Source organism: Pleurodeles waltl, chromosome 2_2, assembly GCF_031143425.1.
Source record: "Pleurodeles waltl isolate 20211129_DDA chromosome 2_2, aPleWal1.hap1.20221129, whole genome shotgun sequence".
Classification (NCBI taxonomy): domain Eukaryota; kingdom Metazoa; phylum Chordata; class Amphibia; order Caudata; family Salamandridae; genus Pleurodeles; species Pleurodeles waltl.
In genome coordinates this window covers 635,251,185-635,323,273 of record NC_090439.1, presented here as the reverse complement: position 1 = coordinate 635,323,273, position 72,089 = coordinate 635,251,185, and positions in this window count along the sequence as shown.

Sequence of the window (72,089 nt, the reverse complement as noted above, 5' to 3'; positions counted from 1 at the left end):
TGTGAACAGTGCTTTGAAACAAAAGGACACAAAGTGATGTCTACACACAAAAAGAAATTGTCTTTCAGATGTGAATATATGTTTCCACACGAAGGTGAGTGTTCTGCCATTGGTCAGTGTGAGAAAACAGGGCTGATTGCAGAGGCCATCTAACTTGTTTCCCCCGTTTGTCTGGTGTTTTCCTGACTCTGATGGTGCCCTGGATACTTCTAACCAGTCCCAGGGCCTGTGCTCTGAATGAAATAAATATGCAAATTAGGCTAATTATAATTGGCTGTGTCAACCTACCTATATGTCCCTAGTGTATGGTAGGGCATGTAGATTTAGGGACCCCAGCATAGGTAGTGCACCCATAGATGAACAGCTGAGGTACCCAGTGTCATTTTAAAGGCAGGCCTGACTTGCTTGCTGCTTTTAGATTAAAGTGATATGCAAATTCATCTTTGGAATTAAAAGTACTTCCAAAGTCTTAAACTACCTTATTTTTACATGTAAGTCACCCCTAAGGTGTACCCTACGTGCCCCTAGGGCTGGGTGCCATGTAACTATAAGCAGGGACCTTATAAAAATAGTTTTATAAGCGCTGGTGAGGTAAAACAGCCAAATAAAGATTTCCCTCCATAAGCTCCATAAAGAGACTAACTAACCGCAGCAACTCTAGCCGTCTTGCATCAACCGCAACCGGGCCTGACTTGCAGGTCCATCCCAGTGAGGAAAATCTCAAAAAAAGTGACTTAGGGCCAGATGTAGGTAGGAAAAAATTAGCGAGTCGGAAATTGCGAGTCGTTGCGACTCGCAATTTCCGACTCGCAAAATGGTATCCAAGAAGAAAAAGCGACTTCAATTTGCGACTCGCAAATGAAGTCGCACCGCAGATTGCGAATCTGCTGTTTGCGAGGCCGCTTTTTGCGACCGCGCTAAAAACGAACACGCAAATTGCGAGTGGGTGTCGCAAATCGCGACTGTGCTGCAAATTTAATGCAGGTGCAGCAGAACACTCTGGAAAACACTTCCTGGCCCCTGATGATGATGACATCACAGCCAGGAAGTTTACTAATACACCTGGGAGGAGGGAGGACCACACCCATTTTAAACTGCTGAACTGCAACAGGAGGAACAGCAGCTACCATGGCAGACACTCCTAGGAAGCGCAAATTGAAATTTGCAGAAAAAGAACTGGAGGTGCTGACTGAGGAATGCTGTCAGCACCATGAGCAACTTTTTGGGAGGGCAGCCCTCAGTGTGCGAGAGGTGGAAAAGAAAAGGATTTGGGCTCTACTACATGGAGCAGACAGGTTTGACTTAAGAAAATATGTAAAGCATTTACATGTACCAAAAACAGGTAAAAAGTTGAAAACACAACACAATAAAAATCCAACTGCAATTTATAAAACTAGAGATTATTTTAATGAACAAAAGAGACCAATAACAACAAAACTCCAACAAGGGGCACCAGAGATAAGATTTTTTAAAGTTTTATGTAAGAATAGCACCAGAAAGTGCAAAGCGCCAACAGTAACAACCAGTTGTGTTAGACCATGTCAAAAAATTAAGTCCGACTACGATGTTTCACTGGGTAGCTACAGGACCAGGGTTCGAGAATGGCTGGTTGCTCAAGAGCAGTTCCCGGTGCAGTAATTGACAAAGGTGGGAAAGCACTGAGCAGGCACGTTCAGCATCTGTGCCAAGGAAAGTCTCAACATCAATCAGCTTTTGCTTGGAATCGCTCTTGGCGAAGCCCTCTACGTTCGGACTTAGAAACTTTTCTGGAAGTCAGATCTCCTTTAGAGAGGCAAAAAAACAAGTGATATCCAACCGGCTTTTGACGTCAACAGTTTTGGCCGAAAAGTGTTCAGATCTCCTGCTGGTTCCTTAGGAGAAATGTTTCCAAAAGGTTTCAGCCTATCCTATATAGACGGAAGGAATGCACTTCAACACCAGCCAAAGGTTCCAAGACCTCAAGAACAGTACTTCGGGGTCAGCAGTCACTTCAGCAGAAACCATGCGCAGAGTCTAGGGCATGGTGAATTGAAACTGGGTAGCTGGACTTTTCAGGAACGTAGGCTTCTTGCAGCTTTTGTTTCCCTGTAGCTTAACAGGCGCCAAATGGCCCTCGGAGTCCACATCTTTGCCCTGCGTACAAGTGAGAGTGGATCCAGTCTTCAGGATTCTCCTCACAGGTTACAACATCAGGTGCAGTCTTTCTTTTAACTTCTACAGGTCTAACAATGTTCTTAAGAGGATAAGAGGATATTGGGATGACACTTTATACTCAGTGCCAGCCCGTGGTTGGCAGAGACTCCTGACCACTCCACAACCAATAAAGCAGAAGGTCCCAGGGGTGACCCTACACACTTTAGTATTTCCTGTGTGTGTTTACTGTAAACTATCCGACAATATGCCTTAAAAACATGTATTCCTAAAACAAACATGGCAAAACCTTCCTTCTCCTGTGCAGAGCTACTTCCTCCCACTCAGAAGTGTGGCTATGATAATGACAAGCCCTTTGTTGTAGTCACTCCAAACAAGTTCTGGCATGGCTTCCCCTCCCTATGGGTTTGGAGATAGGCTTGCTATGAAGACAAAAGGGAAGCAGGCCTAGGTGTGGGCTGCACAGTCAGTGACAGGGTAGGCATCCTTTGATACTCAGAAAGGGTCTGGGAGGAAAACTACTCCCCATGTCTAAGCTCTTTTGACCACTGTCTGACAGCAATCCACATACCACCACAGGGGAGCCTTTAACAGTCAGGCGACAATGAACACTGACAAAAAGGGACATTTTGGCTTAGGCAGGAAAATGACATTGTTATAAAAGTGTCATTTTCAAAATAGTAACATAAAATCTGCCTTAACCTTTAAGTTGGATTTCAAGTTACTATCAAAACTTGACTTGGAATCTTTTTTCTAGCTACACCCCAAACAGAAGGTAGACATTATAAGGTATTATAATGTAAGCCAGTGCTTTACTATGGGAAGGCCAGGCTTGGATGAATGAAAAAAACTAATTGGGAAGTTTTTTAGTTCGAGGGTTTGTAAAACATAAAATATACATGTGGTACCTTTTAAATACCAAGTACCCTGCCCAACGGGCATTTAAGGTATACTTTAGGGGTGAGTTATAAGTATTAAATAGGAAGCTTTAGGCCTGGAAAGAGGTTTATTTTGCCAGATAAAATCAGCAGTTTTACAACCATGCACCCAGGCCACAGGGGCAGGCCTGGAGACAAGCTTTCATAGTGGCACAATATGGGTTGTAGTGCACTAGCGACATTATACTTGCAGGCCATGGGTACACAGTCGTACCATATACTAAAAACATATAGGTAAGTTAAATATCACAGTTAGAAGTGTAGCCTATGTCGACATGCTTTAGGGGTCAGAGCAAATGAACTGGGCCCTGGTCAGAAGTGTCCCAGTGTGTAGAGTCAAAACACCAGCAGCATCAGTCCAGAAAAATGGGGATGAGCTTACAAAAAGATGCATTTTCTTACACCAAAGTATTAAACTCATACATTACAATGATTCTATTCTGGACTATTTTTGAGACGAAAGACCCAAGGTTTGATGATCACCTGCGAGCAGATTGATCTGCCCATTTGCAAATAGTCTTCATCTTTAATTTACACAAAAATGAACTACTGGCCAGCCGGTGCAAGCATAGCAAGGAAATTTGTTTTTGTGACTGAAGGAATACCTTTGAGCCAAACAATTCCTCTATGTGTCCTCTCGGTGTGCTCCAAAATGCATCACATACAAAAAGAGGAAATATTGAGGAGAAAAAAAGATGTTTCTCCTCGTGAGGCAGTCCTCTGGCAGGTGTAGTGATTTCACACAATGCAAGGAAACACCCATGCTCCACCCATAATACACCTCCCAGAACGAAATGTAATGCAACGAAGCACAAACAGCTGCATTCTGTTACATTTCTTTACAAAGCTACACAAGGCTTTGTAAATATCTACTAACATTTTGTGTCATGGTAATGCCACAAAAGTGGCACAACCACAATGCAAAATGTTAGTAAATCTGGACCTTCATGTCTCAAGCTTACTGACTGAGGCCCTGATCCTGACAGGAGGGTGGTGGAGAACCACAGAGCTATGTCTGCATGGCAAGGGTTTTGAGCAGCATATATTGCCCAACTGTTCTAGCCACTGCAGAACAGCGCAGACTGTCATCCCCATGGAGACTTTTTATGTCAACTATTTGGTCCTAGCCCTCACTACTCTTCCCCACATTTCTGTCAGGATGGGAGAGGTTGTGGCATGAACAGCTTCAGTGCAGTTTAAATTCACATTGAAATACATATGTTTTCAATTAGGCACATGGGTAGCTTTGCCCATACTGAAAAGAAAGAATTTTAAAAGCACAGAGCAGTGTCTTAAAGTAGCCCCAGGGCATTAGGACCTCACACTTCTCTATCAGTCTAGTGCCATATTTCTTATCACAGTTTGGCATTAAATTATGTGAAGACACTAATTAAGGGCCAGATGTAGCAAGAAAACATTTTGCGAGTTGCAAATTGCGAGTACTAGCGACTCGCAATTTGCAACTCACAAAATGTAATGCAGAAAGATGTCTCAGACACCTTCTGCGACTCGCTATGGGGTTGCAAAGACCCACCTCATGAATATTAATGAGGTGGGTCGCAGTTTGCGACCCCATAGCGAGTCTAGGCACTCACAGGGATGGTGGCCTGCTGGAGACAGCAGACCACCATGTCCGTGACTGCTTTTTGAATAAAGCATTTTTTTTTTTTCTCTTTGCAGCCCATTTTCCTTAATGGAAAACGAGCTGCAAAAAGAAAAATACCTAAACCATTTGGTTTCGGTTTTTTCAGAGTAGGCAGTGGTCCATAGGACCACTGCCTGCTCTGAAAAAATAGTTTTATTGTCATTCACAAAGGGGAAGGGTTCCCATGGGGACCCCTTCCCTTTTGCGAATGAGTTACCATCCACTTCAAGTGGATGGTAACTGCGAGTTGGTTTGCGACAGCATTCTAGGTCCCAAAGCAACTCTGCATGGCGATGCGGTTGCAAATCGGAAGGGAACACCCCTTCCTATTTGCGAGTCGCAGCCTCAAATTGCGAGTCGGTACCGAATCGCAATTTGCGGTTGTGCATCGCGTTTGGCCTTTTGCGCCTCACAAACTGCGTTTTTCGCAGTTTGCGATGCGCAAAAGGCTTGCTACATCTGGCCCTTAGTGCTGAACTGGAAAGGGCTGTCAGCAATCATGGTTGTCAAAACACAGGCTGAGTAGCACAGTAAGTGGAAATATATCATTAGTTGGCCAGTCATTGTGTTTGTGTCTTTAATCAAACACTGGGAAATACTGTGCTGCTTTTCGCACAACACTCAAAATAAAGCCCTTTATGTGTTTTATGGTGTACAAAAATAGTATTGAGGTGTTAAATACACCCATGTGAAGAGGGTGCTGTTTTCCACACAAGGCCCGGCACCCAAGATGGTTGCATTCTGGATTATCGAGGAGAGAAAATCGAATTACCAGAATATCACAGCCAAACTATTAAGGATCAAAATATCGAGGAGGTAAGTGCATATAGGTAAGTGTAAGTTTACTATTGCTGAGGCCACATCTATGTACCTTGGAGTTACATATATATATATATATATATATATATATATATATATATATATATATATATATATATATATGTATGTGACAGGCCATCAAGGACACCTCCGACAGAGTTGCCTTCAAAACCCCCCTCAACCTCTACCACCATCTGCTGAGAGCAACAAAGAAGACAGCCCTAGTTGCATGCATCCAAACCAGCATCAACAACAGCAAGATGGTTTTCAACATCATTAAGAAGTTCTCCATTCTGGCCACCGGCAGAAACTACATTTCACGCTCACAAGAGCTGTGCGACAACATCGCCACCTTCTTCCATGACAAGATCACAACCATTTACAGAAACGTCAAACCCCAACCATCACCCATGGACTTCCTTAACAGACTCACCCCCACTGCAACCAACATGAACCACAGACCCACACCAGGAACCACCTCTCCACCCAGGACACCATCTCCAACAATAAGTTCATCCACTCTGGAGCTCCCACAGAACCATGCCCACACCACATATTCATTTTTGGTGACCAAAGGATCCGACAGGAGCTCACTACCCTGCTCAACACCTCAATCAATACCGTAACATTTCTTGACACCCCGAAACACACCGAAGTCAGACCACATCCCAAACAACCCTCTTCCACACCCATTGAACTCAAAAACTATCAGCCAATCTCTTTGCTCCGATTCCCAGCTAAGGTACTGGAGAAAGTCATCAACAGGCAACTCACAACACACCTTTAGGAGAATCAGCAACTCAACACATCTGAAACTAGCTTCTGCAGTAACACAGCACGAGACTGTCCTGATCACAGCTAGTGATGGCATCTGAACCCCCCTCGACTGAGGATAAGCAGCAGATCTAATCCTCTTCAACCTCTTGGTAGCCTTCAATACCATATCACACCACACCACATATTGAACAAAAAACTCCATCACATTGGCACGCAAGGGGATGTACTCAAATGGATCACCTCCTTCGTCCATGAAAGAAATAAGAAGGTCTGCCTACCACTCCTCACCTCCACAGATGCAACACAGAGTTTCTCGATTGGATGAGGAACAACTGCCTGAAGCTGAACATGGACAAGACGAAAGTACTGATCATCGGCAAGAACAACTCATGAAGCAATGCCTGGTGGTTCTTGTAGTATTCTTGCATGATTTCGAATGGAACCTTTCTAACTCCCCGAGGACTCTATATCAGTGTGAAGTAATCACAAGAATCGAATGCAATGAAAGCTTTGTTAAGAATGTTGGAGTTCACTGGTACATGCAGAGGAATAAAGACGTGTGATTTACAGCTCAGTGTGTGGCCCAGTCATTCAATGGGTATCATGCTGGGAAAGGTGCTACAACTGGTGATGAGATAGGGGATAGGTAACCCAAAGAACAAATGGCTCTCCTAGGGAGTTTTTCTTGGTCCAAGTAAACTGCTCATGCAACCCACATGTGCCTTTGTCAAAGTGCACAGTTGACAATATGTGAATGTGGAGACAAAGCACAATTCTAGTTGGTGTGAAGTGCGTAAATGGAAAGTAAGCTTCACAGAAAAGTCGACGCATCATGGTTCAAGGAGTCTCTACCAAGGTACAGTGCTGCCACATAAAATAAAGTTATATAATATACGTAGTGTTAACGATGAAAGAAGATTCAATCAGATTAACAATGTGCAGTTAAAGACAATTATCATTTATCAAAGAACACTGTGACAGAAGCGCTGCAAGGCTGAGGTAAACCAGATGTTAGAAATACAAACTGAAATATGAAAAGAATGAAATAGATGACTTACCCAGTCCACTGATGAGAGTCATCATGCCATAGCAGTCACCAAAGTGGCTCAAGGAGAGGTTCTACGGGTTGTGCTCCCGGACCATTCCAAAACCTGAAGCAGCACAGCATTAAAGCTGCCGGGTGATGGCTCAGAACAATTTCACAAGTCTCCATGAGTGATGGGGCTCCAATGGAGACCAAGAAGAAAGTCAAAGCTCCAAAGATGGTCCTAGATGACCCAGAGGCTGAAACATTGTCAGCCTCAGTGATGATGCAGATTCCCAGGGAAGGTTGACAGCATTTGATAGAGCTCCACTCTTGAAGTCAACCACTTTCATGAACAGCCACCTTCCTGAAAACACCACAACCATTCAACAGTGCCAAAAAGCAAAATATTGGCGCTAGATGGACTGCCTGGATAGAGACATTGGAAGATTTCATTGATGCACCTGAAGAGACTGATAAAAGGAAGATGATCAAATATCTCAAAAATCTTTCTGGTGATGGTGTGAAGGAAGTCATAATGAAAATGCCTGTCAGATTAAGAATGCGTTGAATCTTACATTCAATCCAGTACCAAATGCTGACTATGAACAATAGGTTTTCAGTCAAGAACATCAAAGAATTGATGTAATAATTGATGAATTCATAGAAAGACTCAACACACTCATCAAACACTGTAAGTTTAATGAATCTATCTGCTCCCAATCCGAGCCAAAGGTACAGGAGAAATTCATCAACAGGCAACTCTTGATACACCTTGAGGAGAACCAGGTACTCAACACCTCCCAAACCAGCTTGCACACTAATCACAGCACTGAGACTGCCCTGATCACAACCACTGATGACATACGAACCCTCCTCAACTGAGGAGAAGCAGCAGCTCTATTCTTGCTCAACCACTCAGCGGCCTTAGTGAGTTTCGTAAGTTCAATTAATCTAATGATGAAGAAGACATGAGGCTTAGAGTTATTGATGGATGGTTGTCCGATTCATTCAGATGACGAATGCTGAGAGAAACTCTCAGTCTGGAGTGAGTGTTGGTGGCTACCAGAGCTGAGGAACAGGCTGAAACAGAATCTGCCGACATGGAGGCTGGAGGTGCCCAGAGCGAGTCACTCATGAGTGTGAACAGTGCTTTGAAACAAAAGGACACAAAGTGATGTCTACACACAAAAAGAAATTGTCTTTCAGATGTGAATATATGTTTCCACACGAAGGTGAGTGTTCTGCCATTGGTCAGTGTGAGAAAACAGGGCTGATTGCAGAGGCCATCTAACTTGTTTCCCCCGTTTGTCTGGTGTTTTCCTGACTCTGATGGTGCCCTGGATACTTCTAACCAGTCCCAGGGCCTGTGCTCTGAATGAAATAAATATGCAAATTAGGCTAATTATAATTGGCTGTGTCAACCTACCTATATGTCCCTAGTGTATGGTAGGGCATGTAGATTTAGGGACCCCAGCATAGGTAGTGCACCCATAGATGAACAGCTGAGGTACCCAGTGTCATTTTAAAGGCAGGCCTGACTTGCTTGCTGCTTTTAGATTAAAGTGATATGCAAATTCATCTTTGGAATTAAAAGTACTTCCAAAGTCTTAAACTACCTTATTTTTACATGTAAGTCACCCCTAAGGTGTACCCTACGTGCCCCTAGGGCTGGGTGCCATGTAACTATAAGCAGGGACCTTATAAAAATAGTTTTATAAGCCCTGGTGAGGTAAAACAGCCAAATAAAGATTTCCCTCCATAAGCTCCATAAAGAGACTAACTAACCGCAGCAACTCTAGCCGTCTTGCATCAACCGCAACCGGGCCTGACTTGCAGGTCCATCCCAGTGAGGAAAATCTCAAAAAAAGTGACTTAGGGCCAGATGTAGGTAGGAAAAAATTAGCGAGTCGGAAATTGCGAGTCGTTGCGACTCGCAATTTCCGACTCGCAAAATGGTATCCAAGAAGAAAAAGCGACTTCAATTTGCGACTCGCAAATGAAGTCGCACCGCAGATTGCGAGTCTGCTGTTTGCGAGGCCGCTTTTTGCGACCGCGCTAAAAACGAACACGCAAATTGCGAGTGGGTGTCGCAAATCGCGACTGTGCTGCAAATTTAATGCAGGTGCAGCAGAACACTCTGGAAAACACTTCCTGGCCCCTGATGATGACATCACAGCCAGGAAGTTTACTAATACACCTGGGAGGAGGGAGGACCACACCCATTTTAAACTGCTGAACTGCAACAGGAGGAACAGCAGCTACCATGGCAGACACTCCTAGGAAGCGCAAATTGAAATTTGCAGAAAAAGAACTGGAGGTGCTGACTGAGGAATGCTGTCAGCACCATGAGCAACTTTTTGGGAGGGCAGCCCTCAGTGTGCGAGAGGTGGAAAAGAAAAGGATTTGGGCTCTACTACATGGAGCAGACAGGTTTGACTTAAGAAAATATGTAAAGCATTTACATGTACCAAAAACAGGTAAAAAGTTGAAAACACAACACAATAAAAATCCAACTGCAATTTATAAAACTAGAGATTATTTTAATGAACAAAAGAGACCAATAACAACAAAACTCCAACAAGGGGCACCAGAGATAAGATTTTTTAAAGTTTTATGTAAGAATAGCACCAGAAAGTGCAAAGCGCCAACAGTAACAACCAGTTGTGTTAGACCATGTCAAAAAATTAAGTCCGACTACGATGTTTCACTGGGTAGCTACAGGACCAGGGTTCGAGAATGGCTGGTTGCTCAAGAGCAGTTCCCGGTGCAGTAATTGACAAAGGTGGGAAAGCACTGAGCAGGCACGTCCAGCATCTGTGCCAAGGAAAGTCTCAACATCAATCAGCTTTTGCTTGGAATCGCTCTTGGCGAAGCCCTCTACGTTCGGACTTAGAAACTTTTCTGGAAGTCAGATCTCCTTTAGAGAGGCAAAAAAACAAGTGATATCCAACCGGCTTTTGACGTCAACAGTTTTGGCCGAAAAGTGTTCAGATCTCCTGCTGGTTCCTTAGGAGAAATGTTTCCAAAAAGTTTCAGCCTATCCTATATAGACGGAAGGAATGCACTCCAACACCAGCCAAAGGTTCCAAGACCTCAAGAACAGTACTTCGGGGTCAGCAGTCACTTCAGCAGAAACCATGCGCAGAGTCTAGGGCATGGTGAATTGAAACTGGGTAGCTGGACTTTTCAGGAACGTAGGCTTCTTGCAGCTTTTGTTTCCCTGTAGCTTAACAGGCGCCAAATGGCCCTCGGAGTCCACATCTTTGCCCTGCGTACAAGTGAGAGTGGATCCAGTCTTCAGGATTCTCCTCACAGGTTACAACATCAGGTGCAGTCTTTCTTTTAACTTCTACAGGTCTAACAATGTTCTTATGAGGATAAGAGGATATTGGGATGACACTTTATACTCAGTGCCAGCCCGTGGTTGGCAGAGACTCCTGACCACTCCACAACCAATAAAGCAGAAGGTCCCAGGGGTGACCCTACACACTTTAGTATTTCCTGTGTGTGTTTACTGTAAACTATCCGACAATATGCCTTAAAAACATGTATTCCTAAAACAAACATGGCAAAACCTTCCTTCTCCTGTGCAGAGCTACTTCCTCCCACTCAGAAGTGTGGCTATGATAATGACAAGCCCTTTGTTGTAGTCACTCCAAACAAGTTCTGGCATGGCTTCCCCTCCCTATGGGTTTGGAGATAGGCTTGCTATGAAGACAAAAGGGAAGCAGGCCTAGGTGTGGGCTGCACAGTCAGTGACAGGGTAGGCATCCTTTGATACTCAGAAAGGGTCTGGGAGGAAAACTACTCCCCATGTCTAAGCTCTTTTGACCACTGTCTGACAGCAATCCACATACCACCACAGGGGAGCCTTTAACAGTCAGGCGACAATGAACACTGACAAAAAGGGACATTTTGGCTTAGGCAGGAAAATGACATTGTTATAAAAGTGTCATTTTCAAAATAGTAACATAAAATCTGCCTTAACCTTTAAGTTGGATTTCAAGTTACTATCAAAACTTGACTTTGAATCTTTTTTCTAGCTACACCCCAAACAGAAGGTAGACATTATAAGGTATTATAATGTAAGCCAGTGCTTTACTATGGGAAGGCCAGGCTTGGATGAATGAAAAAAACTAATTGGGAAGTTTTTTAGTTCGAGGGTTTGTAAAACATAAAATATACATGTGGTACCTTTTAAATACCAAGTACCCTGCCCAACGGGCATTTAAGGTATACTTTAGGGGTGAGTTATAAGTATTAAATAGGAAGCTTTAGGCCTGGAAAGAGGTTTATTTTGCCAGATAAAATCAGCAGTTTTACAACCATGCACACAGGCCACAGGGGCAGGCCTGGAGACAAGCTTTCATAGTGGCACAATATGGGTTGTAGTGCACTAGCGACATTATACTTGCAGGCCATGGGTACACAGTTGTACCATATACTAAAAACATATAGGTAAGTTAAATATCACAGTTAGAAGTGTAGCCTATGTCGACATGCTTTAGGGGTCAGAGCAAATGAACTGGGCCCTGGTCAGAAGTGTCCCAGTGTGTAGAGTCAAAACACCAGCAGCATCAGTCCAGAAAAATGGGGATGAGCTTACAAAAAGATGCATTTTCTTACACCAGAGTATTAAACTCATACATTACAATGATTCTATTCTGGACTATTTTTGAGACGAAAGACCCAAGGTTTGATGATCACCTGCGAGTAGATTGATCTGCCCATTTGCAAATAGTCTTCATCTTTAATTTACACAAAAATGAACTACTGGCCAGCCGGTGCAAGCATAGCAAGGAAATTCGTTTTTGTGACTGAAGGAATACCTTTGAGCCAAACAATTCCTCTATGTGTCCTCTCGGTGTGCTCCAAAATGCATCACATACAAAAAGAGGAAATATTGAGGAGAAAAAAAGATGTTTCTCCTCGTGAGGCAGTCCTCTGGCAGGTGTAGTGATTTCACACAATGCAAGGAAACACCCATGCTCCACCCATAATACACCTCCCAGAACGAAATGTAATGCAACGAAGCACAAACAGCTGCATTCTGTTACATTTCTTTACAAAGCTACACAAGGCTTTGTAAATATCTACTAACATTTTGTGTCATGGTAATGCCACAAAAGTGGCACAACCACAATGCAAAATGTTAGTAAATCTGGACCTTCATGTCTCAAGCTTACTGACTGAGGCCCTGATCCTGACAGGAGGGTGGTGGAGAACCACAGAGCTACGTCTGCATGGCAAGGGTTTTGAGCAGCATATATTGCCCAACTGTTCTAGCCACTGCAGAACAGCGCAGACTGTCATCCCCATGGAGACTTTTTATGTCAACTATTTGGTCCTAGCCCTCACTACTCTTCCCCACATTTCTGTCAGTATGAGAGAGGTTGTGGCATGAACAGCTTCAGTGCAGTTTCAATTCACATTGAAATACATATGTTTTCAATTAGGCACATGGGTAGCTTTGCCCATACTGAAAAGAAAGAATTTTAAATGCACAGAGCAGTGTGTTAAAGTAGCCCCAGGGCATTAGGACCTCACACTTCTCTATCAGTCTAGTGCCATATTTCTTATCACAGTTTGGCATTAAATTATGTGAAGACACTAATTAAGGGCCAGATGTAGCAAGAAAACATTTTGCGAGTTGCAAATTGCGAGTACTAGCGACTCGCAATTTGCAACTCAGAAAATGTAATGCAGAAAGATGTCTCAGACACCTTCTGCGACTCGCTATGGGGTCGCAAAGACCCACCTCATGAATATTAATGAGGTGGGTCGCAGTTTGCGACCCCATAGCGAGTCTAGGCACTCACAGGGATGGTGGCCTGCTGGAGACAGCAGACCACCATGTCCGTGACTGCTTTTTGAATAAAGCATTTTTTTTTTTTCTCTTTGCAGCCCATTTTCCTTAAAGGAAAACGAGCTGCAAAAAGAAAAATACCGAAACCATTTGGTTTCGGTTTTTTCAGAGTAGGCAGTGGTCCATAGGACCACTGCCTGCTCTGAAAAAATAGTTTTATTGTCATTCACAAAGGGGAAGGGTTCCCATGGGGTCCCCTTCCCTTTTGCGAATGAGTTACCATCCACTTCAAGTGGATGGTAACTGCGAGTTGGTTTGCGACAGCATTCGAGGTCCCAAAGCAACTCTGCATGGCGATGCGGTTGCAAATCGGAAGGGAACACCCCTTCCTATTTGCGAGTCGCAGCCTCAAATTGCGAGTCGGTACCGAATCGCAATTTGCGGTTGTGCATCGCGTTTGGCCTTTTGCGCCTCACAAACTGCGTTTTTCGCAGTTTGCGAGGCGCAAAAGGCTTGCTACATCTGGCCCTTAGTGCTGAACTGGAAAGGGCTGTCATCAATCATGGTTGTCAAAACACAGGCTGAGTAGCACAGTAAGTGGAAATATATCATTAGTTGGCCAGTCATTGTGTTTGTGTCTTTAATCAAACACTGGGAAATACTGTGCTGCTTTTCGCACAACACTCAAAATAAAGCCCTTTATGTGTTTTATGGTGTACAAAAATAGTATTGAGGTGTTAAATACACCCATGTGAAGAGGGTGCTGTTTTCCACACAAGGCCCGGCACCCAAGATGGTTGCATTCTGGATTATCGAGGAGAGAAAATCGAATTACCAGAATATCACAGCCAAACTATTAAGGATCAAAATATCGAGGAGGTAAGTGCATATAGGTAAGTGTAAGTTTACTATTGCTGAGGCCACATCTATGTACCTTGGAGTTACATATATATATATATATATATATATATATATATATATATATATGTATGTGACAGGCCATCAAGGACACCTCCGACAGAGTTGCCTTCAAAACCCCCCTCAACCTCTACCACCATCTGCTGAGAGCAACAAAGAAGACAGCCCTAGTTGCATGCATCCAAACCAGCATCAACAACAGCAAGATGGTTTTCAACATCATTAAGAAGTTCTCCATTCTGGCCACCGGCAGAAACTACATTTCACCCTCACAAGAGCTGTGCGACAACATCGCCACCTTCTTCCATGACAAGATCACAACCATTTACAGAAACGTCAAACCCCAACCATCACCCATGGACTTCCTTAACAGACTCACCCCCACTGCAACCAACATGAACCACAGACCCACACCAGGAACCACCTCTCCACCCAGGACACCATCTCCAACAATAAGTTCATCCACTCTGGAGCTCCCACAGAACCATGCCCACACCACATATTCATTTTTGGTGACCAAAGGATCCGACAGGAGCTCACTACCCTGCTCAACACCTCAATCAATACCGTAACATTTCCTGACACCCCGAAACACACCGAAGTCAGACCACATCCCAAACAACCCTCTTCCACACCCATTGAACTCAAAAACTATCAGCCAATCTCTTTGCTCCGATTCCCAGCTAAGGTACTGGAGAAAGTCATCAACAGGCAACTCACAACACACCTTTAGGAGAATCAGCAACTCAACACATCTGAAACTAGCTTCTGCAGTAACACAGCACGAGACTGTCCTGATCACAGCTAGTGATGGCATCTGAACCCCCCTCGACTGAGGATAAGCAGCAGATCTAATCCTCTTCAACCTCTTGGTAGCCTTCAATACCATATCACACCACACCACATATTGAACAAAAAACTCCATCACATTGGCACGCAAGGGGATGTACTCAAATGGATCACCTCCTTCGTCAATGAAAGAAATAAGAAGGTTTGCCTACCACTCCTCACCTCCACAGATGCAACACAGAGTTTCTCGATTGGATGAGGAACAACTGCCTGAAGCTGAACATGGACAAGACGAAAGTACTGATCATCGGCAAGAACAACTCATGAAGCAATGCCTGGTGGTTCTTGTAGTATTCTTGCATGATTTCGAATGGAACCTTTCTAACTCCCCGAGGACTCTATATCAGTGTGAAGTAATCACAAGAATCGAATGCAATGAAAGCTTTGTTAAGAATGTTGGAGTTCACTGGTACACGCAGAGGAATAAAGACGCGTGATTTACAGCTCAGTGTGTGGCCCAGTCATTCAATGGGTATCATGCTGGGAAAGGTGCTACAACTGGTGATGAGATAGGGGATAGGTAACCCAAAGAACAAATGGCTCTCCTAGGGAGTTTTTCTTGGTCCAAGTAAACTGCTCATGCAACCCACATGTGCCTTTGTCAAAGTGCACAGTTGACAATATGTGAATGTGGAGACAAAGCACAATTCTAGTTGGTGTGAAGTGCGTAAATGGAAAGTAAGCTTCACAGAAAAGTCGACGCATCATGGTTCAAGGAGTCTCTACCAAGGTACAGTGCTGCCACATAAAATAAAGTTATATAATATACGTAGTGTTAACGATGAAAGAAGATTCAATCAGATTAACAATGTGCAGTTAAAGACAATTATCATTTATCAAAGAACACTGTGACAGAAGCGCTGCAAGGCTGAGGTAAACCAGATGTTAGAAATACAAACTGAAATATGAAAAGAATGAAATAGATGACTTACCCAGTCCACTGATGAGAGTCATCATGCCATAGCAGTCACCAAAGTGGCTCAAGGAGAGGTTCTACGGGTTGTGCTCCCGGACCATTCCAAAACCTGAAGCAGCACAGCATTAAAGCTGCCGGGTGATGGCTCAGAACAATTTCACAAGTCTCCATGAGTGATGGGGCTCCAATGGAGACCAAGAAGAAAGTCAAAGCTCCAAAGATGGTCCTAGATGACCCAGAGGCTGAAACATTGTCAGCCTCAGTGATGATGCAGATTCCCAGGGAAGGTTGACAGCATTTGATAGAGCTCCACTCTTGAAGTCAACCACTTTCATGAACAGCCACCTTCCTGAAAACACCACAACCATTCAACAGTGCCAAAAAGCAAAATATTGGCGCTAGATGGACTGCCTGGATAGAGACATTGGAAGATTTCATTGATGCACCTGAAGAGACTGATAAAAGGAAGATGATCAAATATCTCAAAAATCTTTCTGGTGATGGTGTGAAGGAAGTCATAATGAAAATGCCTGTCAGATTAAGAATGCGTTGAATCTTACATTCAATCCAGTACCAAATGCTGACTATGAACAATAGGTTTTCAGTCAAGAACATCAAAGAATTGATGTAATAATTGATGAATTCATAGAAAGACTCAACACACTCATCAAACACTGTAAGTTTAATGAATCTATCTGCTCCCAATCCGAGCCAAAGGTACAGGAGAAATTCATCAACAGGCAACTCTTGATACACCTTGAGGAGAACCAGGTACTCAACACCTCCCAAACCAGCTTGCACACTAATCACAGCACTGAGACTGCCCTGATCACAACCACTGATGACATACGAACCCTCCTCAACTGAGGAGAAGCAGCAGCTCTATTCTTGCTCAACCACTCAGCGGCCTTAGTGAGTTTCGTAAGTTCAATTAATCTAATGATGAAGAAGACATGAGGCTTAGAGTTATTGATGGATGGTTGTCCGATTCATTCAGATGACGAATGCTGAGAGAAACTCTCAGTCTGGAGTGAGTGTTGGTGGCTACCAGAGCTGAGGAACAGGCTGAAACAGAATCTGCCGACATGGAGGCTGGAGGTGCCCAGAGCGAGTCACTCATGAGTGTGAACAGTGCTTTGAAACAAAAGGACACAAAGTGATGTCTACACACAAAAAGAAATTGTCTTTCAGATGTGAATATATGTTTCCACACGAAGGTGAGTGTTCTGCCATTGGTCAGTGTGAGAAAACAGGGCTGATTGCAGAGGCCATCTAACTTGTTTCCCCCGTTTGTCTGGTGTTTTCCTGACTCTGATGGTGCCCTGGATACTTCTAACCAGTCCCAGGGCCTGTGCTCTGAATGAAATAAATATGCAAATTAGGCTAATTATAATTGGCTGTGTCAACCTACCTATATGTCCCTAGTGTATGGTAGGGCATGTAGATTTAGGGACCCCAGCATAGGTAGTGCACCCATAGATGAACAGCTGAGGTACCCAGTGTCATTTTAAAGGCAGGCCTGACTTGCTTGCTGCTTTTAGATTAAAGTGATATGCAAATTCATCTTTGGAATTAAAAGTACTTCCAAAGTCTTAAACTACCTTATTTTTACATGTAAGTCACCCCTAAGGTGTACCCTACGTGCCCCTAGGGCTGGGTGCCATGTAACTATAAGCAGGGACCTTATAAAAATAGTTTTATAAGCCCTGGTGAGGTAAAACAGCCAAATAAAGATTTCCCTCCATAAGCTCCATAAAGAGACTAACTAACCGCAGCAACTCTAGCCGTCTTGCATCAACCGCAACCGGGCCTGACTTGCAGGTCCATCCCAGTGAGGAAAATCTCAAAAAAAGTGACTTAGGGCCAGATGTAGGTAGGAAAAAATTAGCGAGTCGGAAATTGCGAGTCGTTGCGACTCGCAATTTCCGACTCGCAAAATGGTATCCAAGAAGAAAAAGCGACTTCAATTTGCGACTCGCAAATGAAGTCGCACCGCAGATTGCGAGTCTGCTGTTTGCGAGGCCGCTTTTTGCGACCGCGCTAAAAACGAACACGCAAATTGCGAGTGGGTGTCGCAAATCGCGACTGTGCTGCAAATTTAATGCAGGTGCAGCAGAACACTCTGGAAAACACTTCCTGGCCCCTGATGATGACATCACAGCCAGGAAGTTTACTAATACACCTGGGAGGAGGGAGGACCACACCCATTTTAAACTGCTGAACTGCAACAGGAGGAACAGCAGCTACCATGGCAGACACTCCTAGGAAGCGCAAATTGAAATTTGCAGAAAAAGAACTGGAGGTGCTGACTGAGGAATGCTGTCAGCACCATGAGCAACTTTTTGGGAGGGCAGCCCTCAGTGTGCGAGAGGTGGAAAAGAAAAGGATTTGGGCTCTACTACATGGAGCAGACAGGTTTGACTTAAGAAAATATGTAAAGCATTTACATGTACCAAAAACAGGTAAAAAGTTGAAAACACAACACAATAAAAATCCAACTGCAATTTATAAAACTAGAGATTATTTTAATGAACAAAAGAGACCAATAACAACAAAACTCCAACAAGGGGCACCAGAGATAAGATTTTTTAAAGTTTTATGTAAGAATAGCACCAGAAAGTGCAAAGCGCCAACAGTAACAACCAGTTGTGTTAGACCATGTCAAAAAATTAAGTCCGACTACGATGTTTCACTGGGTAGCTACAGGACCAGGGTTCGAGAATGGCTGGTTGCTCAAGAGCAGTTCCCGGTGCAGTAATTGACAAAGGTGGGAAAGCACTGAGCAGGCACGTCCAGCATCTGTGCCAAGGAAAGTCTCAACATCAATCAGCTTTTGCTTGGAATCGCTCTTGGCGAAGCCCTCTACGTTCGGACTTAGAAACTTTTCTGGAAGTCAGATCTCCTTTAGAGAGGCAAAAAAACAAGTGATATCCAACCGGCTTTTGACGTCAACAGTTTTGGCCGAAAAGTGTTCAGATCTCCTGCTGGTTCCTTAGGAGAAATGTTTCCAAAAAGTTTCAGCCTATCCTATATAGACGGAAGGAATGCACTCCAACACCAGCCAAAGGTTCCAAGACCTCAAGAACAGTACTTCGGGGTCAGCAGTCACTTCAGCAGAAACCATGCGCAGAGTCTAGGGCATGGTGAATTGAAACTGGGTAGCTGGACTTTTCAGGAACGTAGGCTTCTTGCAGCTTTTGTTTCCCTGTAGCTTAACAGGCGCCAAATGGCCCTCGGAGTCCACATCTTTGCCCTGCGTACAAGTGAGAGTGGATCCAGTCTTCAGGATTCTCCTCACAGGTTACAACATCAGGTGCAGTCTTTCTTTTAACTTCTACAGGTCTAACAATGTTCTTATGAGGATAAGAGGATATTGGGATGACACTTTATACTCAGTGCCAGCCCGTGGTTGGCAGAGACTCCTGACCACTCCACAACCAATAAAGCAGAAGGTCCCAGGGGTGACCCTACACACTTTAGTATTTCCTGTGTGTGTTTACTGTAAACTATCCGACAATATGCCTTAAAAACATGTATTCCTAAAACAAACATGGCAAAACCTTCCTTCTCCTGTGCAGAGCTACTTCCTCCCACTCAGAAGTGTGGCTATGATAATGACAAGCCCTTTGTTGTAGTCACTCCAAACAAGTTCTGGCATGGCTTCCCCTCCCTATGGGTTTGGAGATAGGCTTGCTATGAAGACAAAAGGGAAGCAGGCCTAGGTGTGGGCTGCACAGTCAGTGACAGGGTAGGCATCCTTTGATACTCAGAAAGGGTCTGGGAGGAAAACTACTCCCCATGTCTAAGCTCTTTTGACCACTGTCTGACAGCAATCCACATACCACCACAGGGGAGCCTTTAACAGTCAGGCGACAATGAACACTGACAAAAAGGGACATTTTGGCTTAGGCAGGAAAATGACATTGTTATAAAAGTGTCATTTTCAAAATAGTAACATAAAATCTGCCTTAACCTTTAAGTTGGATTTCAAGTTACTATCAAAACTTGACTTGGAATCTTTTTTCTAGCTACACCCCAAACAGAAGGTAGACATTATAAGGTATTATAATGTAAGCCAGTGCTTTACTATGGGAAGGCCAGGCTTGGATGAATGAAAAAAACTAATTGGGAAGTTTTTTAGTTCGAGGGTTTGTAAAACATAAAATATACATGTGGTACCTTTTAAATACCAAGTACCCTGCCCAACGGGCATTTAAGGTATACTTTAGGGGTGAGTTATAAGTATTAAATAGGAAGCTTTAGGCCTGGAAAGAGGTTTATTTTGCCAGATAAAATCAGCAGTTTTACAACCATGCACCCAGGCCACAGGGGCAGGCCTGGAGACAAGCTTTCATAGTGGCACAATATGGGTTGTAGTGCACTAGCGACATTATACTTGCAGGCCATGGGTACACAGTTGTACCATATACTAAAAACATATAGGTAAGTTAAATATCACAGTTAGAAGTGTAGCCTATGTCGACATGCTTTAGGGGTCAGAGCAAATGAACTGGGCCCTGGTCAGAAGTGTCCCAGTGTGTAGAGTCAAAACACCAGCAGCATCAGTCCAGAAAAATGGGGATGAGCTTACAAAAAGATGCATTTTCTTACACCAGAGTATTAAACTCATACATTACAATGATTCTATTCTGGACTATTTTTGAGACGAAAGACCCAAGGTTTGATGATCACCTGCGAGTAGATTGATCTGCCCATTTGCAAATAGTCTTCATCTTTAATTTACACAAAAATGAACTACTGGCCAGCCGGTGCAAGCATAGCAAGGAAATTCGTTTTTGTGACTGAAGGAATACCTTTGAGCCAAACAATTCCTCTATGTGTCCTCTCGGTGTGCTCCAAAATGCATCACATACAAAAAGAGGAAATATTGAGGAGAAAAAAAGATGTTTCTCCTCGTGAGGCAGTCCTCTGGCAGGTGTAGTGATTTCACACAATGCAAGGAAACACCCATGCTCCACCCATAATACACCTCCCAGAACGAAATGTAATGCAACGAAGCACAAACAGCTGCATTCTGTTACATTTCTTTACAAAGCTACACAAGGCTTTGTAAATATCTACTAACATTTTGTGTCATGGTAATGCCACAAAAGTGGCACAACCACAATGCAAAATGTTAGTAAATCTGGACCTTCATGTCTCAAGCTTACTGACTGAGGCCCTGATCCTGACAGGAGGGTGGTGGAGAACCACAGAGCTACGTCTGCATGGCAAGGGTTTTGAGCAGCATATATTGCCCAACTGTTCTAGCCACTGCAGAACAGCGCAGACTGTCATCCCCATGGAGACTTTTTATGTCAACTATTTGGTCCTAGCCCTCACTACTCTTCCCCACATTTCTGTCAGTATGAGAGAGGTTGTGGCATGAACAGCTTCAGTGCAGTTTCAATTCACATTGAAATACATATGTTTTCAATTAGGCACATGGGTAGCTTTGCCCATACTGAAAAGAAAGAATTTTAAATGCACAGAGCAGTGTGTTAAAGTAGCCCCAGGGCATTAGGACCTCACACTTCTCTATCAGTCTAGTGCCATATTTCTTATCACAGTTTGGCATTAAATTATGTGAAGACACTAATTAAGGGCCAGATGTAGCAAGAAAACATTTTGCGAGTTGCAAATTGCGAGTACTAGCGACTCGCAATTTGCAACTCAGAAAATGTAATGCAGAAAGATGTCTCAGACACCTTCTGCGACTCGCTATGGGGTCGCAAAGACCCACCTCATGAATATTAATGAGGTGGGTCGCAGTTTGCGACCCCATAGCGAGTCTAGGCACTCACAGGGATGGTGGCCTGCTGGAGACAGCAGACCACCATGTCCGTGACTGCTTTTTGAATAAAGCATTTTTTTTTTTTCTCTTTGCAGCCCATTTTCCTTAAAGGAAAACGAGCTGCAAAAAGAAAAATACCGAAACCATTTGGTTTCGGTTTTTTCAGAGTAGGCAGTGGTCCATAGGACCACTGCCTGCTCTGAAAAAATAGTTTTATTGTCATTCACAAAGGGGAAGGGTTCCCATGGGGTCCCCTTCCCTTTTGCGAATGAGTTACCATCCACTTCAAGTGGATGGTAACTGCGAGTTGGTTTGCGACAGCATTCGAGGTCCCAAAGCAACTCTGCATGGCGATGCGGTTGCAAATCGGAAGGGAACACCCCTTCCTATTTGCGAGTCGCAGCCTCAAATTGCGAGTCGGTACCGAATCGCAATTTGCGGTTGTGCATCGCGTTTGGCCTTTTGCGCCTCACAAACTGCGTTTTTCGCAGTTTGCGAGGCGCAAAAGGCTTGCTACATCTGGCCCTTAGTGCTGAACTGGAAAGGGCTGTCATCAATCATGGTTGTCAAAACACAGGCTGAGTAGCACAGTAAGTGGAAATATATCATTAGTTGGCCAGTCATTGTGTTTGTGTCTTTAATCAAACACTGGGAAATACTGTGCTGCTTTTCGCACAACACTCAAAATAAAGCCCTTTATGTGTTTTATGGTGTACAAAAATAGTATTGAGGTGTTAAATACACCCATGTGAAGAGGGTGCTGTTTTCCACACAAGGCCCGGCACCCAAGATGGTTGCATTCTGGATTATCGAGGAGAGAAAATCGAATTACCAGAATATCACAGCCAAACTATTAAGGATCAAAATATCGAGGAGGTAAGTGCATATAGGTAAGTGTAAGTTTACTATTGCTGAGGCCACATCTATGTACCTTGGAGTTACATATATATATATATATATATATATATATATATATATATATATATATATATATATGTATGTGACAGGCCATCAAGGACACCTCCGACAGAGTTGCCTTCAAAACCCCCCTCAACCTCTACCACCATCTGCTGAGAGCAACAAAGAAGACAGCCCTAGTTGCATGCATCCAAACCAGCATCAACAACAGCAAGATGGTTTTCAACATCATTAAGAAGTTCTCCATTCTGGCCACCGGCAGAAACTACATTTCACCCTCACAAGAGCTGTGCGACAACATCGCCACCTTCTTCCATGACAAGATCACAACCATTTACAGAAACGTCAAACCCCAACCATCACCCATGGACTTCCTTAACAGACTCACCCCCACTGCAACCAACATGAACCACAGACCCACACCAGGAACCACCTCTCCACCCAGGACACCATCTCCAACAATAAGTTCATCCACTCTGGAGCTCCCACAGAACCATGCCCACACCACATATTCATTTTTGGTGACCAAAGGATCCGACAGGAGCTCACTACCCTGCTCAACACCTCAATCAATACCGTAACATTTCCTGACACCCCGAAACACACCGAAGTCAGACCACATCCCAAACAACCCTCTTCCACACCCATTGAACTCAAAAACTATCAGCCAATCTCTTTGCTCCGATTCCCAGCTAAGGTACTGGAGAAAGTCATCAACAGGCAACTCACAACACACCTTTAGGAGAATCAGCAACTCAACACATCTGAAACTAGCTTCTGCAGTAACACAGCACGAGACTGTCCTGATCACAGCTAGTGATGGCATCTGAACCCCCCTCGACTGAGGATAAGCAGCAGATCTAATCCTCTTCAACCTCTTGGTAGCCTTCAATACCATATCACACCACACCACATATTGAACAAAAAACTCCATCACATTGGCACGCAAGGGGATGTACTCAAATGGATCACCTCCTTCGTCAATGAAAGAAATAAGAAGGTCTGCCTACCACTCCTCACCTCCACAGATGCAACACAGAGTTTCTCGATTGGATGAGGAACAACTGCCTGAAGCTGAACATGGACAAGACGAAAGTACTGATCATCGGCAAGAACAACTCATGAAGCAATGCCTGGTGGTTCTTGTAGTATTCTTGCATGATTTCGAATGGAACCTTTCTAACTCCCCGAGGACTCTATATCAGTGTGAAGTAATCACAAGAATCGAATGCAATGAAAGCTTTGTTAAGAATGTTGGAGTTCACTGGTACACGCAGAGGAATAAAGACGCGTGATTTACAGCTCAGTGTGTGGCCCAGTCATTCAATGGGTATCATGCTGGGAAAGGTGCTACAACTGGTGATGAGATAGGGGATAGGTAACCCAAAGAACAAATGGCTCTCCTAGGGAGTTTTTCTTGGTCCAAGTAAACTGCTCATGCAACCCACATGTGCCTTTGTCAAAGTGCACAGTTGACAATATGTGAATGTGGAGACAAAGCACAATTCTAGTTGGTGTGAAGTGCGTAAATGGAAAGTAAGCTTCACAGAAAAGTCGACGCATCATGGTTCAAGGAGTCTCTACCAAGGTACAGTGCTGCCACATAAAATAAAGTTATATAATATACGTAGTGTTAACGATGAAAGAAGATTCAATCAGATTAACAATGTGCAGTTAAAGACAATTATCATTTATCAAAGAACACTGTGACAGAAGCGCTGCAAGGCTGAGGTAAACCAGATGTTAGAAATACAAACTGAAATATGAAAAGAATGAAATAGATGACTTACCCAGTCCACTGATGAGAGTCCTCATGCCATAGCAGTCACCAAAGTGGCTCAAGGAGAGGTTCTACGGGTTGTGCTCCCGGACCATTCCAAAACCTGAAGCAGCACAGCATTAAAGCTGCCGGGTGATGGCTCAGAACAATTTCACAAGTCTCCATGAGTGATGGGGCTCCAATGGAGACCAAGAAGAAAGTCAAAGCTCCAAAGATGGTCCTAGATGACCCAGAGGCTGAAACATTGTCAGCCTCAGTGATGATGCAGATTCCCAGGGAAGGTTGACAGCATTTGATTGAGCTCCACTCTTGAAGTCAACCACTTTCATGAACAGCCACCTTCCTGAAAACACCACAACCATTCAACAGTGCCAAAAAGCAAAATATTGGCGCTAGATGGACTGCCTGGATAGAGACATTGGAAGATTTCATTGATGCACCTGAAGAGACTGATAAAAGGAAGATGATCAAATATCTCAAAAATCTTTCTGGTGATGGTGTGAAGGAAGTCATAATGAAAATGCCTGTCAGATTAAGAATGCGTTGAATCTTACATTCAATCCAGTACCAAATGCTGACTATGAGCAATAGGTTTTCAGTCAAGAACATCAAAGAATTGATGTAATAATTGATGAATTCATAGAAAGACTCAACACACTCATCAAACACTGTAAGTTTAATGAATCTATCTGCTCCCAATCCGAGCCAAAGGTACAGGAGAAATTCATCAACAGGCAACTCTTGATACACCTTGAGGAGAACCAGGTACTCAACACCTCCCAAACCAGCTTGCACACTAATCACAGCACTGAGACTGCCCTGATCACAACCACTGATGACATACGAACCCTCCTCAACTGAGGAGAAGCAGCAGCTCTATTCTTGCTCAACCACTCAGCGGCCTTAGTGAGTTTGGTAAGTTCAATTAATCTAATGATGAAGAAGACATGAGGCTTAGAGTTATTGATTTATGGTTGTCCGATTCATTCAGATGACGAATGCTGAGAGAAACTCTCAGTCTGGAGTGAGTGTTGGTGGCTACCAGAGCTGAGGAACAGGCTGAAACAGAATCTGCCGACATGGAGGCTGGAGGTGCCCAGAGCGAGTCACTCATGAGTGTGAACATTGCTTTGAAACAAAAGGACACAAAGTGATGTCTACACACAAAAATAAATTGTCTTTCAGATGTGAATATATGTTTCCACACGAAGGTGAGTGTTCTGCCATTGGTCAGTGTGAGAAAACAGGGCTGATTGCAGAGGCCATCTAACTTGTTTCCCCCATTTGTCTGGTGTTTTCCTGACTCTGATGGTGCCCTGGATACTTCTAACCAGTCCCAGGGCCTGTGCTCTGAATGAAATAAATATGCAAATTAGGCTAATTATAATTGGCTGTGTCAACCTACCTATATGTCCCTAGTGTATGGTAGGGCATGTAGATTTAGGGACCCCAGCATAGGTAGTGCACCCATAGATGAACAGCTGAGGTACCCAGTGTCATTTTAAAGGCTGGCCTGACTTGCTTGCTGCTTTTAGATTAAAGTGATATGCAAATTCATCTTTGGAATTAAAAGTACTTCCAAAGTCTTAAACTACCTTATTTTTACATGTAAGTCACCCCTAAGGTGTACCCTACGTGCCCCTAGGGCTGGGTGCCATGTAACTATAAGCAGGGACCTTATAAAAATAGTTTTATAAGCCCTGGTGAGGTAAAACAGCCAAATAAAGATTTCCCTCCATAAGCTCCATAAAGAGACTAACTAACCGCAGCAACTCTAGCCGTCTTGCATCAACCGCAACCGGGCCTGACTTGCAGGTCCATCCCAGTGAGGAAAATCTCAAAAAAAGTGACTTAGGGCCAGATGTAGGTAGGAAAAAATTAGCGAGTCGGAAATTGCGAGTTGTTGCGACTCGCAATTTCCGACTCGCAAAATGGTATCCAAGAAGAAATAGCGACTTCAATTTGCGACTCGCAAATGAAGTCACACCGCAGATTGCGAGTCTGCTGTTTGCGAGGCCGCTTTTTGCGACCGCGCTAAAAACGAACACGCAAATTGCGAGTGGGTGTCGCAAATCGCGACTGTGCTGCAAATTGAATGCAGGTGCAGCAGAACACTCTGGAAAACACTTCCTGGCCCCTGATGATGACATCACAGCCAGGAAGTTTACTAATACACCTGGGAGGAGGGTGGACCACACCCATTTTAAACTGCTGAACTGCAACAGGAGGAACAGCAGCTACCATGGCAGACACTCCTAGGAAGCGCAAATTGAAATTTGCAGAAAAAGAACTGGAGGTGCTGACTGAGGAATGCTGTCAGCACCATGAACAACTTTTTGGGAGGGCAGCCCTCAGTGTGCGAGAGGTGGAAAAGAAAAGCATTTGGGCTGAAATACAGGACAAGGTAAACTCCCTGGGTGTGAGCCACAGGAGTATAGAAGAATTGAAGAAACTGTGGTATGACCTGCGCTCCCCGACCAAGGAGAGGGTGGCAGAGCGGCTCCGGGAGATGAGGGGCACTGGAGGGGGACCATCCACTATACAACCACCCACACCCCTGGAGGAAAGAGTGGAGGAGACCTTGGAGCCAGAGGCAGTGTGCGGGATGGGAGAGCTGGACACGTCAGCAACAGGACCATCAACCAGTGAGTACCATGAAACATGCAAGTACACCCATATATCCCATACCCCCACCCACCTTGTACACAGCAGCATGCACAACCAAATAGCTCCATTTAAGAGTAGCAACCACCTGCATGGTGCATTATGGGCAATGTAGTCAAGTAGGCAGTTGATAGGCAACAGTTTATTAGGAAGTAGATAACAGATGGTAGATACTGAAAGTGTGTTCCCTATGTCCCACAGGTCTCCCACACGACACCACCTCCAGCCACAGCGTCCAGGGGCCACAGGTCAGCCACCAGCCTGCACAGGACTCAGGACCAGCCACCACAGGGACCTGCACCACCCCAACACAGTCCCCTCCTGATGCACCAGTTGCCATACTGGTGAGTGAGCCAGCACCCGGTCCCAGCCACAATGCCTGTGCACTGGACACAGAGCCTCCACTGCGCAGCTCGTCCACCGGCTAGATCGCATGCCTGCCTCCATCGTCAGGCTGGCAGTGAACACCACTGGCCTGTCACGGCGCACGGTCAGGCTCCAGGTGGACATGGGCCACTTTGCCAGTGTTGTGGCACGTGGACTGGGACGTCTCAGCCACGCCGTAGATCTCATGGAGGCACGACAGGTGGCAAGGGGCGCGGCAGACACGCCGCAGGACAGCGAGGAGGGTTCCACCGTTAGCAGTGCCTCAGCCAGTGACACCAGGGTGTTGCGCAGTGGTAGCGCAAGGCAGGGCACTGCTGACACACCAGGAACCAGCCATGCTGGGCGAGGCCGGCGTAGAGTGTGAGCTACACACTGTCCTGGAGTAGAGGCACATGAGGTTAATGTGTCCTCATGCCAGGTGGACTTTTACAGCCCCTGAACTGTAGTTTATGTATATAGTTTTTTTGGTGCACCTTATTAAATTCCTTGTTTGTTCCACTTCACACCTGGACTCTTTGTGTGTGACATTAGTGAGTGTGGTGACAGTTAGCACGTACCTTCCAAAGTATTGGTTTGCAATGTGGTCCCGTCTCAGTCTGCCTTGATTTGCAATACTTCTATCCCCATGATGGCGATGTGGTAGCTCTTGCTCGTCATCCTCCGAATCTGGGTCTTCTGGGGTGAGAGGTAGCCCACGTCTGGTGGCAATGTTGTGCAGTACAGCGCATGCACCAACGATCTTGAAAGCTGTTACTGGGTTATACTGGAGGGCACCTCCACTTCTGTGGTGGCATCGGAATCTTGCCTTCAGCAGTCCAAAGGTCCTCTCTATGATATTTCGGGTCCTCCTATGGGCATTGTTGTATCGCCTCTCTGTCTCATTGCTGGGTGTTAAGTACGGGTAAGTATCCATTGTCATAGTGCATATGCACTGTCACCTGTTTGGCACAAAATGTACAATGTTAGCTGGGCATTGATGGGTTCCACATTTACCTGTGTGTATGTCTTCAAGGTGTATTCAGCTATACCTAGGAGGTATCCGTCTCGAAACTCCCCACGTTCTAGGCGTTTGTGTATCCCACTGTGCCTGAAAATGTAGGAGTCATGTGTGCTCTCTGGAAATTTTAAACTGTGTCAGTGATAACATAATGGGTGTCACATACCACCTGGATGTTCAGTGAGTGGGTACATTTACGGTTGCATAACAGATATTCCAGATTTGCAGGTGGGCATATTTGTATATGTGTCCTGTCTACACACCCTATGACATGGGGGAAGTTGGCAATCCTGTAGAATTCCAACTTGGTGCTGTTGATTTCTGCCTCATTCCTGGGTAGGTATATGTATCTGGACATGTGTGTGAGTAAGGCATCTAGGAATGCTCTGAAGAACCGTGAGAGTGCACTTTGGGATACCCCACCTGCCACAGTAATGACCCCCTGATAGCTACCCGAGGCCAAGAGGTGCAGTGAGCATAGCACTTGCACATGTGTAGGGATGGCGCAGCCGCGCACAGTCTGGCGTTGAAGCTGAGGATTGAGTAGCTCTATTAAATCTAGTATTGCTGCACTGCTAAGTCTGTATTTATCATATATCTCCTCCTCAGTTTGTTGGAAAAGTGTCTGCCTGGTTCTGTATATCTTCTCCTGTCTCTGGCTTCTCCTCCTCATCTGCTGTGCGGCGTGGGCTCTCCTCCTCCTTGCTATCACATATATCTCTGCCATTTTGAGTAACCCAGGTGCCTTCTGGGTCTCCTTTTATACTTTGGTTCTGGTTACCACCTGCTCTGAGTTAGTGGTAAATTGGAAGTGCAAAATGGGCTTTTTGCGACTAGTCGCAATTTGCGAGTGGCTATTGCATTTGGTTTGTGACTCGCAAATTGCGACTTCCTATTTGCGGGTCGCAAAATGAGGTAGCTATTTTTGCGAGTCGGTAATGGCTCGCGTCGCAATTTGCGAGTCGGAAATGGGATTTTTGCATCCCGTTTCTGATTTTGCGGGGTCGCAAATTGCGATTCGGGCCATTTGCGACTCGCAAAAGTTTGCTACATCTGGCCCCTAGTCCGAATGTAGAAAGTTGACTGAGACATCCCAGGCAGTGTATCTGAAGAGAGCTCCAAGGACATTGGATCAAGATTCAGGTTTTCCCCGCTCATAGGTTTTTCATTTCGAAAAAATAAATAAGTCCGAAGGTAAAAATCTCCACCGAGGGCTCCTGCGACGCATATCTGAGGAAGAGTTCTAGGAGGTCGGATTGGACTGGTGACTTCGTCCCACTGAAGAAAAACTTCAAGAAAACTACTAAGTCAGAAGGTAAACTTTTCACCAAGGGCTCCTGCCGGCTGTAGCCGAGCGAGTCTCCATTTGACTTTGCCCCAGTCGAGGTGCGACCAGATTGGCACTCTTCGTTTCTAAGCATTAAAAAGCATTCATTCTTTAAAAATTCATATCTCTGGTTCCCTTTATCCTATTTTATTTGTTTTGGTGTTATTTTAAAGCTAAAAATATTTCCTATTGTTATAAATTGCATCTGGATTTTTAAACTGTTTCCTGTGTTTTATTTAATTACTGTTTTATGATATTTGAATGCTTTACACTTTGGCCCTCATCCTGACCGCCGCCTGCCAAAGTCCCGCCGTCAGGTTACCGTTCCGCGGTCGAAAGACCGCGGCGGTAATTCTGACATTCCCGCTGGGCTGGCGGGCGGCCGCCTTCAGGCCGCCCGCCGGCCCAGCGGGAAAGAGGCTTCCACGATGAAGCCGGCTCGGAATCGAGCCGGCGGAGTGGAAGCTGTGCGACGGGTGCAGTTGCACCCGTCGCGTATTTCACTGTCTGCGCAGCAGACAGTGAAATACATTTAGGGGCCCTCTTACGGGGGCCCCTGCAGTGCCCATGCCAGTGGCATGGGCACTGCAGGGGCCCCCAGGGGCCCCGCGACCCCCCCTACCGCCATCCGGTTCCCGGCGGGCGGACCGCCGGGAACTGGATGGCGGTAGGGGGGGTCGGAATCCCCTCGGCGGCGCAGCAAGCTGCGCCGCCTTGGAGGATTCCAAGGGGCAGCGGAAAACCGGCGGGAGACCGCCGGTTTCCCTGCACTGACCGCGGCCAAAGCGCCGCGGTCAGAATGCCCTGCGGGGCACCGCCGGTCTGTCGGCGGTGCTCCCGCCGACCCTGGCCCCGGCGGTCTAAGACCGCCGGGGTTAGAATCACCCCCTTTGTCTCCTAAGTTAAGCCTTTTCACTTGTTGCCAAGCTACCAAGGGTTGAGCTGGGTTTAATTTATTGAGACCTAAGTGGAGGTTAGTGACCTATTGCTAATTGTAGGTACTTATGTGCCCTTACCAATAACCCATTTTCTAACAGTGAGATATGAAATGGTTGTGTTAAAGAGAATCATTTTGTGATGATGTGCAGAGTGAAGGAGAAAGTGTGTCACAGTGTGAAGACAAAATGGCCACCAGAACGCACAAGAAGCAATCTTCAATGCGTGCCCACAAGGCCAAGTAACATCATCAGTTGAGACAAATCATTTCTAAACAAAGCCAATTGTCATCTAAATCATCGTCAAATATTTTTCTGCCTCAAAAAGTAATAGTGAAGAAAGTGACTGTGCCATATCAATGGTTACCTCAGAAAAACGTGTACATGTCGGACTCGTTGCAGGTGAGAGGGAAAGTCACTCAAATCAACATGTCAAAGCAACAAAATCATACCAACACTGTCCAAAGATTACATTGAAAATAAATGGATGTGGCATACCTTTCATTATTGATAGCGGTGCATCAATAAATAAAATGCCTGAATAAAAGTACAATGAACTGCCTCCACTACTGTGGGTAACACCAACAAAAACAAAAGTGGATACTTGTGCTGCATCACTGTCCATGAAGAGTCAAGGTTGACTTATAGCAACAGTAAAACATAACAAAACAAAAGTACAAGCCCCATCCATGTACTTCTAGGTATAATAGCAGGTGTCTTTTTGCTCAGTTTCAACATGGCTGCTGGCATGAGACTGATTTCGGTGAATTACAACATAAATGCTCATCACAAAATAGTAAGTTAATACCCTTCATTGTTTCATGATTTAGGAAAGTTAAAGACTATAAAAGTAAAACTGCATATTAATGAGGATGTCTGGGCTGTTTCTCAGAGACATAGATGAGTGGCCTTTTATTTACAAGAAGCTGTTGAAAAAGAACTTGAATCATTACTTAAGCATGACATTATTGAATATTGCACTGGTCCTTGCCATGGGTTTCTCCCATAGTAGTGTCTAAAAAGGACAGTGAAGGAGTTGTGCACATATGCGTTGACATGCGCCAGGCTAACAAAGCTATTGAACATGAACCACATCCAGGACCACCCATTGCTGACATGATAACCCAATTGAAAAGTGCCAAATACCTATCCAAGGTCATGGTACTCTATCCAAGATGGCTGAGGCCTACATCAGTTTCATTGTCAAGTCAAGTCAGCTGCTGTATTGTTAACCCAGATTGTCAGTGTGATGAGTCATGAAGTTGACCTACTGAAGTTAGTTGTGAAATAAACACATTCAACCTCTCAGTAATGATGGTCAATATCAAAAATACAAAAATGTTAAAGATGAAATATTCACAACTCAAGAAGGAGTTATATTGAAAGGATCGAGGATACTGATCCCAAAGAGTCTACTTCAAAAGGTGATCAAAGTGGTGCATGGAGGACATCGTGGTATTGATGCTACAAAGAGAGCTCACCAAGACCAAATTTGGCTTCCATATTTGGTTAAAAGTGTTGAAAAAGAACTCAAGGCATGTCACATATGCAATTGCCTGTCAACCAAAGTTACTCAACATAGTCTGAACATGTCAGAACTCCCTAAACATGCCTGGAAGAGAACAGCCATCGATTTATTTGGTCCACTTGATAATGGACATCATTTAAGAGTGATTATAGATGAATATTCACATTTTTCTTGGGTTGAAGATCTTTCATCCATGACACACGAACTAGTAATCAAAAAACTTGATGGCATCTTTGCAAAATGGGGCATATCATCCATTGTAAAATCTTACAGTAGTCCATCCTAGTCCACAGTAAAGAATTTAAAGAATTTGTGGAGCGTCTGAACATAAAGCATCAAAAGATTACACCCATAAGGCCACAGGCTAATGGACTTGTTGAGCATTTTATGAGTACACTAAAGGAAGCAGTAGAGTGTGCAACTCTTGAGAAACTCAATTTAAAAATATGTGAAATTCTACATTACGAGCTTATTGTTTGACATGTCACTCAACCACAGGCAAATGTCTGGTGACTTTGATGTTTGGGAAAGCCATGGGAACTAAGGTACCTTAATGGCCCACAGAAAGAGATAGAAGTGAAAACGTGATTCATACAAGGGCTCGGTTCACAAACAGAAAATTAAAGGTTACGCAGATACAAGCCAACGTGCAAAAGACCCCTCATTCAGTCAAGGAGATTTGGTGATCACTCGACAGTTACAGAAAAGAAAATCTGATGCTTTCTACGATGCTAAACCTCTCTTAGCAGTGTCTACCAAAGGTCACATGGTTTAGATTTTATTGTTATGCATGGTTTTGTAAAAACCTGCTACATTCCATAAACGATGTCAAACTATTGTTTAAAAAAGTTCAAGTCATTATAATAGTGGTAATTATTTGTGACACCTTATAAGCTAAACTTATAATAAAAAGATGGAAAAAAGTTCAAACTGGTTTTTGCTGCAAGCTTTACATTTTTTATTAAATTACAGTCCAAGGAGATGTCTTTTGCTTTGAAGCATGCAATCACAGATTCGTTGCTGATTGAAGGGTGCCCTAAGCAGACCCTATCTCTCATCCAGCAAGCCAGGGCACAGGCAGGTTATATGGATAATGCTCTCCTTACCAGATTTTCAGTCTACAGATGACCTTTTTGTATCCTGGAGCCAAGGTGCTGCGTGAGTGTGATCTAGGAGGAGGCTAAAGTGATGCCTGATAAAGCTGCCTTGACCAAGCAGCCTCCGGGTAGGCCTGGGGCTTGACAGTTTTGTGTTTATTTATAATCATCCTCTTATTCTGTTGTCACAGAGATGATTGTTTTTTTAAATGCCTCCAGGGCAAGGGCTTTTCCCATAGTGCTCAGATTGAAAGATCGTCTAAAGCTAGCTCTAGAAACTACCTGGAAGGAGCAGTTTTGATTGTTTGAACTTCTTGCCAGGGGGCTAGGCAAAGTTGGTTTTTCATGGTTCTTTTATTCTTTTCCATACTTTAGTGTAGCTTCCTTTCCTTGCAATTGTTTGGTTCAGTAGCCCAAACTCAAGCCTTATCTGGGCCAGAGAAGAATGATGGGGAAACGGAAAAGCGTTCTGAATATGTTTGTGGTTGTCTCATTTGAAGTTGTTGTGTCTCTACCTTGTAATACCTCACTCCTGTAACCTATACTCAGTGGTATTTTAACTGCTATTACCTTTAGGAGTGGCAGGTAACTAGGGTAATCTAATGATCTCTGTAAAGTATGGAATGCGACCAGTAGCACATTACCCTTCCTCTGCAGGTCCTGCCTGTGCTGGAGGAAGGAGCCCTTGTTGTCAAATAATACTCCAAGTTATCTGTAGGTTTTAACAGATTCCAGGTGCTGGGCTTGTGGTTACAACTTGTCATTTTCTGTACTTTTTTGTTCACTTCCATAACCTTAGTTTTCTTCCCATTAATGAGCATGCTGTTAGCTATTGAGTAGTGTGATCACTTGTCAATGAGACATTGCAAGCTGATTTTTGTTGGACTTAGGGGTATCATGTTGTCTGCGTACAAGTGGGTTTGAGATGTGCATGCCTCCTAGTTTGGGTGGGTGTGCATTTACATCATCCAGGACTGTGGTCAGATCTGCCAGGAAAAGGGTAAATAAGCATGGTGCAAGTACACACCCTTGTTTTAATCCCTAGAAAGGTTCTTTTTTCCTGGACAGGAAGGAGCCCTTGCCAATTCACACTATTGTTCAGGTGTCCGAATATGACAACTGTATTGCTTTTAAAAGATGAGCAGAAATGCCCCAGTGAGCCAGTTTTTGCCAAAGGAGGTTGTGCTGCAGACAGTCGAATGCTGTTTTAAAATCCATTAAGCAAATGTAAAGAGGTTGCTTTTTCAGTTTTTGTTTGTCAACAGCTACAGACAGCGATAGAATGTTGGTTAATGAGCCAGCACCTTGTATGAACCCAGATTGGTTAGGAGGAATGATCTGTTTTTCTTCTGCCCAGAGCAAGAGATTTGTTAAAAGAAGACCTGCAAAATGCTTTGCCTCTGTATCATTAGCGTGATGAGGTGGTAGTGGTCTGGGAGGTAACAATCTCACTCTTTGAAGATGGGGGTGATGATGGAGCCTTTCCACAAAGCCAGGCTAGATTCCAGTTGGAAGGCACTATTGAAAACTACTGACAGTCTTTCCGCCCAGAAGACATGGGGCCTGATTACGATTCCGGCGGGCGGCGGAGGCCGCCCGCCAGAATTCCGCCCTCCATAATACCGCTCCGCGGTCAGAAGACCGCGGAGGGTATTATGAGTTTTTCCCTGGGCTGGCGGGCGGTCTCCAAAAGCCTGCCCGCCAGCCCAGGGAAAAACTCCCTTCCCACGAGGATGCCGGCTCGTAATAGAGCCGGCGGAGTGGGAAGGTGCGACGGGTGCTGTTGCACCCGTCGCGTATTTCACTGTCTGCAAGGCAGACAGTGAAATACATTTTGGGGCCCTCTTACGGGGGCCCCTGCAGTGCCCATGTCGTTGGCATGGGCACTGCAGGGGCCCCCAGGGGCCCCGCGACTCCCCCTCCCGCCATCCGGTTCCCGGCGGGAGAACCGCCAGGAACTGGATGGCGGGAGGGGGAGTCGGAATCCCCAAGCCGGCGCAGCAAGCTGCGCCGGCTTGGAGGATTCCTTGGGGGCAGCGGGAAACCGGCGGGAGACCGCCGGTTTCCCTTCTCTGACCGCGGCTAAGCCGCCGCGGTCAGAATGCCCCACGGGGCACCGCCGGCCTGTCGGCGGTGCCACCGCGTCCCGCGGCCCTGGCGGAAGTAATCCGCCAGGGTCGTAATGACCACCATGGTCTGTCTTGTATAGTGCTTTGATTTTCAGATTTGTTCTTTGGGAAAGCTGGGCATGGAGTCATGTGGGTTTGTGGGATGTTTTTTAGGAGTCTTTCTTCACCTCCTGTGGCTACAGGACACTACAGCCTCTAGAGGTTGACTGCAGTGTTTAGTTAAGACGTCAACCAGCCTCTTTTGGTTAGGTTGGAGCTTGTAATTGCTGTTGGAGCCCTGTTCAAGTTGTTGACTATTTCTCAGAAACCTCTCAAGTTTTTCTTTATACAGAGGTACAGTACTTTTGCCCACAGATCTTGTTTTCTTGTAATTTTCTCTTCCCAGACAGTTCTGCGGTATGTTTTGTTTATGAGCTTCAGCTTAGCCTGAATCCCTGGGTTCCCTGAAGGCCTCCTGTCTAGACTCAGAATTCCGTTGGATTTTTTTTTATGATGAGGCATAAGGCAGATATTTTGATCCTTTTTAAGCCTTCTATCTGCTCTTTGGCTTGCTAACAAGGGTAGAAGCAATAGCCTCAATTGAGTCTTGTGTGCCTTATGAACAGTGTAGCTCCCTGTACCTCCTGGAGGAGAGGACATTGGACATATATCTATATATTTTGTTGCCCGTGGACATTTTCACTCATTTTGTTAATCTGATAAGAGGAAATTAAGCGGAGCAGAGTAGGGTTACTGCTCCGAAGTTTATTGTGGATGTGTGCGCCAGCTCTGTAGTAAGACCACGCTGGTGGAACTTGCCATTCAGTACTCTAAGCCCAAGTGATTCAAGATCTTTTAACAATGCAGTAGCTTTTAAATCCTTGGGTCCATTACTTTTGATACCACCAGTCTGGTTAGCAACAGCCTAGAGAAGATCCTGTTATAATGCATGTTCATCCTGGGTGAAAGGCCAAAGCAGCTTCATATTGAAGTCCCATGTGATTAAGATTTTTGAGAAAATTGGATCTTGTAGGCAGTCTAGTAAGATTTTTACCAGTTTGGAGGGCATCGACTGTCTGGATCGTGCATCTGGGGGGATGTAGAGATTGATTAGTAGAAGAGGTTTCTTGGTTTCTTTGTGCCATTTCTGCAGCGTGACTACCAGAATGTTGTTATTGTCTGCTTCCACCTGTTCACTGGACATTTTGAGAGCGGCGGCTATAAAGATTGCCAGTTCCCCCTTGGGCGGCCAAACCTCTTTATTTTTTGTGCTGAGATGAAGTAGCCAGCAAATCCTTCTTTTGTGAACAGCTGCGTTGCCCAAGTTTCTTGTAAAAAATGATCTGGTATTCTCTCATGAGGTTTATCAAGTGCTTATTTTGACTTTTGGCAAATGAACCGTTAATGTTTCATGAGCACAATTTCAGAGGGTTATTCAGTTCTGCACTATAATTGATCGGGGCTGTGCTTTAGTGCATTAGGATTTTTCTGCCATCATGTAAGGCTGCTGTTACCCAACCTATGTTTAGCTGACTGGATTTGACGTCTACTGTTGACATCTTCACTAGTCATGGAACTTCCTGTAGAAGTTTAAGATGTTACCACTATTAAGTATATCGTGTCTCCCCCTGGACTGGTAGTCTGAGGCAAAAACTGTTTAATTGCCTTTGGCTAACAGGCTGGGCGACCCAGCCCAGCTATTAAAACAAAGGCTAGTTGGCCCTCAAACAGTATGTTCTTGGATCTGAAGAAGAATGGTGTTCTGGTCAGTAGGCTTGTAACAGCTATAGAGTACCACTGGGCTGGCATGCTTGCAATGACCTTAGGGGTAGTTGTTCTTTGTGAGGATAAAGGATGAGCCTAGGCTGTTTGTTCTGACTTCTAGGCTTTCCTCACTGGATGCTGTTAGACCTGACAGATTTAGGGTGCTCATCCCCCAACGTTTTGCCTGCCTCCCTCAACTTTTCTGACACTGGTATTGCTGGTTCTAGGACTCTGCACAATTTAACACTGCTAACCAGTGCTAAAGTGCATAAGCTCTCTCTCTACAAACATGGTAACATTGGTTCATACCCATTTGGCATATTCGATTTACTTGTAAGTCCCTAGTAAAGTGCATTACGTGTGCACAGGGCCAGTAAATTGAATGCTGCTAGTGGGCCTGCAGCACTTGTTGTGCCACCCACATACTTAGCCCCTTAACCATGTCTCAGGCCTGCCATTGTAAGGTCTGTGTGTACAGTTTCACTGCCACTTTGACTTTGCATTTAAAAGTACGTGCCAAGCCCTAAAATCCCCTTTTTCTACATATGTCACTCCTAAGGTAGGCCCTAGGTAACCAATAGGGCGGGTGCTATGTAGTTAAAAGGCAGGACATGTACATGTGTTGGTTATGTGCCTTGGTAGTGGAAAACTCCTAAATTGGTTTTCCACTACTGTGAGGCCTGCTGCTTTCATAGGATAGCTTTAGGGCTACCCTCATATACTGTTTGAGTGGTAGATTCTGATCAGAAAGGGGTAACCAGGTCATATTTAGTATAGACAGAATAGAAATACAAAATCCTGCTTATTGGTGAAGTTGGATATTATGTTTATTTTTAGAAAGTGAGCATTTCTCTGCACTTAAAATCCATGTGTGCCTTACAGCCTGTCTCCAATCCACCTCTGGGCTGGTTGACAGCTCCCTTGTGCATTCCACCCAGACAACCATAAACACAGGACACTCAGACACATTTTCATTCATCTGCATACTGAATGGGTCTTCCTGGGCTGGAAGGTTGGAGGGCCTGACACTTACATGTCAAAGGCTAGTAGCCTGCCCTCACACAATGGACAGCTAACCCCCTACTGGGACCCTGACAGACACACCTGTACCGAAAGGGGACCTTGTGCACTTCAAAACCACTCTTTCAAGTCTCCCTCAGTTCAAAGGCATTTTTGGGTATATAAACTGGGTCCCTGAACCCACCAAATCAGACACTTCTGGACCTGAACCTGCAACCTGTCAAGAGGAACTGTAGGGCTGCCCAAAGGACTCAGCTGGACTGCTTTGCTGAGAAAGACTGCTGCCCTGCTGGTGCCCTGCTACCCTGCTGGCCTCTGACTTTGCTGAGAAGTGCTCTCCAAGGGCGTGGATTGAGCTGCCTCCTGTTTTCTGAAGTCTCAGTGCCAAAAAGACTTGAGTGGTCATTATGATAATGGCAGTGACTGTTAAAGTGGTGGTAATACCGCCAACAGGTTGGTGGTAATTACCGCCAAATTATGACCATGGCGGTGATAATTCCTATAGACAGCCAATGTACCACACCAACCGCCAGGGTGTTAACTCCACTGACCACAGCAGTAGCCATCAACAGCCAGGCGGAAGACAAGGTACCACCCACCATGTTATGACATAGCAAACTACCACGATTTCTGGGGCGGTACCAACGCTATCAAAAGCCTGACGGAAACAGAACACAGAACATGAAAGACTCACCATCAGAGGCACACAGAAGACCAATGCCGCCATTGAACCGGAACTTCAAGTCTTCCCAATGCTCATCTACGCCATGCTCCACATGAAGCACCAAAGCCGAAGACGACCATGAGTACAGCAGCCTAGCACACAAGGGAGGGAGGGAGGAAAAGGAGAGTGACACACACACACGCACAACACACACCATACACACACACACATACCATACACACAATCAGCTTCAGAGGAAAACCAGTCTCACAGGACACGTGTCATAATAATGCAAGGACAACAATTAGCTAGAACTGATAGTGTAATCTAATGCCAACAGCCACCATATTGTCTATGTTACAAGTGAAATATGAGTCACTGTTCAGAAAGGGCCAATGGCCAGTCCAAAGTACAAAAGGCCCACATGGCTACAGGGCACCAAGGCCCAACTTGTTCCCTGAGGAAATTTGCACTACACTATGAAGGGGCATCATGTTGGGAATGGCCAGGCACCTCTGGTGGAAGGGGAGTAGGGGGCACCTCAGCTGAAGTGCGGAACCTGCCCCCTGCTTCTGGAGGGGACTCCATGCCCATTTCACATTGCGGGGGAGTGCAAGGTCACAGTATCTGAGGTGTGGAACTTGCCCACGGGTTCTGGAGGAAAGTCCAAGCCCATTTCACATTGGTGGGGAGTGCAAGATCACGGTCTCTCAGGTGGGGAACTTGCCCACTGGTTCTGGAGGGGGCTCCATGCCCATTTCATATTGCTGGGGAGTGCAAGGTCACCGTCTCTGGGGTGGGGAACTTGCCCACTGGTTCTGGAGGGGACTCCTTTTACACAAGTTGCTGGAAGGTGGCCAACATGCCCTCTGTTGAAGGTGGGGGCTCCTGTGTCCCAGTTGGAGGTGAGGGCTGCTGTGTCCCATCTGGAGGTGAGGGGCTGCTGTGTCCCAGCTGGAGGTGAGGGCTGCTGTGTCCCAGTCGGAGGTGAGGTCTGCTGTGTCCCAGCTGGAGGTGAGGGCTTGTGTGTCCCAGCTGGAGTTGAGGGCTGTTGTGTCCCAGCTGAAGGTGAGGCTGCTGTGTCCCAGCTGAAGGTGAGGCTGCTGTGTCCCAGCTGCAGGTGAGGCTGCTGTGTCCCAGCTGGAGGTGAGGGCTGCTGTGTCCCAGTTGGACGTGAGGGCTGTTGGGTCCCAGCTGGAAGTGAGGGCTGCTGTGAACCAGCAGGAGGTGAGGGCTGTTGTGTCCCAGCTTGAGGTGAGGGCTGCTGTGTCCCAGCTGGAGGTGAGGGTTGCTGTGTCCCAGCTGGAGGTGAAGGATGCTGTGTCCCAGTTGGACAGCTGGAGGTGAGGGCTGCTGTGTCCCAGCTGGAGGTGAGGGCTGCTGTGTCCTAGCTGGAGGTGAGGGCTGCTGTGTCCCAGTCTGAGGTGAGGTCTGCTGTGTCCCAGCTGGAGGTGAGGGCTGTTGTGTCCCAGCTGAAGGTGAGGCTGCTGTGTCCCAGCTGAAGGTGAGGTTGCTGTGTCCCAGCTGGAGCTGAGGGCTGCTGTGTCCCAGTTGGAGGTGAGGGCTGCTGTGTCCCAGCTGGAGTTGAGGGCTGGTGTGTCCCAGTTGGAGGTGAGGGCTTCTTGCCCACTGCTGTTTGAGGGGGCATCTTGCCTCTCTTAGTTGGTGGAGTAGGATCCTTCCCTCTCTTAGTTGGTGGAGTGGGATCCTTCCCTTTATTGGGTGGTGGAGTGGGATCCTTCCCTCTCTCGGGTGGTGGAGTGGGATTCTTTCCTTTCTTGCCTTCACGACTATGAGGTGTCTCCACTGTCCCCGTGGACTGTTTGGCTGAGGTGCTGGGCTGGGTCGTTGTGACCCTGCTCTTACGGGCAGAGGGTGAAGGGGGAGCGAAGAGGTCAAGTTGGGAAAGGAAAAGCTTCTTAGGGACGGTGTGGCGGGATGAGGAAGGAGGGATGGGAGTGGAGGTTGAGGGAGTGGCTGTTGGAAGTGTATGTCTGCTGGACTTGGGTGCAGGTGCATGGGCAGTGTGCTGATGTGAGGGGGATGGCTGTTGGGTGTCTGAGGTGTGGAACTTGGCCACTGGTTCTGGAGGGGGCTCCATGCCCACTTCATATTGCTGGCGAGTGCAAGGTCACTGTCTCTGAGGTGGGGAACTTGCCCACTGGTTCTGGAGGGGACTCATTGTACAACAGTCCCTGGAAGGTGGCCTAAATGCCCTCTGCTGGAGGTGGGGGCTGCTGTGTCCCAGCTGGAGGTGAGGGCTGCTGTGTCCCAGCTGGAGGTGAGGACTGTTGTGTCCCAGTTGGAGGTGAGGGCTGCTGTGTCCCAGCTGCAGATGAGGGCTGCTGTGTCCCAGTTGGAGGTGAGGGCAGGTGTGTCCCAGCTGGAGGTGAGGGCTGCTGTGTCCCAGCTGGAGGTGATGGCTGCTGTGTTCAAGTCGGAGGTGAGGGCTGTTGGGTCCCAGCTGGAAGTGAGGGCTGCTGTGTACCAGCAGGAGGTGAGGGCTGCTGTGTCCCAGTTGGAGGTGAGGGCTGCTGTGTCCCAGCCGGAGGTGAGGGCTGTTGTGTCCCAGCTGGAGGTGAGGGCTGCTGTGTCCCAGCTGGAGGTGAGGGTTGCTGTGTCCCTGCTGGAGATAAGGGCTGCTGTGTCCCAGTTGGACAGCTGGAGGTGAGGGCTGCTGTGTCCCAGCTGGAGGTGAGGGCTGCTGCGTCCCAGCTGGAGGTGAGGGCTGCTGTGTCCCAGTCGGAGGTGAGGTCTGCTGTGTCCCAGCTGGAGGTGAAGGCTGGTGTGTCCCAGCTGGAGGTGAGGGCTTGTGTGTCCCAGCTGGAGCTGAGGGCTGTTGTGTCCCAGCTGAAGGTGAGGCTGCTGTGTCCCAGCTGAAGGTGAGGCTGCTGTGTCCCAGCTGGAGGTGAGGGCTGCTGTGTCCCAGTTGGACGTGAGGGCTGCTGTGTCCCAGCTAGAGGTGAGGGCTGCTGTGTCCCAGCTGGAGGTGAGGGCTGCTGTGTCCCAGTTGGAGGTGGGGGCTGCTGTGTCCCATCTGGAGGTGAGGGCTGCTGTGTCCCAGTTGGAGGTGAGGGCTCCTTGTCCACTGCTGTTTGAGGGGGTATCTTGCCTCTCTTAGGTGGTGGAGTAGGATCCTTCCCTCTCTTAGTTGGTGGAGTGGGATCCTTCCCTTTATTGGGTGGTGGAGTGGGATCCTTCCCTCTCTCGGGTGGTGGAGTGGGATTCTTTCCTTTCTTGCCTTCACAACTATGAGGTGTCTCCACTGTCCCCGTGGACTGTTTGGCTGAGGTGCTGGGCTGGGTCGTTGTGACCCTGCTCTTACGGGCAGAGGGTGAAGGGGGAGCGAAGAGGTCAAGTTGGGAAAGGAAAAGCTTCTTAGGGACGGTGTGGCGGGATGAGGAAGGAGGGATGGGAGTGGAGGTTGAGGGAGTGGCTGTTGGAAGTGTATGTCTGCTGGACTTGGGTGCAGGTGCATGGGCAGTGTGCTGATGTGAGGGGGATGGCTGTTGGGTGTCTGAGGTGTGGAACTTGGCCACTGGTTCTGGAGGGGGCTCCATGCCCACTTCATATTGCTGGCGAGTGCAAGGTCACTGTCTCTGAGGTGGGGAACTTGCCCACTGGTTCTGGAGGGGACTCATTGTACAACAGTCCCTGGAAGGTGGCCTAAATGCCCTCTGCTGGAGGTGGGGGCTGCTGTGTCCCAGCTGGACGTGAGGGCTGCTGTGTCCCAGCTGGAGGTGAGGACTGTTGTGTCCCAGTTGGAGGTGAGGGCTGCTGTGTCCCAGCTGCAGATGAGGGCTGCTGTGTCCCAGTTGGAGGTGAGGGCAGGTGTGTCCCAGCTGGAGGTGAGGGCTGCTGTGTCCCAGCTGGAGGTGATGGCTGCTGTGTTCAAGTCGGAGGTGAGGGCTGTTGGGTCCCAGCTGGAAGTGAGGGCTGCTGTGTACCAGCAGGAGGTGAGGGCTGCTGTGTCCCAGCTGGAGGTGAGGGCTGCTGTGTCCCAGCCAGAGGTGAGGGCTGTTGTGTCCCAGCTGGAGGTGAGGGCTGCTGTGTCCCAGCTGGAGGTGAGGGTTGCTGTGTCCCTGCTGGAGATAAGGGCTGCTGTGTCCCAGTTGGACAGCTGGAGGTGAGGGCTGCTGTGTCCCAGCTGGAGGTGAGGGCTGCTGTGTCCCAGCTGGAGGTGAGGGCTGCTGTGTCCCAGTCGGAGGTGAGGTCTGCTGTGTCCCAGCTGGAGGTGAAGGCTGGTGTGTCCCAGCTGGAGGTGAGGGCTTGTGTGTCCCAGCTGGAGCTGAGGGCTGTTGTGTCCCAGCTGAAGGTGAGGCTGCTGTGTCCCAGCTGAAGGTGAGGCTGCTGTGTCCCAGCTGGAGGTGAGGGCTGCTGTGTCCCAGTTGGACGTGAGGGCTGCTGTGTCCCAGCTAGAGGTGAGGGCTGCTGTGTCCCAGCTGGAGGTGAGGGCTGCTGTGTCCCAGTTGGAGGTGGGGGCTGCTGTGTCCCATCTGGAGGTGAGGGCTGCTGTGTCCCAGTTGGAGGTGAGGGCTCCTTGTCCACTGCTGTTTGAGGGGGTATCTTGCCTCTCTTAGTTGGTGGAGTAGGATCCTTCCCTCTCTTAGTTGGTGGAGTGGGTCCCTTCCATTTATTAGGTGGTGGAGTGGGATCCTTCCCTCTGTCGGGTGGTGGAGTGGGATCCTTTCCTTTCTTGCCTCCACGACTATGAGGTGCCTCCACTGTCCCCGTGGACTGTTTGGATGAGGTGCTGGGCTGGGTTGTTGTGACCCTGCTCTTACGGTCAGGGGGTTAAGGGGGAGCGAAGAGGTCAAGTTTTGAAAGGAAAAGCTTCTTAGGGACGGTGTGGCAGGATGAGGGAGGAGGGATGGGAGGGGAGGTTGAGGGAGTGGCTGTTGGAAGTGTATGTCTGCTGGAATTGGGTGCAGGTGCATGGGCAGTGTGCTGATGTGAGGTGGATGGCTGTTGGGTGTCTGAGGTGTGGAACTTGGCCACTGGTTGTGGAGGGGGCTCCATGCGCATTTCACATTGCTGGGGAGTGCAAGGTCACAGTCTCTGAGGTGGGGAACTTGTCCACTGGTTCTGGAGGAGGCTCCTTTTACAACAGTCCCTGGAGGTTGGCCTACATGCCCTCTGTTGGAGGTGAGGGCTGCTGTGTCCCAGTTGGAGGTGAGGATGCTGTGTCCCAGTTGGAGGTGAGGGCTGCTGTGTCCCAGTTGGAGGTGAGGGCTGCTGTGTCCCAGTTGGAGGTGAGGGCTGGTGAGGGCTGCTGTGTCCCAGTTGGAGGTGAGGGCTGCTGTGTCCCAACTGGAGGTGAGGGCTGCTGTGTCCCAGCTGGAGGTGAGGGCTGTTGTGTCCCAGCTTGAGGTGAGGGCTGCTGTGTATCAATTGGAGGTCAGGGCTCCTTGCCCACTGCTGTTGGAAGAGGCCTCTTCCCTCTCTTAGTTGGTGAAGCGGGATACTTCCCATTCTTGGGTGGTGGAGTGTGATCCTTCCCTGTCTTGGGTGGTGGAGTGTGATCCTTCCCTGTCTTGGGTGGTGGAGTGTGATCCTTCCCTCTCTTGGGTGGTGGAGTGCGATCCTTCCTTCTCTTGGGTGGTAGAGTGGGATCCTTTCTTTTCTTGCGCCTATTGCCCTCTGTCCCACTGGTCCCCTCAGCTTCGGTGGACTCTGCCTCCTGGGTCCTGTGGGATGCAGCTCCCTTGGTCACACAGGCCATGGCAGGATTCAGGCACAGGTCACAGCAGCACATGCACTGTAGGTGTTGTCCTGTGGAAAGTCAGGAATCAAGTGAGGTATAGACAGAAAATGGCAGTCACGTCCGCAGCGCTGTAAACCTGTCACTGCCGCTGGTGATACCCTTTGGCCACTGCACTCCATAGAGCCCCATATTAGCCAATGAGGAATAGCACGGGGTGCAAGACCGCCTTCCGCCAATGATGCCCAACGCTGGAAGAGTTACCTCACTTCCACCTTTCTCTACATAGAGGACAAGCGGTCACCATTTTATGGGGGTGGACAACATTCAGATAAACGAGAATTGAGTCATTTCTATAATTTGGACATACAATGTCATTCTTACTGTCCTATCACATTACTGGTCTATGTACACTGAGGTGGTGGCTCCATTGTTCAAATTGTCACACCCTACTCACTCTTGTGTCCCTTAGATACCTACCACTGCGGAGGAATCGGAGGAGGAGAGGAGGAGAGGAGGAGAGAAGACCCCATGTACAGACCCCTTGTGGACTTGGCTATACTGGAGGACAGTCACATAATATTCACCTATGTACTGGACAGAGCCACTATAACAGAGTTGTGTGCTCAAATGGAGCCTGATCTGATATCAGCCATCTGTCATCCCACTGGGATCCCCCCTCTTGTGCAGGTTCTATCAGTGCTCCATTTCCTAGCAACTGGTTCATTCCAAGTAACAATGGGCTTTGCAGCAGGAATGTTACAGCCAATGTTCTCCATTGTTCTGCCAAGGATTTTGTCTGCCCTGGTGAAACACACGTGCAGCTTTCCCCCAGGTGGAAGATTTGGCCACTGTGAAGGCAGGATTCTATGCAATGAGACATATACCAAATATACCAGATTGTAGAGGTGTCCAGGAATAGGAAGATATTCCACTCACTCAATGTGCAAATGGTGTCCCTGGCTGACCAGTACATCTCCACGTCACTGCCAAGTATCCTGGGTTGGTGCATGACGCCTTCGTCCTGAGGAATAGCAGCTTCCCAAATGTGATGGCACAACTACAGAGGCACAGGGTGTGGCTAATTGATGAGCCTGACTCCCATCTAATGTATGTCAGTGGATGCCTTCTGGTGTTAACCCCATACCATTGTGTAAGGCTGATGTTTCTCCCTCAATACTTGCAGGTGACTCTGGCTACCCAAATCTATCATGTCTCCTGACCCCTGTGAGGAATGCCAGGACAGGGGCTTAGAATTGTTTTAATGATGCACATGGGCGAACCAGGAGAGTTATTGAAAGGACCTTTGGCCTCCTGAAGGGCAGGTTCCGATGCCTCCATCAAACAGGTGGATCCCTGTGCTACTCACCGGGAAGGTCTGTCAGATAGTAGTGGCACAGGTGAGACAGTGGAACTGACCATATCTCTGATTATTGATGTTTTCTGTGTGGCTGTAACAGGATGGAATTCATATCCTTTGCATCTCTACTTACTGTCACTATGGCTTCTCATTTTGCAGATGTTGGTGATGTTATAACTGTGTACTGATTTGATGACCACAGGCAGATACTGGTCATTAAACATATGCTATCACAGTGTTCAGATCATTTGCACATGATGTGACTGTTTCTATATATGCACATTTTCATCACATAAAACACTTTCACTCAAGTTGTGTTCAAGGGTGTTTATTGTAGTGCAAATAATTGACGGAAAAGTGCAATGGAATGGGGTGATGGTTGAGGAAAGTCCAGGGTATTGTTCCAGTCTGTTTGTAGTACAGGTCCAGTGTCCAACGGGCCATAGGGAGGGGAGCAAAGGCAGTTTAAAGTGGACAGGGTGGGACACAAGGGGGACATTCAAGAGGGTCTAATTACTTGGCAGTGGTCTTGGTCTTGGCAAGTGTCTCTGGCTTCTGAGTGGGTTGCAGGGAACATTTGTGGGGTGGTTCACCCTCTGCAGGGAGAGGGGTGTTGGTGGCCTGTGGCAGAGCATTCTGCCCACTAGCTGCAGCGGAAGTGGTAGACTGATCAGTGGACTGGCTAGTGGTAGGGGCACGATGGTGTGCTGTCCATTCCCTCCTGATGTTGGCCACATCTGCCAGCATCCCTGCTATGGAGACCATGGTGGTGTTCAAGGCCTCAAATCCTTCCTGATCTCCTGATGGAGTACCTCCTGCAGCCGCATGTTGGTAAGGCTGTGGCCCACCTTGTCCTGGGATTGTTGGTAAGCCCCCAGGATATTAGTGAGTGCCTCCTGGAGAGTTAGTTCCCTGGCCCTGCCCCCCCCCGGCGCACAGCAGTCCTCCCAGTGTCCCTGTTCCCCTGTGCCTCTGTCCCCTGAATGGTGTGCCTACTGCCACTGACCCCAGGTCCCTGATTGTCCTTGGGGTGAGGTGTGGACTGGGGTCACTGTACAGGTGGGCACACTGCTGATTGACGTGTCCTGGGGACAGAGGTGTGGGGACATTGGGTGGGTGCTGTGGTGTTGGATACTGATGGGGAAGGCTCTGTGGTGGACTGTGAGTGGGCTGTCGTGGCCGACTGCACAGTGGTCCCCGATGGGCCCGGTAGTTCATCCAAATCCTGTAGTCCTGAGTTACTGTCACCACTGGGGGCATCTCCTGTTGGAGGACTGGATAGTCGTGGCACCACCTCGCTGGCTGGGACACCTGTGGGAATGTAAGTGGTGTATTATACTTCATGTCTATGATATATTGTACATCCCTAGCTTCTCCTCTATTATTACTGTTGCCCTGCCACCTTTGTTTGTGTATGGTGATGTATTGTGGGATTTTTAGTTCTCCATGCTGTCCATGCTTTGGTGATGGGTGTACATGCAGAGCTGGGAGTGCTGTCCATGCATTGGTATAGCATGCAGGGCTTGGCACTGGGGTTAGTCAGGTGTGTAGGTGCAGTGTGTGGGATGGAGTGGAGTGATGAGAGTGAGGGTTTGGGGGTGTGATGGCATGCAGGTATAGGGGGTGATGAGTAGTAAATATTGACTCACCAGTGTCCAGTTCTCCGGCTACTCCAGTGAGTCCCTCAGGATGCAGTATTGCCAAGACTTGCTCCTCTCATGCTATGAGCTGTGGGGGAGTAGGTGGGAGTCCACCGCTAGTCCTCACGATGGCGAACTGGTGCCTTGCTGCCACGGAACGTACCTTCCCCCGTAGGTCGTTCCACCTCTTCCTGATGTCATTCATTGTTCTTGGATGCTGTCCCACGGCGTTCACCCGGTCCACTATTATCTGCCATTGCTCCATCTTACTGGCAATGGATATTTGCTGTACCTGTGCTCCAAACAGCTGTGGCTCTACCCTGACTACTTCCTCCACCATGACCCACAATTCCTCATCAGTGAAACAGGGGTGCCTTAGTGGGGACATGGGTGTTGTGTGGTGTGTGTATGTTTGTGGGGGTTGGGTACTGTGGGTATGTGAAGTGGGGTGCGTGAGGGATGTATGGGTGTGAGTGGTATGTGTGTCTAGTTGTCACACTGGTCTTGGTGTCAATCTGATGGGTTGTGGGTAATCTGGGTGTGTGTTTTATAGTGTTATGGGTGGGTGAGTGTGGTGTGTGTATCAGTGTTAGGTGTGTGTTAGGTGTGTGATTTTTTTCGTTTAGGCCAATGTTGTGTTGTTTTGTATTTGGGTGGCCATTCTGAGCTTGCCGGTGTGTACCGCCAATGGTTTACTGCCACTGAATGTCCGCAGTGGTGATTCTTGGGTCATAATGTGGTGGGTGTTGTTTTTTTGGCGTAACAGTATGGGTGTTCGTACCAACACTTTAACACTGACCTTTGGACTGGTAGATTTGTGTATGTGGCAGTATTCTGTCAGTTTGGTGTGTGTGTGTCATAATATGGCAAAAGGATGTTCACCACCTCGGCGGTATGTTGTCGGTCGTCACCACAGCAGTAAGTGTCATTTACTGCCGATGTCATGATGAGGGCCTTAATCTCTTCAAGGAACTCCTTGTGCTGAAATTCGACGCACAGCCCGCCTTGCGATGAGACAATCACCACACAACAGAACTAGAACGACGCAGCCCGACTTCCAAGTGAAGAACCGATGCAGAGCCTGCCTTGCGGTTGGAAATTCGACACAGAACCCTCCGGATCGATGCACAGCCGAACCGGAATGACACAGCCTGACTTCCGAGTGAAGAATCGATGCAGTGTCTGCTGTGCGACACAAAGTTAGATGCAGCATCATACCTGATCGACGCAATGCCTGTGACTTTGTCTCGCACACCCGGGATTTACAGGCATCATCCCTGGGCATCAAAAAGATCTCTGCATCACAGTGAAGAACCAAGACTGTGCGCCGGAAATCAATGCAAAGCCTCTTGCAGCATGGAAAGAAACAACACATCATTAGTGCCGTGTTGGAAATTCTGATGCACATCCTATTTTCCCACGCATCTCCTCCTCTGCGGTCTCTAAGCATGTTATTTTTTACACAAACCAGGTACTTTGTCCAAACAAGAGACAACTGTTGAATTCTAAGGTTTAAGACTCTTTTTAATCTTGCAAAAGTGATATCTCAGCTTGTGCTTTTTGAATGTTAATCCTTTTGACCTTAATTTAACCAGATACATATCATATATTCTTCTAAACCTGTGTGGTGTATTTTGTGGTGTTTTCACTGTGTTACTGTATGATTTATTGCACAAATACTTTACACATTGCCTTCTAAGCTAAGCCTGACTGTTCAGTGCCAAGCTGCCAGAGGGTGGGTATAGGATATTTTGGATTGTGTGTGACTTACCCTGACTAAGATTGTGGTCACTATTTGGACAAGGGTGAATACCTTTGCCAACTAGAGACCCTATTTCTAACAGAGGCCGTAGGGTTTTGGTGTGTTTGGGCCTCTTGCCCTTGGCTCTCATCCAATGAGACTGGGTCCACAGGGGGGCTGGAAGGTGCATGGCCCGGGATTTGCTCTGGGGTGAGGACCACATGCTTGTCTCAAGCTGTACTACTTCAAGTGATTTTTGCAACTTTTTATCAAATAAAGGGTAGGGCTTCCTTCTCTTTTGCAGACTCTTGCAGTTGTGGCTTAACTCTTGTGTTGGCTCTACCTTGTGCTCAATTGCATTGTTGGATAGTTTATTTGTGGTGGAAGAAGTGATGGTTATTAGGCTTCCTTTAGATTTACTTCCGGCCTTGCATTATTTTTTCCGCTGTTTTTTTCATTTGTTCCTCTAGGTGCTCTGGAGTGACTGATTGGGGATTACAGAGTGAGATCCCCCATGTATTTATGCCCCCTATAACAGGATCAACTTCCTCCTCAGTTGGCTTTGCAAGCCGGTGATCGCCTTCTGCCCCTGTTATTCTTGTGCTTGTATTGCTAGGGTCTCAAGGCCTGCTACATTCCTGTGGTGATTACACTGGTGAGGTTGAGTCTTTGGTGAACCGAAGAATATTCAAATTTAGTCTTAGGTCTTCTGTGAAGGTAGTAAGAGCCTCTGGGATTGTTGCAAGTTTGTTGATCAATGGTGCACAGTAGCAATCGATGTTAGTCACTGCTGTGTAGTTTTTTGCCCGGGTTATCAGGATATTTGGGTCAGCCAACCTTTGGTCGTTTCTGGAGACCGATTTTGCCATAACGTTAAGTGGACGTCCATTTTGGTTGATTGATATGTCCGGGCGTCTAGTGTCAGTTGTAACATTTTGAATAGGATGTCCCGTACAGCCCAGTAATCTATTTTACCTGAAGGGTCTTGGTTTTGATAAGGCTCATTGTTGTTATTTCCTGGGCTCATGTTAGTGTAGGTAGCCCTGCTGGAGACACAATGTTGACTTTAGCCAGTTTAGTTTTAGGCTTAGTGACTGAATTATTAGTTGGTTGTGTAGTTCTCCAACAGCAGAACTCCATCTCCTCTTGTAGATGTGTGTCGTTCATCCGATAGTTGTTCAATTTGTGGATTTGGTGGGTTGGAGATAAGATGTGAGAGTGTAGGGCTCAGCTGTCGCTGCTCCAGTTGACAAGTCACTGCTTGGTGTGTTTGGTCATGATCCTCCTGGAGGAGGTTGTGGTGCTCTTTCTCATCTTGACTGCATGTTGAACCTGTAAGTGCACCCAGGTCATTACAGGCAGCAAACCAGAACCGCCTGATGCTTCAAGGTACTTTAAAGATGATTAAAGAGTGTCTGGAGCTTCAGCCAGGGTTTTCACTCCCCTGTTAGTGGCTACCTAATTCGACTTCACACTATTCTGTCCCAGGTTTTGAAATTGCAAAGTAGAGGGGGTGTGTAAACAATAGGCGGCTGATGCATGTTCAGTGGGATAACCAGAGTGACAGTTATGTAGGCAGTTGGTGAAGCAGACTGCAGAGGCAGAGGCTTGCGGTTTCGGGGCAGCAGAGCAAGGCGATGAGGGAAGGGGCAGGGGCTGAAGCCTACATACTAAAAATGATGGCAACAATGACTGTTTCTTAGCTGCACATTCCTATCAGTTCGAATATTTGAATGGATGGTGCTCACACTCTAAATACGTACCTGCTGCCAAAGTACTATACTGGAATAAAATACATTTAAGCCAGTTACTCACGAAACAAAAAACAGTTAGCGGGGGACAAATACATAGGAATTCCTAAATTTAACAGAAATAACAAAATCAATACTCGATTGTATATCAATACAGACAAATTATCTATTTACAAAATCTTTTTTACACAAAAATAGAGCTAGGTATGTGGCAAATCAAATCAAACACAAAAAAAATCTAATCCCTACCAAAATACATAAATGAACCTAACAAACCTAAATTTATAATATAAAATTACATGAATTACAATCACGTTATGTGACCAATTCATAAGAGGTCCAACTAAGAACTGTCTGTTCAGCCAATGGTTGAAGTTGACAGGATTCATCCGAAACGTGTTTCGTCCTGTGATAAGACTTTTTCAAGGCTGATTGAATACCAACATGTGACAAGGTTATATCCAAAATAAATTTAAAAAAATAAAAAAATCTTAATTTTTGTTAATCCAACAAAATACCAAACCTCACAAAAAGGGTTCTTGTTAAATACTATCAAATTACAATTCCTTATATAATTCAAGTACACAATACATATAGAAATATTAAAAATAGTCCAACATATATACTAATCCATACAAAACCACATACCCCTAAGAAACACCAAGTGATTAGTTACATCTACTTAAAACCTACACCAATCACCAAAGATATTTAGGATATAGTGAAGACAGAAAGACTGGAATATAACAAACGAACGCAAAAGGCGATAATTCCCATTGTAACAGCATGGTGAGTTAATCCAAAATGTGTGACAAGTAAATAATATTGTAAATAGATATTGTCTCCTGTAATTACAAAAATATTTTTTTTATTTATAAGTGTACCTCTTAACATAAAATGTGATCCATTTTCTTCTATGGCATCGCTAAAGCTAGAGGAGAAAAGACCAATGTCATATAGCCACACACTATTCTGACATATTTCACCCCTATGTAACCAATCTATTACTCACACCAACCTTATAAATAGGTTGAAGCCTACATAGGCTGCAACAGCTTATAGCTGACTGCCTCTGTACATCACACAACATCTGCAGTCAAGTGCTTGATTACTAATCACTGCCCTCGATCCTCTGCTGATTACCTGTATCCTGTATGCTTGCTCCCACCGCAGGCTACAGGCTTACGCCCCCTATCCTGTGTACCACTTATATGCTGCAGCACTACATCACCACTGATTTGCACTAGCCTCCTAACCTTCTGTGTAGGGTTTTTGTTACTGGTTATCAACCGACCTGCAGTAGCATTAACAGCAGTTTACAAGAGTGATTAAAGCTCAGAAGGTGCTGATTCTTTTTAGGTAAGGGCTTTGGTCTTGAAATCATCTTTGGGCCCTGAATACTTGATTGATGTACCATTGGGTGCTGTCATGGGGCTGGTGCAGCTCCTAAAGGCCAGTGGGTAAAAGGATGCCACAGACTGCAGCTGCACAAGCCATGTGTCCCACTTGAGCTGGTGGGGCCGATGCTGCCTTCTACCCACAGACTCCGCTGGCAGAACACACCGGTGCCATCACAGTAGGGCATGAGCGCACTAGCCTTCTGCCTCCTGCGTCCTTCCCCGTAGCTGCTCCTCTCTGTCTTTCTCTCCCAGGGGCAGCAAGGCTACAGGGGCAAAAGAGACTGCAGCTGCACTGCTGGATGTGGTAGCTTGTGCAGCCTTCTTCCTGCAGGCCAGGCTGCCGTGCCATGCTTAATGTATTCTCAGATACTCTGGTCAGGTACCGGCTGGCACAGACTACAGCAGTCCCGGCAGTGACCCCAAGAGCCTGAAAAATTGCAGGAGGGCACAGGCACATCTGCATGACAGCCCTGGCTGCTTCCCAGCCTCCTCCCTCACTGCTTCTTTGTGCCTTCTGTGCCTCTGATTTGTCAACCATCAGTTCAAACTCTGTCACCGCGATGAAGCCTGCACCTTCTTGAACCTACCAGAGAACAAAAAGAACACATGGTGACTGCCCAGCTCCCTGGAAGTACATTACTGGAGACTCTTTTCACTTCAGGCCTGTATTTTATCGGTCTTTAACTCAAGATGGTGACAGAAAGACTGGCAACTCAATGATTGTTGCAGATTACTTACCATATTTAGCCATATCGGACAATAAAAATGACAGTTTACAGCTTCCACTAACTAGATCGGGTTGACTGATCAAAGTGCATAGAAGATTAGTTGAAGAGATACGGTTGTACATGTTTCCATATATTTTTTTTTTAAATCATCATCAAAGAACATTATTTCGGCCACAAGGGCATAAAAGCACACAGCAGCGACAAAATAAATACACAATAAATATATTGATGTACAGTAAATATTAAAAGAATAAAACCTAACTGCTCTTCCAGGGAGATTTCAATACATTGTTACGAAACCCATCATGCAGATAAAAATTTTGCTCTAAGAATCCAACTTGCCCCACGGAACTTGTCAACAGCGATTACCAGAGTCGAACGAGTGTCTGATCTGAGAATTCGAAGGGCTGCATTGGACCTACAGACTCCCAGGAATCTGCAGACAGGGGCCAACTATTTTGTACGAGAGCAGCATAGGCAGGGCAAACAAATAAAACATGAGTGAGATTTTCAAAAGGTGCTTTAGAAGCTGGACAAGTGATTGTCCCCTCAGGTGACTAGCGGCTGGTAAGTGATCTTAGTGGCAAAGTACCTATGCAAAACTGGAAGTAAAATTTCCTTTCTCTACGCACCGGGATAATATCCCAGAAAACCTCGTATTAACCTCGTATTTGCAGAACTCTTTAGGTCAGTAAAATCACATGACAGTGTAGAGTGAAGTGCTACCCCCAGTTCCTCAGATTCTACCATCTTCCAATGCTGTTTTTTTAGGTTGATTTTCGATGGAAAGGAGGCAGTAGTTGGAGAGTCCCAGAGTTCGTTAAGCCCAAGTGAACAAAGTAACTCTTTGATAAGTCTGAGCCAAGGGATAGTAAGAGGGCGCTCAGTTTCTAAAATGACTTGCAGGGCTGCAGTAAAGGAGGCAAGCTCTGGGGTAGTACAAAGACGCCGTCAATACAAGAGAGGAGGTAGGAGAGCCTTGTAGCCGATGCGCTTTATGCCTAGGTCCCTAAGGAGGGGAAACAGCGGAGTGCTTGACGGGAGAGAAAAAAGATTTCTTAAAAAATTGCTTTCAGAAGTTGATAGTTCTTCAGCTTTGGCATAGCCCCATAGTTCGGCCCCATAGAGAGCTGAGCTCACAGCCTTATTTTCGTAAACCTCAAGTGCAGGACATATTGGCTTAGTGTATGAAAGATAAAATCCTTTATTAAAACCCCTGTAGTTTGCTTTAGTTTTAATGTTTTCTTTGCACTATGTGACTTCTAAAACATTTTCTCTGTTAACATTAAGCCCAGGTAAATGAATGTGTTTACCTTTTCAAGTGGAGCGTAAACTTTCCATTGAGGAATCTGTGAGGATTGAGCGTCATTAACTTAGTTTTGGAAGCGTTGATTTCCAGTCCCTGCGCGGAACAAAATTCCTAAAAAGCACGTAAGGAATTTTTGTAATCCGCATGGGGTTTTAGATATCAAAAGTGTATCATCTGCAAATAACAGGACTTGAATTTTGTGTGTACCTACTGTTAGTGAGTAAAGAGGAAACAATATCATTAATATATAAAGAAAATAAAGTGGGGGCAAGGGCACACACTTCTACTCACCTGGACACCTGGATTCTGTGAGTGAGCTGCCCCTTGTCATCCCACCTAACACGTGCATAGTATCCTTGTGAAGCCGTAATAATGCAAGAATACGCTTGGTGATTGCCATCAGAGAAAGAACTTCCCACAGCTCATTTTAAAGCACTAGATCAAATGCAGATTTCAAGTCCACAAAGGCAACATACAAATTCTCTTTGCCAATGAAAACTGACTTCCAGTATAAAAGCAAGAACCTAAAGGATTGTTCAATAGTGGATATTTTGTTACGAAAACCAGCCTGTAGTCGACTAAGTATATCACGTTCGGTCATCCAATCTTGGATCTTGCCCAGAAGGCAATGACAAAATACTTTTTGCACACAGTCTAATAGGCTAATTGGCTTATAATTACAAGGGAGGGGTCTATCACCCTTTTAAAAAATCAGGACTACAATAGCACCCTTCCAAGGCTCAGGGATTGGTGCCGCAGTCGCTTTTGCATTTGATATGATGTTAATGTAGCTTGACCAAACTTCAATGTCAGTTAAGAATAGGTCTGCCAGAACACCATTGAGGCCAGACACCCTACCGCACTTTAGAGTGCCCAATGAATATACTATATCCGCATAGGGAAACAATTGTGTTGATGAAGAGGTAGGGATTGGGTTAATAATTGAACAGGAGACCTTATGTTCGGGAGCCATACTACAATGATCAGGAGAATACAATCTGCTGAAATGGTCTACCCCGTCCATTGGACCAATATTCGTTGTAATATTCAATGCGCTACCGGGGAACAAAATTCGCTACAGTTCCTCACACGTGAAGTGTTGTTAAGTGCAGCCCACCACTTGTCATCTTACTCACACTTGGCTTTGCAAACAGCTTATTTATAAAGCTTCCTAGCTGAACGAATGGCATCTACATCCTTAGATGTATTAGCTTGAATTAAAACACTTGTTTGATTACTGACATTCTTTATTAAACCAGCGATGTCTACCGTTAGTCCTCTTGCCGCCAGAGACTATGGCCCTCAATATGGCATTGGCAGTAAGTCCCACTTACCGCCATGCTCACTGCCGCCAACACAGCGCCGGCACAGTGGTTTAACTCTACCCATATTATGACACACACACAGCAATCTGTCACTATACAGCCACACACACAAGTCCGCCAGCCCAAAGGTCAGTGATAAACTGTCGGTATCCAAAGCCACACCGTTACGCCAACAGAACTACGCCCACAGCATTATGACCCACGAATCACCACGGTGGTCATTCAATCGCAGTAAACTATTGGCGGTACATACCGCCACCTCAAAATAAACACACACATACAAAAGAACACTACATTGGACAATACAAACTACACACACCTGACACACATACACACAACACACCCACACACCAACACCAATTTAAAACACACACAAACACTACCCACAACCCTTCACGACAAAAAATAAAAAATTGCATACAAAGAGAGAGAGACACCAAGAGCACCCATAGAACCAGAGCCACAGAACACCATCACCCATACACCATCCACGCACCTTAGAGCACACACCCTAACATATCACCCTACACACCCTCACACACATCACACATGCTACACCCATGGCACCACAAAGACACCCCAGATTCTCTGAGGTGGAGCTAAGGGTCATGGTGAAGAAAATCATCAGGGTAGAGCCACAGCTATTCGGATCACAGGTGCAGCAGACATCAATTGCTAGGAAGATGGAGCTATGGCGGAGAATCGTGAACAGGGTCAATGCCGTGGGACAGCACTCCAGAACAAGGGATGACATCAGGAAGAGGTGGAATGACCTACGGGGGAAGGTGAGTTCCGTGGTAGCAAGACACTAGATAGCAGTACAGCGGGCTGGCGGTGGACCCCCAACTACTCCCCCACAACTAACAACATGGGAGAAGCAAGTCTTGGCAATCGTGCATCCTAAGGGCCTGGCAGGAGTAGAAGGAGGACTGGACTCTGGTAAGTCAACTCTTTACTACTTTTACCCCCTCACCTGCATGCCATCACATACACCCACCCCTAACCTCACCCCATCACTCCACCACCTCGCATACACCCAACCATCACAACCCACCCATCCCAATACCAAGCCCTGCATGTAACACCAATGCACGGACCCCCATCACAGACCTACATGGACACACATCACTAAAGCATGCACATTAGAGAGAATCACCTAGCCCACAAAATCACTACTCACACAAGGCAAAGCTGACAGGGCAATCACAACCATACAGGGCAACATACCCATGCACAAGATGTCACATGCAGTAACAATAACACTGCATTTACATCCCCACAGGTCCCCCACACAACGTCACCGGAGAGGAGGTACAAGCAACATCCAGTCCCCCGACAGAAGAGGCCCACAGTGATGACAGCAGCTCTGGACACCTGGATCTGGAACACCAACCTGGCCCATCAGGGATCTCCGGACAGTTGGTTACCCAGGCACAGTCCCATTCCAACTCAGAACCTCCCCCCTCAGGAAACACCAGCACAGCACCCACCCAGTGTGCCCTTATCTCTCTCCCCAGGACATGTCAATCAGCAGTGTGTCCACCACTACAGGGACCCCAGGGCACAACACAAACACAGGATGATCAGGGACCTGGGGTCAGTGGCAGTAGGCACATGATTCAGGGGACAGAGGCACAGGACAGCAGGGAAGCTGGGAGGACTGCTGTGCGACAGGGGGAGGACAGGCCCAGGGAACTGACTCTCCACGAGGCACTCACCAACATCCTGGGAGCCTACCACCATTCCAAGGAGACGATGGGCCAGATACTGGTCAAGTTGCAGGAGACCCAGCGGCTGAAGGAGGGACAGTACCTGGGGATCAGGGAGGACCTGAAGGACATCCATACCACCCTGGTCACCATTGCAAGGGTGCTGGCAGACATGGCCAACATCATAAGGGAGGCACTCGCACACCATTGGGCCCCTGACACTAGCCACACTGATGAATGACCCTCCACCTCCGCTGTCGCTAGTGGACAGGAGGCCCCGCCACAGGAACAAGAGGCCACCAGCACCCCTCCCCCTGCAGAAGGAGAACCACCCCGCAAATGGTCCCTGCGAACCAGGCAGAAGCCAGAGAACATTGCCAAGACCACTTCCAGGAAATAAGACTCTCCTGATTGTCACCCATATGTCCCACTCTGTCACCCTGTCCACCTTGAACTGCCATTGCCCCCTTCCTATGCCCCCTTGGACAATGCATCTGTGATACAACTAGACTGGACTCTATCCTGGACTTTCCTCCACCATCAACCCAGCCAATTCCACTATCCCCTCTACTTCTTAGCACTTAAATAAACACCATTAAAAAAAATACAAGTATGGAGTCTGTCAAATGATTGAACAATGTATTTGTTTAACAAGCTTTAAACACTGCAATACAACTGTACAGGAATAAATACATAGGAATGACCTGTAGTAGGCTGCAGTTAACACACCAGGTGCCAGAGTGGGACACAGTTATCTGAAAATAGAGATGCCAAAGGGTACATGAAGTGGCCATAGAATTGGGACAATCTGCCTGCCAGGTCATACACAAAAATGTCAATGTAAAGTGAAGTTACAGTGTCTTACCTGTGTGTTACTGGAAGTACTGTTGTATAGTTGCTGTTCTGTTGTCCTCATCCTCTGCCTCCTCATCTTCACTGTCTACAGGGTCCACTGCTGCCACACGCCCATCTCCAGCCTCATCCTCCTACAGAGAAGGCACCTGGCGTCTCAAGGCAAGGGTATGCAACATGCAGCATGTCACGATGATCTGGCAGACCCTCTTGGGTGAGCAGTACATGGATCCACGAGTTAGATAGAGGCAACGAAACCTGGCCTTCAGGAAGCCAAACGTCCTTTCTATTATTCTTCTTGTTTGCCCATGTGCCTCATTGTAACGTTCCTCTGCCGTTGTCCTGGGATTCCTCACAGGGGTCAGTAGCCATGAGAGGTTGGGGTAACCAGAGTCACATGCAAATATTGAGGGATACCTGTTAGATACACACTAACCCTTAGGGCCAACACCAAACCCATACACCAACATACACTGGGTGGGAACGAGGGCTCACCTATTAGCCACACCCAGTGCCTCTGGAGTTGAGCCATCACATATGGGATGCTGCTATTCCTCAGGATAAAGACATCATGCACAGACCAAGATACTTTGCATTGACGTGGGAGATATACTGGTCCGGCAGGCACACTATCTGCACATTCATGGAGTGAAAGCTCTTTCGATTTCGGAACACCTGTTCATTTCTCCGGGGGGGGGACTAATGCAATATGTGTACCACTGATTGCCCCAATGATGTTGGGGATATGTCCCATTGCATAGAAGTCAGCTTTCACTGTGGCCAAATCCTCCACCTGGGGGAAAACAATGTAGCTGCGCATGTGTTTAATCAGGGCAGACAACACTCTGGTCAGCACTATTGAGAACATTGGCTGTGACATTCCTGCTTCCAAGCCCACTGTCACTTGGAAGGAGCCAGTTGCCACGAAATGGAGCACAGATCGGACTTGCACAAGAGGGGGGATCCCAGTGGGGTGATGGATAGCAGATATCAGGTCAGGCTCCAACTGCGCACACAACTCTGTGATTGTGGCCCTGTCCAGTCTATAGGTGAGGATAATGTGCCTGTCCTCCAATGTTGCCAAGTCCATTAGGGGTCTGTACACAGGAGGATGTCTCCATCTCCTATTCATCCACAGCGGTTGTAATCTAGGGGGCAAAACGGTGAGCAGCTGGTCAGTATTCCACATTTCCAAACACTACACTACATTGCATGTTGTGACTGTAACAGTATATTGTTGTATAGGCCTAAATGGTGCCTATGTGTACTGTGACGCAGTTAGGTGACATGGCTGCGGCCCCCCCTGAAATGGTGTCCGTCTGTCCTGTGTGGATGGACATGCGGAAATTAGGTAATGCCGCTGATGTTGTGCGCCGCAGCGGGAGGCGGTCAAGTACCACCATGCAACTCCTCATTGGTTGTCATTGGCCCCTTTGGGTTACAGGGGCCAATGGTGATGTATGCCGGCGGTGACGGTACACACCGCCGCGAACGTGACCGCCATTTTCTATCTGTTCACTCACTTGCTACCTGACCTTCAACAGGAGAAGACCTACACTACAAGTGCTGCTGTGACCTGTGTCTGGAACCGACCATAGCTCGTGTCACTGGGGAAAGGGCCCCTGCCTTTGCCGCTGCGGAGTTGGAGAGACTAGTGGATGGGGTCCTACCCCAGTACCGAATGCTGTATGGGCCTCCAGGCCAACAGGTGAGTACACTGTGAGCACGATGCATTGGGCATAAATGCATGGAGTGCTGTGAGTGAGGGCCTTGTGTAGGGGGGTTGGTGGAAGGGTTCTGGGCAGCGTGACGCAAGTATGGTGGGCAATGTCTGTCCGTAAGGGAATGTGAGGGCTATGGTGGGACATGACTGTAACAGGCTGGATGGTCTGACTGATACCTATTTCTATGTGTATTTTTCTGCAGGTCAGGGCCCATCAGAAAAAAGGAATATGGTGTGCCATCGCCAAGGACATGCGGACCCTGGGGGTCTACGGCAAGCGGGGCACACACTGTCGCAAATGGTGGGAGTACCTGAGACACTGGGCAAGGAAGACGGCAGAGGCCCAGCTGGGGATGGCCTCCCAACAAGGAAGGGGTGCCCGTCAAACCCTGACCCCCATGATGGCCTGCATACTGGTGGTGGGCTATTCTGAGCTGGATCGGCACTTGAGGGCATCACATAAGCCTCAAGGGGCTGAGTACAGTTTCCCAATATACTACTTGCACGTGGTGGGGTGGTCTCTGGGTGGGGGATGTGGGCCTCTGGGTGCCCCTAGGCCAGACCGGACATTGCAGGGTAGGTCCCATGTTGGGAAGGGGCTTATGAACACCACCTCCTACCAAGCTAGTAGGCATCCACTACTGGGCAGGGGTCTGTGGGTGTCAGGTATGCTGCTATTGTTGTTTGGTATTCCTGTCCATGGCCGGCGACTAACATTGTGACTGGTTGTGCATTGCCTAGTGCATAGGGCTGTTCCCTGTGTGTGTGTATGTGTTGTGCACGCCAACGGTGGTGTTGGATCAGCCATTGACCAAGTGTATCCTTTGTCTCTTTTCCCCCTCTTTTTGTTTTGTCATCCTGTCCTTATGTGCTTTAGCCTCATCTGGTGGAGGAGCAGAGGCACCAGTGATGGAGGGAACTGCATCCCACAGGGCCCATGAGGCTGAATCCAACAATAGTGAGGGCACCAGTGGGATGGACAGCAAGGGGAGCACCAAGGGGGAGAAATGAGGGGACAGTTCTGACAGTGATACCTCCTCCGTTGGAAGCTCCCTGCTGGTGGTGGACACCTCTGTGCCCTCACCAACTACAGGTACAGCCGCCCCCATACCAGCACTGCCCTCCCAGCAACCCCTCAGTGAGTTTCCCGTGCCTACTCACCCAGGAGGGTGGGCATCTCCTTCGCCCCAGGCACCTCAGACCCTGAACCAGTTGGCCCTGCTGCCCTGAGTGAGGAGACTATTGACCACATTCAATCCATCTCTTTTGGGCAGTCAACCATAGTGCATGCCATCCAGGGGCCGGCAGCCCATTTGCAACAAACAAATGCATTCCTGGAGGGCATTCACTCTGGTATGGCGGCACAACAGAGATCAATCCAGGCTCTGGCCTCCTCCCTGATGGCAGCCATTGTCCCTGTTTCTAGCCTCCCCCCCTCCAACTTCCTCTACCCAGTCCCATTCCCCTCAATCCCAGCCTATCCCAAGCACACAAGCAGACCAGAATGCACACAGGACAACACACAGGAGTGGCTCAGGCAAACACAAGCACCACACATCATCCCACAGGCACTCACACAAACACCATCCAGATGCAGACATACCAACATCCACTGCCTCCACTGTGTCCCCCTCCTCCTCGTCCTCCACCTCCCTTGCAGTAGCGTCTCCACTCACACCTGCATGCACTACATCCTCATCCACTACCTCCATCACCATCATGCCTATCACTACACACCCCTCACTGGCAGTCACCCCCCTCACATCCATGCACATGTTCCCTGTGTCCTCTCCCTTTGTGCCTGTACCCCCTCCTCCCAAAGTACACAAACTCAGGCACTCAGACACCCAACAGCCCTCCACCTCACAACAGCATACAACCAAGGCACCTGCACCCAAACACAGCAGACATACACCTCCTACAATCACTCCCTCTTCCATTACTCCCAAACCTTCACCCTCTTCCTGCCCCAATGTCCCTAAGAAGCTTTTCCTCTCCACTGTTGACCTCTTCCCCCCCACCCCCCATCCTTCACGTTGGGCCAGGGTGGTCAGAACCCAGGTGAGCACCTCAGCCACCCAGTCCACGGCTACAGTAGTGCCGATAGCGACTGCAGGTGGGAGAGGCTCCAGGGAACCAGCCATCCGCACTGAAAGTGTGCCTGCGCCAGCTCCCAAAAGGAAGGGCAAGGAGGCAGCACACGCTGCCAAAGGGAAGGGCAAGGAGGCACCACCAGCTCCCAAAGGGAAGGGCAAGGAGGCACCATCAGCTGCCAGAGGGAAGGGCAAGGAGGCACCACCAGCTGCCAAAGGGCAGGGCAAGGGGCTTGCACCAGCAGGGAGGAAGGACAGGAGGCCTGGTGCTGAGACTGATTCTGAGCCCCCACCACCAACCATGGCAGTTCAGCCATCCGGGACTGCAGGGAAAGGGCTGGAGCCTTCCCCCACCACTGCCTGCACTGCCACCAGCACTGCCACCAGCAGCAGCAGCCCCAGTGGGCAGCTGTCCGAGGCTGCAGGGAATGGGCTGGAGCCTCTCCCCACCACTGCCAGCACTGCCACCAGCACCACTGCTAGCACCGCCACCAGCAGCAGCCCCAGTGGGCAGCCGTCTGAGGCTGCAGGGGATGGGCTGGAGCCTCCCCCACCACTGCCAGCACCGCCAGCAGCAGTAGCCCCAGTGGGCAGCCGTCCGAGGCTGCAGGGGATGGGCTGGAGCCTCCCCCCACCACTGCCAATTCCACCATTAGCAGCACCACTGCCACCACTGAGCAGCCGTCACCGCCGGCGGACAGTGTGCAGTCCTGCGTCCATGGGCTGTTGTGCGGCCTGGCACCTGCAAATCCTGTGGGTCTGACACCCAGGTGAGAGACTGTGACCTTGCACTCCCCAAGATCTGCATCACTGGGCTCAATGCCCCCTCCAGAACCAGTGGAGAAGCCACCCACTCACCCCATCCTTTTCAGGGTGAAGCACACTGGGCACAAGGCCAGTGGAGAAGCCATCCACTTGAGAGACTATGACCTTGCTCTGCCCAGGACCAAGCAGTGGGCAACCCACCCACTTGAGAGACTGTGGCTTTGCACTCCCCTGGACCAGGCATTGGGCAAGTCACTCACTTGAGAGACCGTGGCCTTGCACTCACCAGGACCAAGCAGTGGGCAAACCACCCACTTGAGAGACTGTGGCCTTGCACTCCCCAGGACCAAGCAGTGGGCAAGTCATTCACTTGAGAGACCGTGGCCTTGTACTCCCCAGGACCAAGCAGTGGGCAAACCACCCACTTGAGAGACTGTGGCCTTGCACTCCCCAAGACATTGCACAGGGCATGTAGCTCACTCCAGGTGCTCCCTCTTCCGTGTCCCCCTGAGGTGCCTGTGTATTTTTGACCTGATGCCCCTGCAGTGTTCTCCCCATGTTGTTGCAGGAGTGAGGTGGGGCCTTAACCTATGTGTAGTGGCCCTGTGGCCCACGGACATTGAGGACTGGGCAGTGTCCCTCCATTTGTATATATGTATATACTTTTTTATTTTGAAGCACGTATTTATACTATTTTATCTTATTACACTCACTTTAAACAATTCCTTTTGTCCTTGCATTATTCCTGAGGGGTATGGGGTAGATATGTAATGTTATTGCATCTGTTTGTGTGGCAGTACTCACCACTGTAGTCTTCGCCGGCGTTGATGTTCGTAATGCCTGAAGAGGTATGCCAGCATGGGGAAGATGTGCAACTCGGCTCCATGGTGTCGTGGTTGTTCCCTGAGTCTCCAGAGGTGAGTTGTTTCCCTTCTGTGTTCTGTTTCTGCCGTGCTTTTGATGTCGTTGGTACCGCCCCAGAAAAGGTGGCGGATAGGCCTGTCTTAATACAGTGGGCAGAACATTGTCTTCCGCCTGGCTGTTGGCGGTTACCGCCGTGGTGCCTGTTGCTACCGGTGGTCGGTGTGTTAAAATGGCTGTCTGTCTTGGTGGTTTCCGCCGTGGTCATAATTACATTTTTTTTACCGCCAGCCTGTTGGCGGTATTACCGCTGCTTTATCATCAACCGCCAGGGTTGTAATGAGGTCCTATATCTACTGTAAAATGGGCCACAATGCCCTCAAAGTTTGAGGTGTGAGTTGAACTTATTTGCTTGTTGAAGATTGTGGAACCCATCTCTAAACACATGAATGAGGTCTTCAAAACATCATTAGCAGCACTAATAATATCTGGTCGGATCAGAACCTTATTCCACCCGAGGTGACATTTGTCATTAGCCAAACCAATTCCCACGGGTGCTGTAGCGCGGGTATTAATCATAAACATATGATTGCACAGAGCGGACATTTAGACTGAGAGTAGGTTCCGATCGCTCTCAGACCTCTCAATAACCGTCACATCGATGACTAGGGGCCACATTCTTATATCAACTAGGCAATAACGAATTTTGCTAGTGTGGTTGACCTTGTTATAAGTATGGTAACCCTTTGTATCAGATTTAGACCTGCCATTGAGTGCCCTGAGCCCAAATTCATTGGTCAAAGACTTTGCCTGAACAGCAATTTGCGACCACCTTTTGATGGGTGGAATGACCAAGGGTGGAACAGACCATGCCCGATCTCCTCATGAGTAAACCCAAGATCATCCCCATCGAGAGGTTCAAATGTGATATTGAAATCAACTACTACAGTGATTTTATTGTGCCGGGGACAATTCCTCAGAAATGCCTCCAGGACACAAAGGGTCTCGAAGCCCAGCCCCCTCTGATCCCTCTAGTGTAGATGTTAAAAATGATCACAACTGCGTTTGCCCCAAATGATAGCTGAAGTCCTAATAAGTCAGGGGAATCGATGGATAGCTGAGATATATGACAATTTAATTATGTTCTGTCCCAAATAGTTAAACCACCAGCAGGCCTACCCCTGGTAATGGGAAGAGCAGGAATATACAAATTTAAGTAACCAGACCGAAAAAGTGGATCAATCGACAATGTCTCCTGGAGGACAACAGTCAGGTTCCTTAATAAAAGAAGAAAAGGTTGAAAAGGGGAGGACAGATCTCACACCTGCTATGTTCCAAGAAACTTATTGCACCGAACTGTTTTGGGGAACTGCCCTAACCACAGATGTGATATTTGCAGGACTGGCTACCTGATTTTGATTTGGCAGGTGGAATTGGTGGGGAAGAGGTGCAGTATTATCACAATTGCCCAGTAGGTCCTGGGTTAACTGGTGGAATCTATCTAGGGGAGCTGACTTGACCATAGATGTAATGTTCTTAGCTGCCTGATCCTGGTTTAACAGATGTGGTTGATGAGGAAATGAGAGTGTGATGTTATCACAGTTGAGCAATTGGTCCTGAGTAGAGTGATGGAGTCTGCCAAAAAAAGGAGTGTGATTGCTAGTGGCGTCAATGTTAGGCGAAGCAGCCAGACCAATTGTTTTGTGTGAGTCTGAGGGTAATTCAACAAGGGTTTTGGATGGTACTTCAAGTCAATAGTACTCATTGAGAACAGATAGGTTACCTGCTGAATGATGGGTAAGCCGATCCCCATGGTACAAGGGGAGCCTAGGGTATTTGAACAGAATACAAGATTGCCCAGGGTCACTTGTCCTTGCGTCTAGGGCCAACAAATTATCCACTATGTTCGTGTCCCTAAATGTCAACTTTATCATAACATAGAGTATATCTGGATCGGGCCTTCTAACTGCTTCAATTATATCCTCACGTATTACAGAATAGCAATCTCTCACATGGCGAATCCAATGGATCTCCTTGTTTTTGACAGAATATCCCCCTTCCCTTTGGAGCAGTGGATGAAATTTAGGGACGTTAACCATTAGAACAGTGTTATTAAATTGGGGCCTGTCAGTAACAGGCTGTACAGTGCAATCTGGAACAGTGTTATTCGTAGGTTTAGAAATTTGACAACACCTACTGGAGGATGGCCAGCACAAGGTGCTAAGCCAGTGGCAGCAGGACAGGAAACACAAATATGACCGTTATTGCAACTAGTCACGGCCAATTTGGGCAACTTCACTGGAGGTCCTGGGGGATTAGACGTGGGACTGCAAATACGATTCATGATGGTCGTGGCATCTAAAGGAATTAACTGCTTGACTATTGAGATTAAAGAATTTACCATAGATTTAAGCTCTGACACTTCACTCTTTAGATCTTGTATACATGAGATGTACTGAGCATTGGATCGAGCTGAGTTCACGTTTGTGTGTACTATCTCACCCACCATGGTACTTAAGTCAGCATCGTCATATGGGTCTGAAATATTGATTAGGGGGCTGAAGCGGTTGGTACATTGAAGAACATCACTAATAGCAAGTGATGGCTCTTTCACTGACATTAAGGGAATGTGGATGGTGACACTTCTGCCCTCCCACTGCCCTATAGTAGCTGAAACCTGTAGTCCACATTTTTTAAACATATCTGGAATTTTCTTGTGACACGCTCCCTTATTAACTGGGGAGCGCTCGCACTCGGTATCATTGGAGACGCTATCTGGGGAAGAGGTTAAAATTTCGTCACATTCATCCAAGAGATTATCAGTTCTCTCCATAACACAATTGCTAGCTGCATGCTTTTGCGTTTTCTGTTTTTTTTCTAACACCACCCCTGCCCTCAATCGCTTTTCTTTTGCCAATCAAAAGTACTTTGATCAATGGAAAAGTGCTTAATAGTCAATTAGATGAATAGAGCAATCTGCAAGATGTTACAAGAGTAAAAGGAAAGCACCAGCAAGGCCTACTTGATAGTAAATTTTAGGGGTGTGGCCCAGCCCAGCCTCCTTCGGGCTCTGAAGGAAGTGGATGGGCCCGCCCTTGGCCCGGGCTTTGCCTGTGCACGTCCCGTGCTGCAGTGAGCTCGTTGGTGTGGCGAGTGGGAACATCTGTGGCGATAAATGGCCTCCTGCTGGGGCCAAAAGCAGTCTGGGATATATAGTCCCCCTCCTGGAGTTACACGCTGCGTTGAGCTCCCTAGTGCTTTATAGCGCTCGTTGGTGTGACGAGGGGGAGCAGCAGTGGCAGAAAATGGCAGCCTCCTGGGGCCAAAGAGCAGTCTGGGAAATGTAGTCCCTCTCCTGGAGTTAGCGCGTCCCGCCATGTGGTCAGCTCCCTAGCGCTTTATATCGCTCATTGGTGTGGTGAGTGGGAGCAGCTGTGGCAGAAAATGGCCACCTCCTGGGGCCAAAGAGCAGTCTAGGATACGTAGTCCCCCTCTTGGAGTTAGCACGTCCCATGCTGCAGTGAGCTCCCTAGCGCATTGTAGCGTTCGTTGGTGTGGTGAGTGGGAGCAGCTTTGGCAGAAAATGGCCACCTCCTGGAGCCAAAAGCAGTCTTATATATGTAGTCCCCCTCCTGGAGATAGCCCGTTCCGCCATGTGGTCAGCTCCCTACTGTTTTATATCGCTCGTTGGTGTGTTGTGAGCGGGAGCAGTTGTGGCAGAAAATGGCCGTCTCCTGGGGCCAAAAGTAGTCTGGGATATGTAGTACCCCTCTGGGAGTTACACACTGCGTTGAGCTTCCTAGTACTTTATAGCGCTTGTTGGTGTGGCGAGGGGGAGCAGCAGTGGCAGAAAATGCCCACCTCCTGGGGCCAAAAGAAGTCTCGGTTATGTAGTTCCCCTCCTGGAGTTAGCGCGTCCCGCCATGTGGTCAGCTCCCTAGCGCTTTATATCGCTTGTTGGTGTGGTGAGCGGCAGCAGCTGTGGCAGAAAATGGCCGCCTCCTGGGGCCAAAAGTAGTCTGGGATATGTAGTCCCCCTCTTGGAGTTACACACTGCGTTGAGCTCCCTAGTGCTTTATGGCGCTCATTGGTGTGGCGAGGGCGAGCAGCAGTGGCAGAAAATGGCAGCCTCCTGGGGCCAAAGAGCAGTCTGGGAAATGTAGTCCCTCTCCTGGAGTTAGCACGTCCCACCATGTGGTCAGCTCCCTAGTGCTTTATATCGCTCGTTGGTGTGGTGAGCCGGAGCAGCTGTGGAAGAAAATGGCCGCCTCCTGGGGCCAAAAGTAGTCTGGAATATGTAGTCCCCCTCTTGGAGTTACACACTGCATTGAGCTCCCTAGTGCTTGATAGCGCTCGTTGGTGTGGCGAGGGGGAACAGCAGTGGCAGAAAATGGAAGCCTCCTGGGGCCAAAGAGCAGTCTGGGAAATGTAGTCCCTCTCTTGGAGAGCTCCATGTGTGGCCTAGACATTCAGGGGGTACCAGGCTGGGGAAGACACCTCAGCCCTCAGACCTGGGACCTGCACCTATACCCACAGAGCACGCCAGAAACCTCAGAATCATCATAGATAATAACTTCACTGTAGGAAAGTACCATCTTGCCTGGCATGTTACCCCCATTTTTACTGTATGTATGTTTGTTTTTGCCTGTGTCACTGGGACCCTGCTAGCCAGGACCCCAGTGCTCATAAAATGTGTGCCCTATATGTATTCCCTGTGTGGTGCATAACTGTATCACTAAGGCTCTGCTATCCAGAACCTCAGTGTTTATGCTCTCCCTGCTTTTAAAGTTGTCACCGCAGGCTAGTGACTAATTTTACCAATTCTGATTGGCACCCTGGAACACCCTTATAATTCCCTAGTATATGGTACCTAGGTACCCAGGGTATTGGGGTTCCAGGAGATCCCTATGGGCTGCAGCGTTTCTTTTGCCACCCATAGGGAGCTCAGACAATTCTTACACAGGACTGACAATGCAGCCTGAGTGAAATAACGTCCACGTTATTTCACAGCCACTTTACACTGCACTTAGCTAACTCATAAGTTACCTATATGTCTAACCCTCACTAAGTGAAGGTTAGGTGCAAAGTTACTTAGTGTGAGGGCACCCTGGCACTAGCCAAGGTACCCCCACATTGTTCAGGGCAATTTCCCCAGACTTTGTGAGTGTGGGGACACCATTACACGCATGCACTACATATAGGGCAATACCTATATGTAGCGTCACCATGGTAACTCCGAACATGGCCATGTAACATGTCTAGGGTCATGGAATTGTCACCCCAATACCATTCTGGTATTGGGGGGACAATTCCATGCATCCCGGGTCTCCAGCATAGAGCCCGGGTACTGCCAAACTAACTTTTCGGGGTTTTCTCTGCAGCTACCGCTGCTGCCAACCCTCAGACAGATTTCTGCCCCCCCTGGGTCCTGGGCAGGAAGGCAGAACAAAGGATTTCCTCTGAGAGAGGGTGTAACACTCTCTCCCTTTGGAAATAGGTGTGAAGGGCCTGAGAGGAGTAGCCTCATATGGCCACTGGAAATGCTTTGAAGGGCACAGATGGTGCCCTCCTTGCATAAGCCTGTCTACACCAGTTCAGGGATCCCTCCAGCCCTGCTCTGGCACGAAACTGGACAAAGGAAAGGGGAGTGACCACTCCCCTGAACAGCACCTCCCAGGGGAGGTGGCCAGAGCTCCTCCAGTGTGTCCCAGACCTATGCTATCTAGTATGCAGAGGTGTGAGGGCAAAATGGACATCTCTGAGTGGCCAGTGCCAGCAGATGACGTCAGAGACCCCTCCTGATAGGTGCTTACCTTTCTCTGTAGCCAATCCTCCTCCGAGGGCTATTTAGGGTCTCTCCTGTGGGTATCTCACCAAATAACGAATGCAAGAGCTCACCAGAGTTCCTCTGCACCTCCCTCTTCGACTTCTGTCAAGGATCGACCGCTGACTGCTCCAGGACGCCTGCAAAACCACAACAAAGTAGCAGGAAGACTACCAGCAACATTGTAGTGCCTCATCCTGCTGGTTTCCTGGTGGTGCATGCTCTGAGGGATGTCTGCCTTCACCCTGCACTGGAAGCCAAGAAGAAATCTCCTGTGGGTCAACAGTATCTTCCCCCTGCCAACGCAGGCACCAAACTTCTGCATCACCAGTCCTCTGGGTCCCCTCTCATCTTGATGAGCATGGTCCCTGGATCACAGGAGCTGGATCCAAGTGTCCCCGACAGTCCAGTGGCCCTTCTGCCTAAAGTTGGTAGAGGTAAGTTCTTGCCTCCCCACGCCAGACACTAAACCTGTGTACTGCGTGAACTGCAGTTGCCAGGGATTCTGTGCACTTTTGCAAGTCTTTCTCCGTGCACAGCCTAGCCCAGGTCCCCAGCACTCAGTCCTGCAATGCCCAACTCACTGGGTTGGACTCCGACTTCGTGGGACCCTCTTTTGTTGTGCTGAGTCGACCGTCGTGCTCAGAGCTTCTGAATGCCTGTTCAGGTGCTTCTGCGGGCGCTGCCTGCTTCTGCGTGGGCTCTCCGTGTTGCTGAGCTCCCCCTCTGTCTCCTCCTGCAAGGGGCGACCTCCTGGTCCTTCCCGGCCCTGGCAGCACCCAAAACCTTCAACCGTGACTCTTGCAGCTAGCAAGGCTTGTTTGCGGTCTTTCTGCGTGGAAACAACTCTGCATCTTTCAGCATGCCGTGGGACATCTTCTGACCAAAGGAGAAGTTCCTGGCACCTTCCGTTGTTGCAGAATCTTTGGCTTCTTCCATCTGGAGGCAGCCCTTTTGCACCTTCATCCGGGGTTTAGTGGACTCCTGCCCCCCCTGGACATTTGCGTGACTCTAGGACTTGGTCCCCTTTCTTTGCAGGTCCTCAGGTCCAGGAATCCGTCTTCAGTGCTTTGCAGTCAGTTGTTGTCCTTGCAGAATCCCCTATCTCGACTTTACTGTCTTTCTGGGGTAGAAGGGTAACTTTACTCCTACTTTTCAGGGTCTTGAGGTGGGGTATCTTGGACACCCTTAGTGTTTTCCTACACTCCCAGAGACCCTCTACACACTACACTAGGCCTGGGGTCCATTTGTGGTTTGCATTCCACTTTTGGAGTACATGGTTTGTGTTGCCCCTAGGCCTATGGTCTCTTATTGCATTCTATTGTGTTCTACAGTGTTTGCACTACTTTTATAACTGTTTACTTACCTGATTTTGGTTTGTGTGTATATGTTGTGTATTTTACTTACCTCCTAAGGGAGTATATCCTCGGAGATACTTTTATCATATTGTCACTAAAATAAAGTACCTTTATTTTTAGTAACTCTGAGTATTGTGTTTTCTTATGATATAGTGCTATATGATATAAGTGGTATAGTAGGAGCTTTGCATGTCTCTTAGCTCAGCCTAAGCTGCTCTGCTAAAGCTACCTCTATCAGCCTAAGCTGCTAGAACACTTCTAATCTACGACTAAGGGATAACTGGACCTGACACAAGGTGTAAGTACCACAAGGTACCCATTATAAGCCAGGCCAGCCTCCTACATTCACTAAGAAATCACAGATCAACACCATCTCCTTCACCTGCTTCCTCACCTTGACCATGCCACAGAGCATCTCCAAGTGGCTACCCCTGGACACCAGAAGCACCATGACCCAGGCCCTGATCACCAGCCGACTTGACTAAGGCAACACCCTCTATGTAGGAATCACTGCACACCTCCTACATTGACTTCAAACTATACAGAATACTGCAGCCAGACTCTTCCTCAGTTTCCCATGACAAACCCACATCACACCCCACCTTGGGCAACTCCATTGGTTCCCTGTATAGATGCCAATTCAAGATGCTGACTCACAGCACACAAGGCTCTACACAACTATGCACCAGCCTACATTAACCATTGCCTCAACTTTACCAGCCGTTAAGAAATTTACGATTTGCCTTCCTTGCACTTCCAAGCAGAGAATGCTCCTTTTCTTAAACCGCAGCAAAGACCTGGAACACCCTCCCCACGGAGCTCCACAGTAGAAACCTGGAACAGCCTCCCCACTTAGCTCGGGACTATCTCCTTTCTCCCAGGATTCCGAACAGCACTCAAGACCTAGCTGTGCAAATGAGCCTCCTGGCACCTGCAAGCTCCTGGATACCCTTTCGGTGATTAACAGTGCCATATAAACCCAGTCCCGTCTGAAGTATTGACAGTAAACCTGTACTTGTCTGTGAATATATACCTGCCAATATTTTGGCCCTTGAAATGTTGACTGTGATATTTTAATATTTGTTATTTTGTTATTTTGTAATTACACAATGAAAACAGA